Genomic DNA, 72,089 nt, shown 5'->3' with positions numbered 1-72,089 from the left:
CAATCAAAATGAGTCTTCTATTTTCATTTTGGTGTTACCAAATGATGCCTTCAACCTTATTGAGTAACCATATTTTATCATTCTTCTTATTTTTAAAAATTAAGTTAAATTTAAAAATACTACTTCTTATTGATTTCTACATTTTGCTATTTACTCTTACCAAATACCAATATTTCAAAATCCAAACTAAATTTTAGTTTAAAAAGAGAGAGGACAATTTTGTTTCTAAAGTTTTGTTTTTTTTTTGTCTTTTCAAAAAAAAAATTGACAAAGAATCAAATGTTTCATTACTTAAGAAAGATTAAAAAAAATTATTATAAAAAATTGGTAGGAAAAAACAAAAATTAAAAATAATCCAAATAGTCATCATAAAAAAAATGAAAATGTGTTTGGAATGCATTTTCAACCGTTAATTTAAACAAATAAGTAGTTATGGAAAATTGAAATGTCTAGCAATCATACTGACTTATGGTTGGAGTGCAAAGTTTTGGACAAATTTTACTATAATTGAAAACTTCAAACCAAAATCAATTCTATTGGTGACTTCAAAGTTCGATCGTTTTTTTATATTTATTCTGTTTTACTGTTTTTCTTTTTCGGAGATGTTAGGAAGATATGGAGAGAAGTTTTAGAGAATTTTTTTTTTTTTCTTTAAAGATGTTAGGGATGAGATATGGAGAGTTGTAATATAGTTTTTTTTAGGAGATGTTAGGGAAGATCAAGTGGTAGTGTACAAACATTTATAGTGAAAATTCAAGCTGAATTTGAAGATTGAAAAGTTCTTCAAAGCTATATCTTCAAAACCCCATTTTTAGTTTATGAACTTGCATGTTTCTATATTAAAATTGATGAAATTAGAGTTCTTATCTTAATCGCTTCCGCATGTTGAATGTCAACATCATCAACATATATAATTAAAACCAAATCTTGATTCCTTAACAAAATTAGATATTCACATATATGTGTATGTATTTCTCCCTTTTTCCACCCCAAAATCAAATTCTCAAATGACCAAATCTTATTTAATTTCTTTTAAAATTCCAATTCCTAACAAATATCAATTAAATTAATTATAAGATCTATTTTAATCCCAAAATTCAAATCATCTCCAAAATAAAATCCAAAATTAGAATCTAACCAATCAAAATCATTCAATTATATAAATTTTGGCATCATAAATTTCAAAATTAAAGGAAATAAAAATACAATAATTTCAAAAAAATAATTTAAATTTAACTAGAATTCGAGATGTTGCAAACTTGGTTCGCCATCCCCAAAAAAATATCATCTTCTTCATAAAAAATCAAAGTCAATATTTTTAGTATTAGATTTTTGTTAACATATATTGACATTTTTATCGATATTTTTAGCTTTTTATAGGTTTGACATCGACATGACGGGTAAATCAACATTTCCATTATACTGTAAAAAACACATAAATAGACAATAAAATGTCATTAATGTGATTATAATATAAATAATAGATATTTTAATTTGTTTATTTATAAATTTAAATAATTTTTTTGATTTTTTTGTTTTTATATTTTTTCTACAAATATTCCTTCTTTTATCGATATTTTTATAAAATTGTAATCTTAGCACTTGCGTGAACGTTAATGATATAAACCTTGTTTTAAACATTATTCTCAAATATCAATTTAAAAATGATGTAAAAAATATATAGTTTAATTAATATAAAATTTGTACTATTTTAAAATGGTTGTTGTTTTGTCCTAAGGAATTAGATAGTATAATTATTATAATAAACAAACAGATAGTGATAAAATTGTCCCGTTTGACATTAATGGGCAAATAAAACTATGTATAACATATTAAAATTTTAATACTTTTTTCTTATAGATGGTATGGTAGGTCCAAAAATTTACCCCTTTTTTTCCATTTTTTTCGTCAAGAACCAAAGAAAAACAAACTTATGGTGGGAAAATTGAGTATAAAAGGAACTTATTTACAAATTCCAATATATAGCAATTTATTTTATTTTGAATAGGTATAGCAAATTTGACTTATTTATTGCTATCGCTACAAGATATACCGGTTTCCATGACACCATAGCCAAACATAAATAAGGAAGAGAGAGGAACAAATATCATTACTTTTTTTTTAAAGAAAATATGTTTTTTTACATGAAAATACCGTCAGTTTTTAAATATAACTAATCTATGATAATTTTTAACGATCATTAAATATAGAGAATGTAACCACGGTAATTTCTAATATATTTTTAGGATGCTACTCTATACATGTGCTTGACAATACATTTCTCGAACGATATTTAGGTAAAAGAGATAGAGGAAGATAAATAAATAAATAAAGATATTACATTAAATAAAACTCAACGGAATAAGGAAGAGAACTTCACAAAGAAAAACAAAGAATTTACAAAACAAAAATGATTCCTTGTTCAGAGTATCCCTGACCTAACTTGAAAACAAATAGTATAACGACTCTAATTTCTACATGTATAGGCTTAACCGTACAATTCCTTTTTAAATCACCAAATAAAATAGCCAAATTTTATTTAATAATGCTCAAATGAGCAAAGATATGAAAACATAATTAAGTAATAATAAATAAACTAAAACAAAACAAAATAAAATAATTTACCATTCGGGATACCCCTAAACCCTATTTTAAAAATGAAGAAAATTAAATAGTCAAATAATAAAATTGATGTATTTTGCATGAAAGTGTAAGAAGCCTAACTCCTAGACCAGATTTCAAAAACATAATACTAGGTGTGGAAGCAGGAAATCGTCCTAATGGCCATGTCACGGATCTCTCTTGTGCTGCGCCAGTCTGTCATTACCCTTACCTGAAAAATAGGGAAAGAAAAGGGTGAGTATAAAGATATACTCAGTAAGCAGCCCACAACTGGCCCACTCAATGATCTGTTAGTCCATCTATTGGACCCAAAATGCACAAGGACATCATAAACATAGGCATAGGCATAGGTATAAGGGGCGAACCCGAAGACACGCTTTCATAAGTAGTGACACAAAGGTCACAGGCATAACTACAAGTGACGATCCCAAAAAGGACACCGTATATAAGCATAGGATGTGGGCCCGAAGGCTCACGCATTCGATGTGCATGGCTCAATGGTACACTAACAGCCACTAAAATCTCATATGGACATAAGTATACAAACTTTCAGTACAATCTCAGACATAAGCATGCAATCAAGGCCATGACTCAACATCAAACTTTAACACCGGTAACCATACTTCAACTGTTTCACAGTCTACTCACACATCAAACCTTCATACATCAACATTAGCCCACTATCCCCAGTTTACTCATGCACCTTATCACAGTATCCCCTTAACCCTTACGTCCAACTTCCAACTTCATCACAGTATGAATACTTCAAATTCAGCACAAATATCCATAACAGATTTAATCACAGTTTCACATATGGCATAAAAATTCCTCAGCAGGCTTATCAAAATCTTAGGGCAACCAGCGGTAAACCACTTACCTCAGGATAACGCACTGTCCCAAAATGAGACCTTACTCCGCTCGAGAACTTCCTTCACCGCCGCACGTTCCTGACACCAATCACAAATTAGGCCCAAGAATCTCAAAAAATAGTGGGCTGCTAAAAGGAAACCGACACTTACCCCAGACAGAAGAATCAGGTGAAACCAACCACGAATCGGCAACAACCAACACTGTTCTGATGTGCAATCGAACGAGGTGAGCGATCTGACGTGCACTGGGCTTCGGCTATCAATGGAACACTGACGTGCGGCGGACGAACAGAGGCAGAAGAAGAACTCAGCACGACTGGAACGCTTGCGTGGCTGGAGACCCGCGGTCGAGCGACTGAAGGTGGTCGAAGCTAACATCCGGAATCAATGGTCGAGCGACGGACGAGACGAAAATGATTGGCGAGCGCAGTCAACGACGGATTTGTCTTCTGGTGTGCGCTCGACAGCGGCTTCGGCTAGGCACGCTATCGACGAATGGAACAACGATCGGCGAATAGGCGTAGCTGGTGCGGACGAGCAGCGGCGCGGAGAAGAAGGTTCGATCGGCGACTGGAAAAAAGGGGGGCGTGTGGCTGGAGGAGGAAGAAAAATAAAAAGAAAAAAAAAAAAAAAACCATTTTTTCCTTTGCACGCAGCCCGAGGCCCCAATTTTTATAACCCTACTTCCATCTTTCTTTTCCCAAATTAACGAACTTTTTTTTTTAAAACTATGGGGTGTCACAAATAGCATTTGAATAAATCAATAAATGAATTAAAGGAGAAATCATAGGTTTTTAAATCGCCTAACTTTTAGACCAAACACCAGCAAAATGAAACCTAAGCGCGGAAGCAAGGACTTGTTTAAATGGCCAGATCACGGATCTCTCTTGTCATGCACCGGTCTATCTCTACCTTTACATGAAACATATGAGTGGAAAAAGAGTGAGTACAGTAAGCGACCCACTACTGGGTCCGCTCAGTGATCTGTTAGCCTTCCCATCGGGATATGGGTGCTACAGCAGCATCATAGGCATAGGCATAGGTATAGGCATAAGGGGTGAACCTGAAGGTATGCTTTCATAAGTACTAACCTCGGTGGGTACTAACATAAACATAAGTGATGGTCCCAAAACCATACATAAGCATAGGTAGGCCCGAAGGTTCACAACATGCGATGTGCATAGCCCAATGGAAACACTAACAATCACTGCATTCTCAATGAAAACAATCCTACAATAGAACCCAGCCAACCCTAGGAAACTGCGCACCTCGCTGACCGATGTAGAGCTGGGCCAATTTGTAACAGCCTCAATCTTTGCTGGATCCACTGAAATCCCGTCCTTCGACACCACGTGCCCAAGAAATAACACATTTCGTAGCCAGAACTCACACTTAGAAAACTTTGCATACAATTTGTTTTTCTTCAGCATTCCTAGGATTTTCCAAAGATGTTCCTCGTGTTCCGCCTCTGTCTTGGAATAGACCAATGTGTCATCAATGAAAACAATTATAAATGTGTCCAAAAAATCTCTGAACACTCTGTTCATCAAATCCATGAATATCGCATTGGTCAAACCAAACGACATTACAATGAACTCGTAATGTCTGTATCTAGATCGAAACGTTGTCTTTGAGATATCACTGTCCCTTATCCTCAGTTATTGATAACCTGACCGTAGATCAATCTTGGAAAATACAGTATCTACCTGTAATTGGTCAAACAGGTCATCGATCCTAGGAAGCGGGTACTTATTCTTGATGGTTGCCTTATTCAACTCCCTATGGTCTATACATAAGCGTAACGATCCATAATTTTTCTTTAAGAATAACAGTGGTGCACCCCATGGAGATACCTGGGTCGTATGAACCCTTTATCAAGCAGTTCCTGCAACTGGACCTTCAGTTCTTTCAATTCGACCGGTGCCATTCTGTATGAAGCTTTAGATATGAGAATAGTGCTTAGGTCCAACTCGATCGCAAAATAAATCTCTCTTGGTGGAGGCAACCCTGGAAATTCTTCTAGAAACACATCGAGATAATCTCTCACAACTAGTTCAGAGGTTAAAGCAATCTCGGTTTCTCTAGTGTCGACTACGCTAGCCAAGATACTCCAGACACCTTGGTTAATCAACCTCTTGGCTTTTAATCACCTTGGGCAAAACTACCATCCTAGCCCCCTTGAACTTAAAACTGGCTTCCCTAGGGTGGTTAAAAATCACCTCTTTACGAGAACAATTTATGCTTGCATGATTGGTAGCCAACCAATCCATGCCTAGAATCACATCAAAGTCATGCATGTCTAACACTATTAGAGTCACATCAAGGGTGCGGTTCGCTATTTCTAACTGACACGCTTTTATCTTTTCACTTGCTATCATAATTTCTCCTGACAGTGTAGATCTTGATAAAACATAACCTAAGGGTTCTAAAACTAGCATAGCATGCTTTATGAACGACGATGAAATGAAAGAGTGAGACGAGCCAGAGTCAAATAATGCCAAGGCATAGTGCCCAAAATTGGAAACATATCTGTCACTACTGTTCTCAAATGCTCAACTTCCCAACGATTGGTGGCAGAGACCCGACCCTGTTGTTGTTGTCGGTTTGAATTACCTTGATGCAAACTCTGGGGTTGACCCCTTGCACTTCCAGAACCACTACTAGGGCATTAGTCCGCCGTATGCCCTGCCTGTTTACATCTGAAGCAAGTCCCCATGCCAATCAAACAACATCCCCAATGACGCTTCCCACAGGACTTACACACCAGTGTTTCCCTCCAAACTCCTCTTGAAGAAGTAGTTTGCCGTTGGATATGCCCTAACGACCTGTCTATACTTTAAACCTTATGCGGAGGTCCCAGAGCTTTCTGCTCAGCTTTCCTCTTCTAACCTGGGGTAGGTTCCTCCGTCAAGGACTTCAGGAACTCTATCTCTGAAGGACAGTCCACATGTGCTGCCGCTTGGAATGTTGCTGCATAGGTGGGAGGCTCCAGAGCTTGCATAATACCTCGCACCCAGTCCTGAAGTCCTTGCACAAATCTTTCAGCCCTCTTTACTTCAGTAGACACCGGATCAGGGGCGAAGCAAGACAGTCTGTCAAACTCCTCATCGTACTCCTCTACTGTCATGGTCCCCTGCTTCAGATTCATAAACTCAGCTTGCTTGTTGTACCTCATGTGAGCAAAGAAGTACTTCTCATAAAACCGCTCTTTGAACTGGTCCCACGTGGCTTGGCCCCCACTGGCTTCTATCATTCTTTCAGTTGAGCGCCACCAGCACTTTGGCATTATCGGTGAGAACAAAGGTGACACACTACAACTTCTGCTCCTCTAGACACCTCATGTAATAAAAAATCCCTTCCACAAAAGACAATCACAACTCTACGTTTATGGGGTATTTCAGGGACATGTTAAACGTCGGGGGATCATACTTTTTGAAGTCCCGTAGATATCCAGCCTCCAAGGAAGGGTCTGCCACCGTCCGATTCGAGGCCCTATCTTGGTTCTGAACTTGTGGTAACGAGACCGTCGGGGATGGCACCTGTTGCGACTATGCATGTTGAGCTATCTACTCGACCACAATATCCCTTAGCTGCCCTACTACGACCTGTGTGATGACATTCCCAATAACTGTAGCCATGGTTGTATACTCTACTGGAATTTCTAAGGATGACGGTCTTGGCTGGAGCGTAGTCGAAGTTCGAGGCCCGCTTCTTGGTCTAACTCTTTGCCAGGTTGACCCATAAGGATCATGAGGTGGCGAGTCCTACACTTCTTGGCTCTGCACCTCAGAGTCTTGTACTTCAGGGTCCTGCTCCTCAACTATTTTCTTACTTTGCCTGCCCTTTCCTCTAGTTCGTGGTGCCATACCTGATAACCACACGTAACGCTTTAACAAACGCTAACAGGGAAATCCATCAAACGACTGCACAACAGGTAAGATTTCATATATAATTCCCTAAAGAACTTTAAACGACATACCTGGCGATGACGAGAGATCCATTTGTGGCTATAAAGAACAGTCTCGACTCACGATGTAAGTCAGTCTACAAAACCTAAAACTTAGGCTCTGATACAAACTGTAACAACCCTAATTTTTAATATATTTTTAAGACGCTACTCTATACATGCATATGCTTGGAAATACATTTATCGAACGATATTTACGTAAAAGAGTTAAAGGAAAAATAAATAAATAAAGATATTACATTAAATAAAAATCAACGGAATAAGGAAGAGAACTTCAAAAAGAAAAACAGAAAATTTACAAAACAAAAATGATTCCTTGTTCGGGGTACCCCTGACCTAACTTTAAAAAAAATAGAATTTGAATAAATCAATAAATGAATTTAAGGATAAATCATAGGTTTTTAAATCGCCTAACTTCTAGACCAAACACTAGCAAAATGTAACCTAAGCGTGTAAGTAAGGACTTGTTCAAATGGTCAGGTCACGGATCTCTCTTGTCATGCGCCGGACTATCTCTACCTTTACCTGAAAAACATGAGAGGAAAAATGGGGAGTATATATGTATACTTAGCAAGTGACCTACTACTGAGCCCACTCAGTGATCTGTTAGCCTTCTCATCTAGACACGGGTACACAACAGATATCCATCTAGGCATAGGGCGAACCCGAAGGCACGCTTTCATAAGTAGTGACCTCGGTGGGTACTAACATAAACATAAGTGGTGGTTTCAAAAGAACATCGTACATAAGCATAGAGTGTAGGCTCGAAGGCTCACAACATGCAATGTGCATAGCCCAATGGAAACGCTAACCATCGCTGCAATTTCATACAGACATAAGCATTCATTCAACGTCATAAATCATGCTAAGACTACATAATCGTTCACAACTCATCTATCCATATACAAACATATCAACATATTTCATTCACACTCAAACGAACTCCCACTTCAAATGAATAGTCCAACCTGACCACACGACAAAAACAATGGTTTGAAATGAATCACAGTAGCATAACCCAACCTACAAATGCATTAAAACTGCATCCACTTACCTAAAACTACCGAACTACCCCAAAATGAACCTTCACTCTGCTTGAAAACTTCCTTCACCACCACATGTTCTTGAATCTAACCACAAAATTGTAGGATTGTATCAACAGTAGTGGAAGCACAAGAATCATCTAAGCACTCAAATTCACTAATTTTGGCAAAATATAAAGCATGCTTTTGCAGAAAAAAGTGAGTTTCAAGACATACCTCTTGTAGAACTTCTTCAAAGCTCCTTCACCAGCTGCTATCTTCTCCAAATCTTGTTGTAGACCACTTCAAGATCTTCCCCACTATTCTCTTGGTGCTCTAGATTGAGTTGTGAAACTCAAAACAAGCTTGAATCAAGGGTAGAAGAAGAAAAGCTCACTGCAGAAAATCAGTTGAAAAACTTTTTCTTCAAACCATTTTTTCTCTCAAAAACTCTATAGATTGCATGCACGATTTTCACTTCAATCTCTTCATTAGATTACAGATCAACATGCAAAGAGAAGAGTTGCATGAGTTTCAACTAATGCTTAGAGAAGACAAGGCAAAAAAATGCAATGTGTGAGCTACTTCAAAGATGGACAATGAAAAATCTTCATTTTCCATTTAAGTGTTTTGTTTTCTTTTCCTTTTTCAATTTTATCTCAAAAATCAAAATTTGATTTTCAAAAAGAAAAATTAAACAATTTCATAAATTTATTATTAAATAAAACTTAATTAATTTAATATCAAATATTAAATTAATTTTAACAAATATCCATCTTTATATATTTAAATCATATTAAAATAGATAAATTCTCTTATTCGTTTAATTATAAAATTAAACATATAATTATATTTATATCTCATCTAATTACTAATTCCATTAATTCTAATTTAAACGTTTCAATTAACTTGTTACGTTATTCTAGAGCTAGTCTGTTACGAGCTAGTAAGGGGACCTCGCAAACCTACAGATCATGGGCTCCAACGATCTGAGATTAATTGGCTAAACTTATTAGACCAAATTAATCTCCATTTGTTAACTAATGGGCCACTCCACTAAAGCTCATAATTGCACTTCCCTCACTGTAGATATATTATGTCCACATGATTTAACCATAATCAACAAGTCAATCCTTCACAGGTTGTTCGTAATAATGGTTGGGTCAAATATTTGTTTTACCCCCGAGATTACGTTTTATTCCTCAAGTCCCTACTGATCCTCTAATGAACAACTGTTTTGTGATTCAATCACTAAACCAGACTCTCTCACCCTAGTGAGAGGGTGGGGCCCCTTGTTCAAGACTTGGATTCAGTACTTGAGAGAACAACCTTTCTCCTATCCCTGAATCGGGTAGGCATGAACTCCGTCCTGCACCCTATGTCCCCAGCTATCTATCCGATCTTACCCCTGAAATGGGAGTCTTATTGAGCCGGCATTGTTGAACCAACCCTTAACTATGTAAATCTAAGGGCAATCCCGAATAAACAGGAGTTCATAGTTAGCTCAGATTAAGATCGAGTTACTTAGGTCATCTAGGTAAAATAGTCAGTCTTAAACAGTAACAGCGTTATAAAGTAAGAGTGACTTATTTCTTGGTCTTGATCTTATGCAAACTCATTACATAAAACGTCCACACTCTTCATGTCATAACATGTACGAATTAGGATCACATCGTATGTAGTACTTTACAACTCTTTGTAATAACTACAGAGTAGGCCACATCTAATGATGTTACCAGAATAAGGTACCCAACCTCATTCATGTACCGTAGATCCTTTTGACTATTTACTCGAACCTGAGCTACTCTTATGTCTTCACATAAAGTTCAAGTACTCATACAATAGTCATGAGTCTTAGTTTATTAGATTTAGACTTTCATACAATATATGAGATCAATAATAAGTATATTGATAATAGAAAACGTTTATTATTTTACAAAGTGCGAGTTCTTAGGACATAAAACCCAACAATACTCCCATTTGGACTAAAACTTCAGTGGATCAATGGATCAATATATATAAATATATATAATGTTGAGTTTACATGGAAAGAATAAAATGTACAAATAGAATAAACTAGAGCGTTACACTATCCATAAATTCCCCCACTTGCCCTAATGATACAAAACTCGTAGACCTAGTTCTACTAGATGACCGTCAAACACTTTAGCCGAGACGGCCTTCATAAATGGATCGGCTATATTTCTTTTGCTGATTCGTTTGCAGCTACATACTCAGCTTCCATTGTGGAGTCCGCAATACAACTCTGCTTGATGTTTTTTCATACAACTGCTCCTCCGTTAAGAGTAAATACGACCCCGAAGTTGATTTCCTTGAATCAATATCGGTCTGAAAGTCAGAATCAGTATATCCAGTAAGGATCAAATCCTTAGGACCATATATGAGCATATAATCTCTCGTTCTCCGCAGATACTTGAGAATGTTTTTAACACAGTCCAATGGTCATGACCAAGATTGGACTGAAATCTGTTGACAATTCCTACGGCATAGCATATATTGGGACGAGTACACAACATTGCATACATCAAACTCCCAACTACAGATGCATATGGAATTCGATTCATTTCCTCAACCTCTTGAGGTGTCTTAGGAATCTGTTCCTTAGACAAGTGAATTTCGTTCCTGAAAGGTAAAGATCATTTCTTGAAATTTTGCATTTTATGCCTAGACAACATCTTGTCTATATACGATGCTTGAGATAATGTCAATATTCTATTCTTGCGATTCGAAACTATTTGGATTCCAAGAACATACTGTACTTCTACCAAATATTTCATTTGGAATTATGTAGCCAACCAGCTTTTAATGTCAGCTAGATATTCTACCTCATTCCCAATGAGCAGAATATCATCAACATACAACACCAGAAAAGCGACAGTTTTGTTGACGATCTTCCTGTATACACAGGGTTAGTCAACATTTTGTTTAAAGCCATAAGATTTGATCGCAGTGTCAAATCTCATATTCCAGGATCTAAAAGCTTGTTTTAATCCATAAATGGATCGATTAAGCTTGCAAACCTTTTGCTCTTGACCCTGCTGTATAAACCTTTCTGGTTGAGACATATAGATACTCTCTTCAAGATAGTCATTCAAAAAAACTGTCTTGACATCCATTTGCCATATTTTATAATCATAAAATGTGGCTATGGACAAGAATATTCTAATAGACTTTACCATGGTAACTGGAGAGAAGGTTTCTTCAAAATTTAACCCCTCTCTTTGGGTAAACCCTTTTACCACTAGTCTAGCTTTATAGGTCTGTACCTTACCAGCTTGGTTTTGTTATCTCTTGTAGATCCACTTACAACCGATGGGTTTTACCCCTTTAGGTTGATCTATAAGATCCCAGACATAATTTAAATACATAGATTCCAATTCAAGGTCCATGGCTTTAAGCTATTGTCTTTGTCCACATTGTTCATTGCTTGATTAAAAAACAATGGATCCTATAAATTATCAACTGGTATGATGACTTGAGTTTCAGTTAAACCATGTACTGTTCAGGCTGTTGCACAACCCTCCCACTATGACGAGGCATTCTTTGAGAAGGATGTGAAGTATCAGTTTCATCAACAACTCTTGATGATGGACCCGCTCTATCAACAACTCTTGTTGAAGGACCTGCTCAATCAACAACTCTTGTTAATATGTTTTCTCTGGACATTTCTTCTATTACTAGCTTACTGCGAGGTTGATGGTTCTTTATATAGTCTTCTTCCAGGAAGGTTGCATTTGTCAATACAAACACTTTATCTTTTTGAGGATCATAAAAAAGACCACCTATAGTTTCTTTTTGCTAGCCTACAAATAGGTATAATTTTGAACGGTGTTCCAACTTTTTAGAATTTTGCACCAACACATGTGTTGGACAACCCCAAATCCTGAAGTGACGTAAATTTCCTTTATGTCCCATCAAGAGCTCGTAAGGCTTTCAGAAATGCTTTTCGAGGGAACTATGTTCAAACTATACATCGCAGTTCCAACTGCGTGTCCCAAAAAAGAATTTGGTAACTGAACATAACTCATCATGGAATGAACCATGTGCAACAAGGTTCTGTTTCTCGTCTCTGCCACACTGTTCTGCTGAGGTGTGCCAAGGGTTGTGAGTTGAGACTGAATTCTATGTTCTATTAAATAGTTCTGGAATTCTATGTCCATATACTCACCACCTCGATCCGATCGAAGCGTTTATAATCTTTCTCCTTAATTGGTTCTCAACCTCAGCCTTATACTTTTTGAACTTTTCAAAAGTTTCAGGCTTTTGGTGCATTAGGTAAACATGCCCATATCTGGAATAATCATCTATAAAACTGATGAAATATTCATACCCTCCTCTTGCTCTAACATTTAGAGGTCCACAAAGGTCTGAGTGAATCAGCTATAGAAGTTCTTTGGCTCTAAGACCTTTTCCAGAAAAAGATCTTTTTGTCATTTTACCCTTAAGACAGCACTCACCTGGTGGTAATGAACTGTCTTCCAACTTGTTTAGACGACCGTTCTTAACCATTCTCTCAATCTTGTTGAGATTTATGTGACCTAGTCTCAAGTGCCAAAGATAGGCATTTGGAGAAATCTTCCTTTTCTTATGAGCCCCAGCAATTTTAAACATCTCTATGTTCAAAATAGCTTTGACCTCAGTTGGTTTTAACATGTACAAGTTATTTTCTAATTTTGCAGAGCAAATCTATTTATTTCCCATTTTGATGAACACTTTACCATTTTCGAAATAAACTTTATAATTTTGTTCTAGCAAACAAGTGACAGATATTATATTCCTTTTCATAGAAGGAATATAATATACATTTTTCAAATAAATGTAATTATCTCCTATAAATAACTTCATATCTCCCACTACTTTGGCTGAAACAATCTTCCCGGTCCCTATCTTAAAAATTGTTTCACCTTCTGTCAACTGTCTCCTGGAACTTGTTTCCTGTGAGATAGTTACATACATGATTAGCGACACTTAAATCAATTATCCAGATTTTATCGTTTTCCACTGTACATGCTTCGATAACAAGTAAATTATATTTATCTTGTTGTTCGAATTCAGCATTCTCATCTACATAATTCATAATTTTATATGAGTTGGGAGATAGAGGGCAATCCTCTGTTAAAACTTTGTTGGTATAATCAACCGCTAGTAATTTGTTTTGTCGATTTGATTTTACTGTTAATAATATCGGAAGTGAGTATTCTAGAATTCGACATGCTGATAAAATTCAAACAAATTCTAATTAGTAAAATGTAACTAAATCCAAAATCAAGTTTTAGCAAAAAGTAATAATGTACCCATAACCATTATTTATTTGCAACGATATTTTAGTGAGCCAGAATATGTGTTATCGAGGGGCAGTCATATACTCCTTCGCTAAAACAAACAATTTTGACTAAACACTATCCCCAGAATAACTCTTATTTCTATTGTCTCTAGAATAACTCTTACTTCTATAGTCGTTTAGTTATCATTTTTGGTCAATATCTTAACTAACAACTTAGTAATTCTTGTAAGTGTGACCCGCCATTTTCATATCCTATAGAACGGTTTGAACTTGCCTCCAAAATAGAAGACAATATCCAAGATGAAACTATAAAACCCTATTCATTTTATTGAATACTGGATTGTTCCGAATCTTATGTTACAACCCTTCATAGGGATCGCCGTGGTCAACGATTAGCTAGTGCAGCATAAAAACGACAGCAGACACAACATAGGAATCTCACGGTTCAAACTAATGGAGGAGACCGTAGGACAATGTTGACACATTTACTTCACCCACTTACTATGAACCACTTTCCTCGTTCACCTTGTTATTAACTCATGCAAACATTTTACGTATGGAGCAGTCGAGGTAAAATCGACAAGAAGCTGGGCATGAATCTCACTGTGTGCTCTTGAGGACGTGGGAGCTAATAACTATATATCAAATATATTGTTAATCTCCCACTGAAGTGTTCTATTTGGGTATATTTATACTTAGGTTCTTTTCAGCTAATAAAACAACCCTAAGTCTATATGGTTTATCCAAGTATAACTCTTATAATTGGATTTTAACCTATGATGTCTAGGTGATAAACCATTTTATTATCTCACATCACTCACGTATGTTCATAAAACCGGTTACCAACGCTCAATTATTCGGCCATAATCCCCATGTAGGAGGTGTTTCGTAACCCGTCAACTTAAGTGCCCCCAAGCTTAGATAGGATTATATACCGGTTGAGTTTGTAACCTAGGTTTTGTAAGTTTTAACAATTAAAACAGGTGGTCAGCCTACGTGAGCATGCAACAGTTGTTTATGGATTTTAAATGTCTAACCCAATTTTATAACAACTTATAAAATTTTAGACATGCTATTCATCCATAACATATGAGGCATTCAACATTTTATATAACATTTATATTAAATACGAGAAACCCTAACATGCATACTATATATTATAACAATTGTAACATACTTTCAATGCATGTAACATGCTTCCTATGGTGAGATTTTTAAATCTAAATGGCATACTATATGCACATAGAAGATTTATTTAATTATAACATACACCAAATGCACAAATTATTAAACATAAACTGATATGGTTTTTAGTTTTGGCAAAAAACAAGCAAACAAAACCTAATTATTACAAAAAAGCTTCCGAACCACTCCCGAATCACTTGAACTGCTCCAAAACGAACTCAAGTAGCTTGAATCGGACTCGAACCGTCTGAATCGGACCAACCAAGAACCATTCGAAGCTGAACCAGACCAGACCACGAGAGAACCGGTCGAACTGATAGCCCTTGCACATGTTCAACATCTCGCTAAGTCTCATCATTTAGTAATGATGACTATGGTCTTGCATTTTGCCTGATCGTTTAGTAAATGCTTGATCGTTTAGCAAAAGCTACACGATCATGTAGTAGTTTCCTTCGATCGCATAGTTTCATCATCTAGTGCCAAGGGAAGCTACACGATTGCCTAGTGTCTCACACTATTGCGCAGATCCATTGTTTAGCACAGACAATTTCCTATACGATCGCTTAACTCCATCGTCTAATGCATGAAGCTGATCGTTTAGCCCGTGCAAAAGGCAAACGATCGTTTAATCATCCCATAGCATTCAATGCATTGCCTAGCTGCTGTACAAAGGTATGTGATCGTGTAGTGTTATCGCATAGCAACTCGACGCATTGCTTAGCTGCCACATAGAGGTAAACGATCGCATAGTGCTATCGCTTAGCAACTCAATGCCTCGTTTAGCTCCCGATCAAAGATAAATGATAGACGTAAGCGATCGCTTAGAGCTATCGTATAGCTCTTAATCGCATCGGTTAGTTCTATCGTATAGAACCAAACGATCACTTAACGCCATCGTCTAGCGCTTCATGTCATCGTTTAGTATCCTTCGTAGCTAAACGATCGCTTAGCTCCATCGTATGGAACATCATCGCGTCGTTCAACATCGTAGGTAATCGATTTATTTAGTTCCATCGCATAAAAACTTCGACGCATCGCTTAACACTTCATCTACATGATCGCTTAGCTCCGCATCTAAACGATCGCTCAGCGCTATCGCATTAGCACTTCATCGCATCGATTAGCTCACATCGTCGCTAAACTATCGCATAGTACCATCGTATAGTAAATTCAACGTATCGTTCAATTCCCATGCCAAAGCTAAACGATCGCTTAATGCTATTGTATAACAAATTGAATGCATCGTTTAGCTCCCGTAGGTACACGATCGTCTAGCGTTCAACATCACAACGACTAGTGCCCATTGCTATACGATCGTCAAGATTTTCTTCACATCGTCTAACGCATGAAGCTAAACGATCATTTAGATACTGAAGCTCAACGACGATAAGAACATAGGCTAATTTTCTGGAATTGCAACTCGGCCTCTTCGCTTGTTTCTTCGATTTACAGCTTAATTTCAACTCTAATGACTCCAAATAAATTACAAACTCTTGGGAACACATTAAAGCTCATCAAGCAAGAGTCAATTACAAATTTAAATGAGAAATTAAAGAGAATTAAACAGCCAAAACTCAGAAAACCATATCAGTACACTAGTTTCATATTTCTCATATAAAACACCCACCAAACCAAAATTAAACCGAATTGAATGCTTATTTGATGCTCTGATACCAATTGTAGGATTGTATCAACAACAGTGGAAGCACAAGGATCATCTAAGCACTCAAATTCACTAATTTTGACAAAATATAAAGCATACTTTTGCAGAAAAAACGAGTTTCAAGACATACCTCTTGTAGAACTTCTTCAAATCTCCTTCACCAGCTGCTATCTTCTCCAAATCTTGTTATAGACCACCTCAAGATCTTCCCTACTATTCTCTTGGTACTCTAGATTGAGTTGTGGGACTCAAAACAAGCTTGAATCAAGGGTAGAAGGAGAAAAGCTCACTACAGAAAATCAGCTGAAGAACTATTTCTTCAAACCAATTTTTCTCTCGAAATCTCTATAGATTGCATGCCCGATTTTTACTCCAATCTATTCATTATATTGCATATCATCATGCAAAGAGAAGAGTTGCATGAGTTACAACTCATGCTTGGAGAAAACAAGGCAAAAAGATACAAAATGTGTGAGCTACTTCAAAGATGGATAATGAAAAATCTTCATTTTCCATTTAAGTGTTTTGTTTTCTTTTCCCTTTTCAATTTTAAGTCAAAAATCAAAATTTGATTTTATAAAATCTATTTTGATTTTAAAAAAGAAAAATTAATTAATTTTATAAATTAATTATTAAATAAAACTTAATTAATTTAATATCAAATATTAAATTAATTTTGACACATATCTATCTTTATATATTTAAATCATATTTAAATATATAAATTCTCCTATTCGGTTTAATTCTAAAATTAAACATATAATTACTAATTCCCTTAATTCTAATTTGAACGTTTCAAATTAACTTATCACGTTATTCTAGAGCTAACGAGCTAGTAGGGGGACCTCGCAGACCTACAGATCATGGGCTCTAACGATCCGAGATTAATTAACTAAACTCATTAGACCAAATAATCTCCATTCGTTAACTAATGGGTCACTCCACTAAAGCCCATAGTTGCTCTCCACGATATATTATGTCCATATGATTGAACCATAATCAGCAAGTCGACTCTTCACAGGTTGTTCATAATAACGGCTGGGTCAAATATCTTTTTTACCCCCGAGATTACGTCTTATTCCTTAAGTTCCTACTGATCCTCTAATGAACAACTGGTTTGTGATCCAATCACTAAACCAAACTCTATCAGCCCAATGAGAGTACTTGAGAGAACAACTCTCTCAACCTTTCTTCTATCCCTAAATCAGGTAGGCATGAACTCCGTCTTGCACCCTATGTCCCCAGCTATCTATCCGGTCTTACTCCTGAAATGGAAGTCTTATTGAGCCGGCGCTGTTGAACCAACTCTTAACTATGTAAATCTAAGGGCAATCTCGAATAAACAGGAGTTCATAATTAACTCAGATTAAGATCGAGTTACTTAGGTCATCTAGGTGAAATAGTCAGTCTTAAACAATAACAACGTTATAAAGTAAGAGTGACTTATTTCTTAGTCCTGATCTTATGCAAACTCATTATATAAAACGTCCACACTCCTCATGTCATAACATGTACTTAGGATCACATCGTATGTAGTACTTTACAACTCTTTGTAATAACTACAGAGTAGGCCACATCTAATGGTGTTACCAGAATAAGGTACCCAACCTCATTCATGTACTATAGATCATTTTGATTATTTACTCGAACTCGATCTACTAATATGTCTCCACATAAAGTTCAAGTACTCATATAATAGTCATAGTCATGAGTCTTAGTTTATTGGATTTAGACTTTTATACAACTTATAAAATCGATAACAAGTATATAGATAATAGAAAATGTTTATTATTTTACACACAGTGAGTTTTTAGGATATAAAACCCAATAAAAATTCGTAAATTAGCATTGCCCCAAGAATAACCAATGACGATGGGCTACCAAAAGAACCCGAAACTTACCCCCAAACAAAAAGATCGGAACCAACCATGATCCCGCGACAACTAGAATTGTCCACGTCAGAATTGGCGGACAACACTTGTGTTTAGGTCGATGGCTAGCGAACGGGAATGGAAAAAGGGCTCGGCTGGTGGAGGCGTCGGCGTGCGATGCGGCTGGCTGAAAGCGGAGGTTGAGCGGTGAGCAGCGCTGACCTGTGCGGATGACTGGCCCTGCGGTGGAACGAAAACGGAACAGGGAAGGACGGTGTGGCCTGGAACGCGACTCAAACGGCCGGCGACGCCTTCAGGTGCGCAGTCGACGGCGGCGGGCTCCTCGCGTGGCTGGAAGAATAAGATTTGGAAGGGAGGGATCTCGCGTGCGTGCGACTGGAAGAAGAAGATTTTTCCTTTTTTTTTTTCTTTACTTCACGCATCCAGATGTCCCTTTTAAAATGGCCAAACCCTTAACCCTAATTCTTTTAAAATAAACCAAACAAAACAAAAAAAATAAATGTAACAACCCCCAATTTCCTTTTTCTCATAAAAATAAAATTCAAACCACCAACAAAATTATTTAATTGCCTAAACTTTGGTCTCGAATTAGAAGAAAATGAATAATTTCATGAATTAATTTAAATTTACCAACATTCTCAGACATTACAGAAAATTAATTTATAAATATTTTTATTTAAGAAAATAAATACTAACCGTGTCTTTTGTAGAAAAAAAATGACATTTTCATATTTTAAAAAAATTATGACAGTTTTTTCAATATGATAAATCTATGACTTTGATTACCTTGTCACTAAATGTGAATAGATATTTATTTACAAAATCAATTAAAAAATAAAAATTAATGAAAAATTCATGCATACTTCTTCTACTGCGTCTAAAACTTAGGGTGTGTTTTGATTAACTTTTCAAGTGTTTAATTTTGAAAATAAGTTATTTTGAGAAGAAAAAAAAAGTTTGATGTATTTGACAATCACTCAAAATAGCTTTTGGAACACATTTAAAGTTCATTTTAATTTTTTTATCAAACAATTTAAATAAAAAATGAATTTTTTTAAAAAAACACATTTTTCTTAATCAATCCAAATGGGTCTTGAAATAACTGATGACAATGGGTCTAAAATCATAAGCAATCAATTTTTTTAAAAAAATGAATCATACTACCAAACAATTTTTATTTTTTATTTTTTTATTTTACAATATGTGAAGTGAAAGAATGGTACTTCTAGCTCCGAAATTGATAATACAAACATTATACCAGTTAACTATGCTCATTTTGACGTTATCAAATGATGCCTTAAGTTTAGTAACTATATTTTATCATTCTTCTTATTTTTAAAAATTAAGTTAACTTAAGTTAAAAAATACTACTTCTTGTTGATTTCTATGTTTTGCTATTTACTTTTACCAATGTTTCAAAATCCAAACTAAATTTTGGTTTGAAAAGAGAGGAAAATTTTGTTGTTTTGTTTCTTCTTCTTATTATTATTATTTTGTTTGAAATTTGACAAAGAATCCAAACGTTTCACTAATTAAGAAAGATTAAAAAAAAAAAAAAAAACTATTATAAAAAATTGGTTAGGAAAAAAACACAAATTAAAAATAATCCAAATGATCATCATATTTTGAATGCATTTTCAACCGTTGAATTTAAAAAAATATGTCATTATAGAAAAAATTGGAATGTCTGGCAATCACACTAACATGTGATTGGAGTACCAAATTTTGGACAAATTTCGCCATAATTGAAAACTTCAAACCCAAATTGATTCTATCTAACTTTAAAGATCAATCATTTTCTTATGTTTATTATGTTTTACATCGTATAAAATATATTTTTTTTTTTTGGAGATGTTAAGAAGATATGGAGAGAAGTTTTAGAAAAATTTTGGTAATATATATATATATATATTGCGAGATGTTAGGGAGATATGGAATGGAGAGTTGTAAAATATAATTTAATCTTTCTTTAATTTTAGTTTCGTTCTTAATCTAAAAATCCCGATAAACTATTCTTTTTTCTCTCTTCGTAATCTTATTTTATTATATTTATTATAAATTGTATTGATGAATGTTTAATTTGTTTAATATCTTTATGTTAATTCAATACTTATTTAATTCATTAAAAAATATCAACGTCTATCATTTTTATATAAAATATTTATTTTTTCCTCTATAAATTAATCCACATTTAAAAAAATCACACAACAATTATTCTAATGTAAGATATCTTATTATACATTTTTATTTACACAAGTTAATAGACAACTTTTCGTTTAATTTCATATCTATATCTATTTTCATTTAACTAATATATCTTTTTAAAAAAATTATTTCCATCTCTCTTTCTTTACTTTAAAATTTAATGTCCAATATTTATAATGTAGACTTAATGAAGTGTATAATTATCCAAATTTATATTTCATTGTACAATTTATGTTATAGAGAGATTTTCAACTGGGTCAAAAGTATTTCATATTGATTTTTTTCGCTACAATTTATGGGTGGGAGAATTGATCCTTTAGACTCGAGTCGATTGTACAAAATTAATGCAAACTATATATGCACAGTTTGGTTGCTTCTTATATATGTGGTAAATTAACCTATAAGAAAAGTATACAATCCTATTTACTATTTCTTTGTTGATTTCATAAAATTATATTAAATATACTATTTAAAATAAATGAAAAATATTTCTTTCACTATTTAAATTTTATCTTAAAATTTATGTTCGAGAAAGATATGATCACATGCCTCCCACGTGCTTTTTAACTAATTTAGTTAAAAGGCTGCAAAAATGGGACAAATTAAAAGGGAAAGCAAAGTGAAAATGTTTAGCAATGTGAAAGTTTTTAGGAAAGGGTGTGGAAATATGAATTAAAGTGAGATTTAGACAAGCAAAGCATGGGAACTTTAATGATGCATGAAATGACACCCAAATCACTATTTTGATATATGGAACAAAATTCAGTGATCTTTACCATGTGACCAACCACACAAAGTTCAAACCCAATCATGGAGAATACTATTGACTTGTTTCCCTTTGGGATTTTCCAAGGAATATCTAAATTCAAATGCTAAATTATGAGTTAGTCATATTTTTGTCAATAATGTTTCTATTTGGCCAAACATAATATTTATCATCAATGTCTATTCAGCTAATAATGATTTTATTTTAATATTCTATTACAAATTAGTTAAATCATGTGGCTAGCATGTATATGCTTTAATGTCATATTCTATTTAAGTATTATATGATAATTAATTTGTTTTTTTTTTTAAATTTAAAAAACAACTTATAAAACCCTACTTTGTTTTTGTTTTTAATATTAATGAGTGTTCGAGCCAGCTTACGCACACCCCGATTAATCTCATGCGACAATACGTCTGATCCTATCTGGATGTCAAGGAAACTCGTAGAACGGATTGAACCCAAACCCCTTTAGCCATTTGACATTTTTTTGATGTTCCTACTACCACTTGGTCAATCAATGATGGTTTTATAAAACTCTACTTTTACATATAGAGTCGATTTGGATTGACTGCAGAAAAAACGACTTTCAAAAAGTCATTTTTATTTGAACTTTGTTGATAAAGACTGTTTCAAATATACTCTAAAAATATTCCAAAAGCTATTTTGAGAAATTGTCAAATAATTTAATTTTTCTAAAATCAATTTTTTCCTAAAATAACTTATTCTCAAAATTAAACACTTTAAAAATTAAATTAAACTCACGTAGTTTACTAAGATATTTTGAAAAATCGTGCAATTTTTTTATAAAACAAAAGTAAAAAAATGGTCTTAAAAATTTTGATTTTGTTGTTTTAAATCTAGTTTATATTTCAACATTTTTTAAAAAGAAATTAAAAACAAAAAACAAAAACAAAAACAAAAAAACACACACCCACAAAGTAGCCTAGTGTTCATGTTTATAATCCAATATTGCAAATGCGAAGTGTGAACTGAAACTTTGTATTTGTGTTTAGTTCAACTATGTCCAAATCATGTGATTAAGAATATTATCATTATTCACATCCTTTGGTTAAATGTCTATCTAACAAACATTTTTGCCTTTAGTAAATAGTATTTAAAAGAAAATCAATATATTTTATTTTATTTTTACGGAATCAAGAACATTCAATACATTTCATTTTTTTTTTATTCTTACGACTTATACAACTTGTTACACTCCCTAATCAATAGATAAAATTTACATAATATAAACATTCTAAATATTTAAAAATTTATATTTCAATAACAATTTTTGTCGTGAATAGTCGAGATCAAAATCTAGTAAAAGAAGGATCACTCATATATCTATATAATAATATGATATTGTTCACTTTAAATTTAGATTTAATCAACATAACCGTTTTTTAGAGAGTCAATCAACATAACCTTACCTACATTTTTACTAAAAAAAAATAAAAAAGTTCATATATCAATGAAATGTTATCTCACTTATGCCTCTCATGTTCCATTTTTATAACTCACTTGTTGCATTTCTTATAAGATTCAATAATTTAGACATCGCTTGGTAATTATTTGATTTTTTGTTTTTGTTTTTTAAAATTAAGTCAATTTCATCCACATTTATTATAATAATTTGCATATTTCTTAAGTACAATCGTTAAATTCTTAGTCAAATTCAAAAAAACAATAACAACCTTTTTAAAGCTACTTTTTAAATTCTAAAAAATTTGGCTTGGTTTTTTAAACAATTAATGAAAAGTAGATAACAAAGGAGAACATTTTGAGATAGAAGTAGTGTTCATACTTAATTTTTAAAAATAAAAACAAAAAAACAAATAATTACCAAAACGGGGTCTCAATGATAAATAAATATGACCAATATCGATAAAAATTTTGTCTGTTACGAAATCGACAATTAAAGAACACAAAAAGGAATGTAGAGATAGAAAAGATCGACACACAAATATACATGGTTCACTAACGGTGTGTTAGGTATGTGCACAGGTAGAGAGAGAACGATATTATTATTAGGGAGAATGTTTTTAGAGAATTACATCAAACGAGCTTCTACGGTTGGAGAGTTTATATAGCGCACTACTCTAAACTTTAGGGTCATAATCGTAAATAACTACAAATAAATAAATATGCTAAATACGAATTTTGAATAGGTTTCGAAGCACTAACAAACAAATTTAAGGTATTCCAACTGTGTCGATCTTTTTTCACTAAATATTTTTCAAAAGCACCGAGAACCAACTAATTTAAATCAAGCATGTGGTGTAAAAAATATAACATTGCCTCGTAAGATCTGGTTAAACAATTTAATTGTAAATAAATATTCTAATTTTTTTGATTGGTTAGTTTCGAGCAGTTATCATGATGTAAGGAACTTTTCATCATTACCTAATTCGGGTAGGGTGTTTTCCTCAATGAATTATTTACTTCATTTGTTTTTAAAAATAAAGAAATGAAACTTTTTATTTCATTTGTTTTCTTTTTGAGATTTTTTATAAACAAGAAAGGTGTTAAACTATTTACAAGAATATAAAAAAATAAAAAATAAAAAATACTAATAGATATTGATAGACTTTTATCCACGTTTATCACATAGTATTAATAATAGACTTCTATCAATTTTTATCATTGATAGACACTGATAGACTTCTATCAAATAAAATTAAATCTTACTATTTTGTGTAAATAGTTTTTTTTTTTTTAATCGTTTAACAATCAAGCTTTATATACCAAAGACTGTACGAAGTCAAGATATTGATAATTGAATATTATCATTTATAAAGTTAGCGTGAGAAATGTTTTATAATTATTCAAACATTATCGATCTCATTATCTTATTATCTAAATATATTCGTATTCGTATAGTACCGATGTCAATTATCATTTAAAAAATTAGCTTAAATATTTGAATCTCAAGCTCATGTTTACAATGTTATTTCTTAATAAAAACTATTTTTACATATCTAGAAATGCACTCTCACTGTGATACTGACAATAACATGAAAAATAAAAATTAAAAAAAATAAAAATAAAAGATTTTTCATATATCCAAAATGGTAATATTTTGAGGATGTATTCAGATTGTTACATGAGATTTTTGTTTAACTTTAAAATTAAGTTTATATAATTGCATTACAACAACGTGTATTTATATGGTTACACATTTTAATTCATACAGTTATTTTCACCTATCTTCGTCTATGATCTATGATATGTTAGAATGTTGGTTCTTGTCAAAGTAAACATAACTCAGTTGATAATTGGTTTATGTACCGTTTTCTTTAAAGTTAATTAAATATTGAAATTATCATGTCTTCACCCATCATACTAAAAAAAAATTACAATATTTTAAAATATTTTATCGATTATTTCGTTCATTTATTAAAAATAAAAGAAACAAGGTAAACATGCCATTTAAAACTAATCAGCATCAATAGTTAATAATCTATATATTTAGTTTTAAGGTTATTAGAAAAATAATGAGTATCAAAAGGCCAAAGCCTTCATTTTCTATCACCATGAGAGTGATAACTCTTCCACTCACTTCTTATAATTTATTCAAAATAAAATAAAATAAAATAAAATCCGACCATTTGTTATCAATGTTTATAAAATAGGTATTAATGATTAACTTAAACAAAACTTAATTGGTAAAAACGTTACACTCTATTATGGATAGAGTATATAGTTTTATCATCGAACTATATATTAATTAGCTATGTGAATTTGAACTCGAAAGGAAGAAGTATATATTAATTAGTTATGTGAATTTGAACTCGAAAGGAACTCGAAATATGGTCAACTATAAGAGGAGATATGTGAATTTGAACTCGAAAAGAAGAAGTATATATTAATTAGCTATGTTTTTATTGTCTCCATCCATTTTTATGTTTCCCTTTCAATTACAAATAATGACAAAATAAATAAATAAATAAAACAAAATATATTTACCACATGCCAACTTACAATTGGGTATGTAAACGAGGTACACACAGATAGAGGTAGTCTGAAATATAGTCAACTATTGTTCTTATTGACCCCTAAACAAATAAACAATAAAAAGGTTTAAATACTATTTTGGTTCCCATGCTTTTGATTATTGTTTATTTTAGTCATCGTACTTTCAAAATGTTCATTTTAGTCTCTACAATTTCAATTTTGCTTCATGTTGGTCGCTATACCTTTAAAAAGCTCATTTTGGTCATCGTAATTTTGACTTTGGTTTATTTTGTTCATTGAACTTTAAAATAGTTATCATTTTAATTCCTTAAAAATGAAAACGAATAGACTAAAGTTATTACTTTTTAAAAGTACAAGGATCAGAGTGAATCAAAATGAACATTTTAAGAGTATAAAATAAAAAATGAAGTAAAATTTAAAGTATATAAACTAAAATAAATTTTTTTAAAATTATGAGAACTAAAATGAACAAAAACTAAAAGTTGAACGAACATAGAAATGCACGACGGGGTAAATTGAAAGAAAAAAAAAAGGTCATAGGACATTAAAGGCGATACAGATATTCACATAACACATGTATATATTGAAAGCGGAGAGAATAGCTTTTATGGGGGAAAAGGAAGAGTCGCCTGTTTGAAGTGAGGCATTTTCAATTTTACACCCTCAATTCAATTCGATTCAATAAAAATTTAAAAAAAAAAAAGATTTCTTTTACTCTAAATTTATAATTTTAAGACTTCCTTGAATAACCACGTGGGTTTTTTCTTTAAAAATAAAAAACTAAACATATAAATATGACTTCCATCTATTACATTTTATGTTTGGTTGACTACATCTCAATAGTGCTTTTAAAATCGTGATCAAATTTCGAAGAGAAAAAAAGTGGTTCATTTAGTTTTTTAAAATTAAGTTTATTTCCTCTCAGTTTCTTATAACGATTCGCATCTTTATTAATTAAGATAGTTGAATTCTTAGCCAAATTAAAAAACAAAAATTTTTAATTTTCAAAACTTGATTTGTTTTTTAAAAAAATATTAGTGAAAAAAATATACAACAAAACAATCAATTTAGAGATAGAAATGGTATTAATAGGATTAATTTTCAAAAAACTAGAAATAGAAAAATCAAATGGTTCTAATGGGGTTTAATGTAAAAAATCTTTTTGAAAATTGGTTAATAACTCTAATGATTATCAAACGGAGATTGATTGTTGTGAAAAAATAAATACAAGTGTGAAAAAAATAAATATAATTTTTAAAAATAAATAATTAAATAATTATCAAACAGAACTAAAATATTTAAATTAAAATTTTAAAGATCAAAATATATCTATTTTCTAGATATTTTGAATTAAAAATGTCAATTTTCCAAAAACTTTTCAAGCCTTTATTTATTTATACTTTGCCTCGAGGGGGAGACAGATTGCTATTCTCTCGTTTCCATGCACCCTCCACCTTTTTCCTTTAACATCCAAAGTTTGACTTCAAATTTCATGTCTTTTGTTTTTCTATTTAAAACCCTTTTAATTTATTCCCCCCCAACTTATTTACTTTCTAAAATAATTAAATTAACCAAGTCCAAATAACCTTAATATGGTCATAATTTAACCTATCCTATCAAAGGTTAAAAAACACATTAAATTACGGATTTATTTCTTTAACTTTTAAGTTTATATCTAACATGTCTCTAAACTTCTAGTCTTATATCTAATAAATTTCTAAACTTTAAACATGATTAATATATTCCTGAACTTTTAATTTTACGTCAAATTGGTTAATGGCTTATTCAAGATGTTAAAAATTAATTTATCTATTTGATATAAAATAGAATATTGTCTAATGTGATATTTTTAAAAATTTCAATTTTACGATCAACAAACTTATGTACTTTAAAAGTCTATGTCAAGTATATGAAATAAAGTCGTTTTTAGACTTAACAAAGGTATGGTGAGAGATGAAATAATTGAGTATTGAAATTATAATAGATGTCATATATATCAAAAGTGTATTTAGATTTGCAAAATTGAATAATGTTAGACAGATGATAAAATTTTAGGTCAATATGAATTTGAGGAGATAACACATATGAAATTAAACAAATTAAGTGAGTGATACTTCGAGCCATAAATTAAAAGTCAACTTCCCCCTAATTTATATATAATGATAATATGCCGTTTTAGAATATTTAGAAATCAACAATTTAAAATTTTGATTAATGTTGTCCTAAAAAAAATTTATTAATGTATTGTTTGATTAAATTAGAGCAATTTTATAATTTAAAATCACCCAGATATGTTAAATAAGATATTTTTTCTTAAAGGAAGTTTAGCTCAATCAATGTAAAATATGTTTTAACAATCAAAAGGTCTATAGAAGATTTAATCATATAAACTTGAATATGTTAAATCAATAATAATAATATTAGTAGTAATAATAATAATTGGAAACTAAAATTAAAAGTGGACATAGGTTAGATTGGGTTGGATTTTGGTATTTTTTTTTTAACTAATCCGAAAATTTGGGTTGATCAAGTTGGCAACCCAAATGACCCAAACATGATCTCCACACTAATCTTCAAAATTTGGGTTTGATTGTCGGATTATTATTATCTTGTTCTTCTTAATTTGAAATACTTAAATTTATCTACACTACATGTCTAATAACTAAAATCTCATAAAACTATATTTTTACATATTGAATATCTACAATATCTATTAAGAACTAAAAAAAAATCTTAAAAAAAACATAAAGAATTCACAAATTCATCAATTCTAAAAGATATATATACATGTAATTCGAGTTGGGTTGGGTCAACCCAATTTTTTTTATTCAACCCAACTTAATAAAAAAAAAAAAAACCAACCCAACCCAATCCAGTATTTATTGTTTGGTTTCGATAGTCCAGGTTACTCGGATCATTTGAACACCAAATAAATTATTTTTAAAACATAAACTTCTATGCTTGTTGGCATCTTATTCAGATCTTGGACCTATAGATGAGGTCAGCGGTGAATCCATAAATTTTGTTGATAGAGACTTTATAATCGAATGATTGTTAAGGAGGGAAAATCTAAAAAAATAAACATAAGGAGGGGGACTTGAATTTAGGTTTGGATAGGACTAAAAACCATATTTATCATCGAACTACCTACTATTATTGGTACTATATATATTATATATACATATATAAAGCATAAAGTTAGAGGTTCGAACTCCCTTAGGTCTATATTAAATCTATAGTGGACAGAGTTACTTTGCATTTGCAATCAAATTGATATCTAGTTTTTATTTTTTAAATATTTTTTAACCATATTTTCATAAATTCCCATTCAATTTGAGCATTACTCTAGGGATTTTTTTTTAGCAATTCCAAGGGACATGCAATTTAAACAGATGTCTGTTGACTAATTTTTTTAAGAAATTATTTGGACACCGAAGGCCGAACCACGAACCAAGATCATTACTTTTGTTGTCACAGAATTTATCATAATATTTATTTAATCGGTTATTTTTGAATATTCATAAAACGTACATATATATATATATATTATTTATATATATGTAAGATATGCAAAAGAATTTAGGGTGGACCCCACGTGTCAAACAAAAATCCTCCCTTCTCTTCTCTTTTCCTCTACTGTTGAAACCCAAACCCGCTGATTCAACCCGCGAGTTTCCTCTCTCCTCTGCCATTTTTGGAGCTTGGAAAAGAAAAGAAAAGCAGAGTCGTGAAGTCGAGTCTCGAGTCTTAGCGTAGGCTCTCGCTTTGTAGCTCCTGTTCGCGTTGGCTTTGGCTTTGGCTGTGGCGTGGTCTCTCAAATTCCTCGTGATTTCCTTTATCCACTGTTCCTTTTCCCTCTCTTTCCTCATTCACTTCCCCAACGCTAAAACCCCTTCTTTTTTCCATCCAACCCTTCGCTCTCTCCCTTTCCACTTTCGAATTCCTCTCTTCCCCACCTCCGATTTCAGACGCTCGGATCATTCTGACGTTACGGAACGCAAGCTCTCAACTGGGTTGTTCTCGTTTCATCGTTTCGCTGGAAATTTCGGGTAATTATTTGGAATTTCCACCTTCTTTTCCAGAATAGTGGTTTTATTTATCGTGTATGATAGAATTCCATAAGTTCGATTGGAGATTGTGTGATGTTATAATTTTGCTGTTCTGGGTGTTCATATTATGTATGTATTTTATCGTTTAGAGTATGCTGAGTAACGAATCTCCTTTTGGCCTTTCGTTTTGTGTTTGTTTAGAGTACTTCCTTTTGTTCTGATACATTTTTTGAGTATCAGTTTTGGGACATTTCATGGATGAAGTTCACAATTTGGTTTATCTGCCAAGTGTAAACCCTCGAATCTGTATCCAAGGAAAGGATCATTTGTGACACTTTCTTTAAGTCACAGTTGATGGTCTTGGGTAGTATTAAAGTCATGGTTTCAAGAGAAATAGTAATTGGCGCTGATATACTTGTTTTGTTGCTTTCTCATGGTGGGTTCTAACATACACTGTAAACGTCCTCAAGCATATGTTATAATAACGATTTTTGTTTGTTTTGACGCAGTGCTTCTTTGAATTTGACTGGATCCGAGGTTTGATTTCTGCATTAGGATAATCAATGGTTTACTGACATGAACCAGAATCCTGGCAGAATTTTGATGTTTGGTTTGGAAGTTCTTAGAAGATTGCTGGTGGGTTCAACTCAGCAAATGAGTATGGCTGAAGACAACTTCAGAGGACATCTGGCACACCTTTTGATATCTGCATTGTACCTTAGAAATGATTCCTTAGAAATGGGTTAGCAGTTCTAGCCAAGGCCACATCTTCTCTCTCCCTTCTCTATTGTTACACCCCAAAAGATGACTACATTAACCAGTACTTCTGAAATTGTTGAATCAACAGAAGAATTTGAGTCCGAGAAAGCTGGGACAAGTTACGCGCTAGATGTAGGAAAAAGGTTTTCTATAGAGGATGACATTAATCGTCTGTTTCAAGCAATTGATATCAGAACCTTACGTAAGAGATCAGGCCAGCAACGTGAAGTTGATAAAGATGCTCTGCGAAAGAGTGCAATGAAAAGGCCAGTTAGAGTAGGTTCGTCTCACATGGCAGGGATTGGAATTTCTGAACCTGCAAGTTTAAAGCAGGCTTTGAGGGGCTTATGCATCTCCCAGGCTGCAGAAATGGCTGCTTCAAAGAGGTTAACAAGGTCTGTAGGTTCACCCAGAATTTCTGAAGCAGGAACTATCAAAAGATTGTATAGGGCTGTGGTGGTTGAGGCCAATGGATCTGGTGTACCTGTAAATGAAAGCAAAGCAAATTTGGTAGAAATTTCCATTGTTTCAGAAAGAATTATGTCAACTTTTCAAAATAAGATGCCCGAATTGTTGCATAAAACTGACGCTGTTATACCAAACCAAGGAGCTGAGTCTTCTTCTACTGAGGCATCAGACGAGGTGAGTGTGGATAGATTGATGGCAAAGGATCTTGTAGTTCATTCAGCTACTGAGGCGACAAGTATAAGGTCACCTGGTGAGGTGGGAAAACTTAAATCTCCTTCTTTTCCTCCTTCTGGTGAGAAGGATCTGGCTATGAACAGCATGGCTGTCTCCCCAACTGAAGATTTAACGAAAAATTCAGTGCCAGAGAAGGAGGGAGGTACAATGCGTTGTTTATCTTCTCTATCAAGTTCCAGATCTGTTGTCAGGCCGAACAAATCAGCTTTCAATAATACACGGTTCATCAAACCTATTTTCAGGACCAAGAATTTTGTCAAGAAGAAAGCAAAACTTGAACCAAATTCCTCCCCCGGTATGTTCCATGTCTGCACAGTACCAGTTGACACTGATTTGGCTACCATAGCAGAAAAGTCTGAGAACCAGATGCCAGAAAATGCACAGCATCATGCGATTAAACAAGAAGATAAAGGTTCTTCTGTCTCTAGTAACATAACTTTAGGTGTTGAAGTAATAGGAAATGTAGTAAACACAGAATCTAGTAGACCTGGTACTTCTCTCAACTGCTGTAACAGGAACAAACCATCTATTGTGCCATCCGATGAGAGATCCAGATCAAGAGAGAAAGGGATGTTCTCTCAGAGCTCTAAAAGTAGTGTTGGTGAATGTAGCAGTAGCCCAAGCATCAGTGGGGAAAGTATTCTCAGTGGATCAAGTCGTAGTGGAGTTAGGCCTCACATGTCAAAGGACTTGAAATGGGAAGCTATCCACCACCTTCAGGATCAACATAAATGCCTGGGTCTGAGAAACTTCAAGCTGTTAAGGAGACTTGGTCTCGGGGACATTGGGACTGTTTATCTCTCTGAGCTTTGCGATTCAAGCTGTCTTTTTGCTATTAAGGTGATGGACAAGGAGTTCTTGGCAAGTAGGAAAAAAATACTTCGGGCACAAACTGAGAGAGAGATACTACAAATGCTCGACCATCCATTTCTCCCTACATTATATGCCCATTTTGAGACGGATAAGCACTTGTGCTTGGTCATGGACTACTGTCCTGGTGGAGATCTCCATGTGCTGCGACAGAAGCAACCATGCAAGAGTTTCTCTGAGCGTGCAGTCAGGTTAGATTGTGATGCTTTAATTAAGTGTTCCAGTATGGTTAAACATTTGTTTTCTCACACGATGTTAGTATGTACTTGTGCTGGCAATCTAATCTCATGATTGGTAGTCATTTAGTTCTTGCGTATGTGAAAGTGTACGTTTCTTGAATATTGGCAAGTAGAGAATAAAAAGAAAGACAGGCCTTCGCCATTTGTGGATGGGTGTTCAAATATTAGGGTAAAAGGACTTTGAGTTCAGACGATTAGGTAGATTAAGAGCTTGCTCATTGCATCTTTTGTTATCAAGCATTAAATTTGGTTAGCGTCCTTCTGATCCAACTTGGACTTGCTGAATCTGTTCATTCTAGGTTCTATGTTGCCGAAGTTCTTCTTGCACTGGAGTACTTACACATGCTAGGAGTTGTTTACCGTGACCTGAAACCCGAAAACGTGCTGGTCCGAGAAGATGGGCACATCATGCTCACGGATTTTGATTTGTCCCTTAGATGTGCTGTTAACCCAACGCTTCTTCAGTCATCATCTCCAGTCGTGGAATCCACAAAGAGGACATTGAATCCCTGTGATGAATCTAGTTGTATTGACCCTTTCTGCCTCCATCCATCGTGGCAGGTCTCATGTTTCACTCCCAAAGTTCTATCTGCTCCATACAAATCCCGGAGAACGAAAACAGATCATCAGGCTAGTCTATTACCACAGCTTATAGTCGAACCAACTGGTGTGCGGTCCAATTCATTTGTAGGAACCCACGAATACCTCGCTCCTGAGATTGTCAAGGGCGACGGCCATGGGAGTGCTGTTGATTGGTGGACGTATGGAATTTTCCTGTTTGAGCTACTATATGGTAAGACTCCTTTCAAAGGTTCAGGAAATGAGGACACATTAGCCAACATAGTATCCCAAACTCTCAAGTTCCCCGATTGCCCCATTGTCAGTTTTCATGCAAGAGACCTGATCAGATGTCTGCTGACAAAGGAGCCCGAAAACCGATTAGGCTCAACAAAAGGGGCTATTGAGATTAAGCAACATCCATTTTTTGAAGGCCTCAATTGGGCTCTAATACGCTGTGCAACACCACCCGAGCTTCCCAGGTGTTTCGACAGTGGAACTAGTGCAATGCCAGTGGATTCTGGAGAGAATACGAAGCGTAGAGATCTCGAGAACATGGAAGCGGATGCAGCAATGTTTGACCTGTTTTAGCTTATACGTTCTGACCAGTGGACGAAGATGTTTTTGTTTTCTAAGCTCTCATCCTTATTATAGCTTATAATGTAAATGTGTACGTGAAAGGATAACTATATGCTGTAAAGCGTGATACATGAAATAGATAAATTTATAGCAGGCGTGTCTAAAGGAAAAAACAATATCTTCGATTCTTTGCGTTCCCTCCCAAAAAATAATCAAAATACATGAATTCATCCTCTATAGATTCTGCTAATTGAACTACATAGAGGTTAAATTAATAACATCTAATTGTTGAAGAATATCAAATGTTGCATAATTTTCATACACAAATTTAACCAACATAACATTATCTCGAAAAAGACCAAAAAAAAAAAAAAAAAAAAAAACAAAGAAAAAAGCAAAAAGAAAATTCTTCCAAGTAGCATCAGCAAGACAAGTTTACAGAGCTCGGGGGATTCTGTAGGAACCAATAATCTGTTCCATCCAAAGCAGTGATGAGGGCGTTACAATTGCAGCTTAGAATTGACGCAAATTTTGTAAAGCCATTTTGTCATCTTTGCCTTGCTTCATCTCTGAATCCTTCGCCGTTGCTTGTTTTTCAACCTATAAAATACCCCCATCTTCAGAAATTCAAGCCTTCTCTTAGTTCCCGTCGAGCCCATTTCTCAACGCCATTCGTAGCTTCTTCCATGGCCGATTCTTCTCTTTCCAGAAGCTCAGAAACAGAGACAAAACCTTTCTCTGTGCTTTTCGTTTGCTTAGGCAACATCTGTAGAAGCCCGGCTGCTGAAGGAGTATTCAGGAACTTGGTGACGAAGAAGGGTCTCGATTCCAAATTCATAATCGATTCTGCTGGCACCATTGGTTATCATGAGGTAATTGCGTCCATTTTCAATTGGAATTTGCTCAATGGAAGTTCTCTATGCCCGTTTCTTGTCGTAGATACGATTAACTTGATTCGTCATTTTCTTGTTCTTCTGCAATTAAGCAATCGATGTAATTTCTTATGAGCGAGAACTGTTTCTTTATGGTTCTAAGTGATTTGACTAATTTTTCAAGGGTAATGAGGCCGACCCAAGAATGAGGGCAGCCTCTAAACGACGTGGGATACCAATAACATCCATCTCGAGACCAATCCAGCCATCTGATTTTGTAAATTTCGATCTTATTCTTGCCATGGACAAGCAAAACAGAGGTAGGAGAATATTATAGGCAAAATCTTTATCCTGGTGGTTTGTATTACAACAATCCCACCATCCCAGATTGGCTTGAACTTTGTTAATTGTTCTCTCTGCTTTTTAATTGTTTCTATAGAGGATATTTTGGGGGCTTTCGAACGGTGGAGAACTAAGAATGGCCTACCTTTTGATTCACATAAAAAGGTCAGTACAAGATCATCAATGAGAGGTGTTTATGTTTTTGTATGGTTTTCATTATTTTCATCTTGTGATCTTCATAAGGATGCTGATGCCATAATGTCAGGTCAAATTAATGTGCTCGTATTGTAAAAAGCACGACGAAAGCGAAGTACCGGACCCTTATTATGGTGGACAACAAGGTTTTGAGAAGGTAATCCAGCAAGACTGGAATGTGTTTATTCTGGATATGAAGTGTGGGATTGAAAACAAAATAGCAAATTATCTCTTTGATTGGGATTCTGAATTGTTATATGCTTTGAGTAAGCTTCTGGTTTTCTCTCTAAACTAAAATTGGTGGGGAAATGTAGTTGCAATGCACCTGCAATCTGTTATTTATCTCTGTTCAATCATATGATATGACTGCCCTTCTGAAGTGAATAATGGAAAATTGCTCAAAATGACTTGAAACTCAAAACCTTCTATACAAATGACCCTTTTCAAAAACGTGTTTTTTTTACCTTTTGAGGAGTGAAATTATCGTTTTATCCTTAGATTACTAAAAACATCATATATCATAAATTTGATCATATCTTTCGATATAACTTCGTTTTTGTTAAATGACTACTTGTTTTCATACGTGTTTTTATGTTTTTTTTTTCTCACCATGCTCATTTTTGTTCCCTTTTTTAGCATAATTGGAAAAAAAAAAACATTAAGAAAAGCATAAGAACGAGTAGACATTTAACAAAAATGAAGTTATATCAAGAGATATGTTCAAATTTTTTGTATTTGATGTTGGTAATAGAAAGGTAAAATGATAATTTCACTCCTCAAAAGGGTAAAAAAACATGAATGATATCTATTCATTGTTCATTAAGTTGATAGTCTAATTTCTTTACCATACCTTTAAAATCTACCTTTTATGCTTGTTCGATGCCCCCAATTTGTTTCTTCTGTTGAAATAATGCAACGTGTCAATTTAGGTTCTGGATTTGCTTGAAGATGCCTGTGAATCGCTGTTGGAAAGCATCTTAACAGAGAACAAACACATTTCAGATTAATGATTTCTGGCTGGCTACTTTATTCTTGCAAAATAATGCAAATTATTCCATTAAAGCAATGCCGATCCCTATGTGGAATGGACATTGATTTCTAGTCAGTTTGCTGTTCATTCATTCTCTTCAATTTCGCGCCGTTACCAAGGTCTGATTTGAAGATGAATGTATCAGGGCAGCCTTTATATTTCAAGCAAAATGGTATGTATCTGCTGATTATTATTTCTATTTTACTATAATAGTAGTTTTATCATGCCATTTGAATAAAATTCAAAGTCTTTTCGAGCTAAGAAGCACAAATACTTTAGCTTGGTTAACGTGCCGTATTCGACAACACTGTGGACGACACTTATACGTCGAACACTTGGTCACTGTGGACACGTATTAGGCACTTATTGGAAACTTATAGTGAAATTGATATGTTAAATACTAGTTGTACAAATTCAAAATAGGAACAACATTTGGTAGACATACATCCAATACTTGTTACAAATATATTGACCTATATATGACAAAAATAATAAAATTTAATAGTGAAATACATTAAACAAATTTTTTTAACATGTGAATGAATTAATCCATACTTTGATTTTTCCTTCTTGTTTAAAAATGTAAATTTCAATAAGCACATCTTTGTTGTGTCCATATTCATGTCATTTTCAAAATCACCATGAAACATATTTTTAATCATTCAAAATCGAATTTGATGACATAAAAATTACATTTAGAAGTTTAAAATTAAACCTTAAATTATATTCAAGTGGTTATTAGGCACATTTTGGAATGGTCTTGAGCACAAAAAAATTGATTTTAACAATTTCAAAATCACTTCTAAACATGCCCTAAATTCACATTATAGCGAATGTAAATTAAACAGTTTTACCCTTTTTCATCTCCTTTTTTTCTCTTTTCATTCAGTCTTCAATATACAAGAGTTCTGTTTCAAAGTTGCTATAACAGATACCACCTGTTGATCTTAAGCAATCTTTTTCGAGAATCTCACGAATTTGGGATTTGAATTTGAAATGAGACATCTTTTTGAGAAGAAAAAAGTTCCTAAGGTTCTCTACGAAACATATATCAGATTATGCGTAGCTTTCAGTAGGCAAAGAAGTTTGCTTTTTTGAAAATGTGATTCCATGTTTCGAAAGCTCCAAGTCAAATTTGCGAAAAGTAAAAGCAGGGAGGTAAATTATACAGTAATCAAAATAAAAGCTGCAATGGCCACACTGCAAACAAATAGTAGAGATACTTTTGTCTCATCGGCCAGCAATATTCCTCTTGTTTTAAATAATGTCCTTTCACCATTGTTGAGCATCCACTTCAAAAGACCTTCCCTCGCTATGACTAGAGCATTCATCCAAAGCCACACGCATCCTTAGTTAGAATGAGTGTTCTATTTTGAGATTTTTTAAAAAAGCCTCTCTTTGGATGATAATGAAACTTGCGATTCGATTTGGTTCGATTATTGTGCAAAACCGGTGCCAAACCAACAATTCGGTGAAGGACACATAGGAAATTGAAATTTGAACTGGATTATAGAGGAACTGAACCGGCTGAACCATTTAGATTCACGGTTTGTTTGGTTCACTACTTACTTTTGCATGCGGTACGTGACCTGTGTACAAGTACAACGTTTTTTATTTAGTTTAGTTAATTATGGGTCGATTGGCTTACAAAGAGAGATTAATATTTAAACAAAAAGGGAAAAAGAACACTGTATTTTCCCAAGATTTGAACTTGCATCCTCAAAGCTAACTTGTCCTACTCAATGTTTTGATATCTAACAAATATAACTATTATCTGTCGGTGCGATGATTTTCGATTTAGCCTAAGAAAAACTCGTTATCTTTCTTTATTTGAAAATCCAAACTGCCAAATCGAATTGTTTTCAACCCTAGCCGACATCGGTTCCAGTGGATTGAAGCGGTCTTTTGGACCTTTTTATTTCCACTTGCACCTATATTCGGGAGAGCTATTGTCTATAGTTAGCTTCTATGGCTGGAATTTTTGTTTGAGTTTCAATGGATTGATCCTCGACTGTTGAGAGAATACAGGCTGTTTTCTTTTTCCAAAAGCAGAGTGGAAGAGAAGAAAAGGAAAAAAACATGGAGATCCAAGTCTTATCCAACAAATTTTGCTCTCTTGATAACCAAAGTTTCATTAAAATAAATGAATCCATCCATAACACAGACAAACGAAGTTTTCATTAGTCCATAGACTCGTATTCATGTGTATACATTACCACCCAACTAATGACGATTGGTGTAACTTCCATTTGCTTTGTTTTCTTAATGAAGAAATTGGTAAAGTTGTTTTTGGCTTTGTTAGAAAAATGGAACAAAAAAGAAAACAAGAAATGAGGAACAAGAGACACTACCGAATCGACCTAACTTTCAAATGGATTCAACAAAATAAAACCAACATGATAGGATTCATTCAGTTTAAGTGTCGGCGAATTAACGACACGAGTTAGCATTAGAAACCAACTAGCAAGATCATCAAAGGTTCAATTGTCCTGCAAACAAATACATCGAAATGTTTTACAACTTGATCATACACGTAATTTTCCTTAAAAGTTCATGAATTGTAGTGTTTATATTGTCCAATCCATCCATTTTCCTACAACCAGTATTAATTGACCACAAAGAAGATATTTAAAAATGGAAGACCAAAATGTTGTTTTCTTTCCCACCAACAACTACAGATATAATAGACTAAGTCAACTTATTTACATGTTTTTGGTTCTACTGAAGTCAGTCATCTAATTTTCAAAAAGATCGAGGAGAATGAACATCATGCATCGTCCATATCATGATCGTTATCATTATCTCCTTCGTAATATTCATCGTCACGTTGGATTTGCTTGTCTTGGGTGTGTCCTGAAATGACAGAATTTAAATTCAATTGAGAAAGGAATAAATATGACATAATCAGAGGATAAATTGGAGTTTTGTTCTAATGACACTCACGGTTCATGCGCTCATCAGGATTCTGCTCATCTTCGTCAAAATCAGGAATGTAGAAATCAGGAGGAACCTGCATATAAGATAAAAGGTTGCTCTCAATCCCCAGTAGCATTTTGCAGGCATATTGGTTTACGAATCAAGTGTAAATCTTGTAAAAGAACTGGTTTATTTATACACATTGTACAAGTACATACTTCATAGAGAATTCAAGAACTCCCTTTTCCTCTGAGCTACTACGTATCCTTCCCATCATTCGACTAATATCTATACTAATATATTTTTAATCATTCAAAATCAATTTTGATGGTAGGAAGATCTTGAAAATTATTCAAGACATGTTTGGAAGTGATTTTGAACCCAACAAAAAAAAAAATTAACCATTTCAACATCCCTCCCAAACATACCCTTTGCTGGATCCGACTAATTACTCACTTATGACTAGACTATATGCTTTAACTACTCGGGTCTATCATCTCCTGCCTACTTAATCTTGCACAAGAAACAAAAAAGAGACAACATACAATGAATTGCACTAGTACAGCCAGCAAGCATGTGACTTCACATTTCATATGTAACAAACTGAAATTTAATATCAAATACCATTCATGTGAAGTTCATTCTCTACTTGGAGCAGCTTATCTAGACGTTAATGTAACTATGAAAATGAAAGATAATCAAGACTTCAATTACATGCACTCTAAGAAACACATATACGGATACGAGACATGGATACGACACGACACGGACATGACGACACGCTATATATTAAAAAAATCTAGGACACGAAACAACAAGGACACGCTTATTGAAATATACATTTTAAAAAATATATATACCATCTTTATGCCAAAAGAAAATTCAAAATAAATGGGTTGATGCATTTATAAGCTTAAAAAACTTAGTTTGATATATTTCACACTATAAAATTATTATTATTGTCATATATTTGACTTTTTAGTCTACTCAACAAGTATTCTATGCATGTCTAACACAATCGTTGCACTAACAAGTATCCGATACGTGTTCAACAAGTATCGAAGTATCCAAATGTTGTCCGTCATGTGTTGGACACAGACAAACTAGCCAAACTAAGTGTTTGAGCTTCATAGCATGCACTGCAAGCCCCCATGCCAATACATCTGAAAACTAAAAAATTGGAGGCAAATGAAGCTAACCAACCAAAAAGGCTATTAATGACTAGCTATTAGATTTCACCACAAGGATATATCTAACTATCTGTATTTTGAATCAACCAAAGAGTCAATTTAGTCACAAAGATAAAATGACCTGGTTGACTAGACATACAACTCCAGCCACAAACCCACCTCTTGCATTTGTACACCTGGAGCATGTTGGATGAAACGGAGATTTTCCAAAACTTGTGTTTTGATCGTGCTAAGGTATGATTTCGTATTTAAATTTTCCTGCCAGGGAAATCACAAGAACAAGCGGTTTGAGTGATGAAGATCCAAGTAATGCTAAGAATTGGTAAGAAAGCAACTGAAAACCGTATTATGTAAATTTGGAGAAAGTACCAACCATATGCCCATTTGGAATTCTTAGCAAATGGTCTGGTGAAAAATATTTGATATACTCGTTGTCTGGAATTTCTGCAATAAAGCATAGATTTTCAACATACATTCATAATTCTCATATCGAGAGAACATGCACAGAGCAAAACTTCCACATTATAATTCAGAAAGAGGTTTGTTTGTTTTCTAACGTAATGGAGACGAGAAGTATTTGCTAAAATTTCACAGTCAAATATTGTTGTTTTTTGTTTCTTTTTTTGGGGTATTAAAGAATCAGACAGAGGTCTATACTGGTTGGGATAAATATCAGGCACGGGTTAAACAGTAGAGCAGAAAAAAAAAATTCCGTGCTTACATGCAAGCTTCAGAGAACATTTCAACTACACAAGGGAAAATAGATGCACAATATAATACAGGTTACAAGGATGGAAGGAAAATTCCAATCGGAACAAGAAGTACTTAATAAAATTGTACAGTCAAATATCAATGTCAATCTCTAATGATCACCTTTTTTGAGGGCAGCTTTTAATTGTACATTATTATACATGAAAGATCAATAAAATATTAGAAGTGCAAAGGAACAGAACGACAGGTAAATATATGAGAGTACAAGCTCCTTTCTAGAGGCATCAATAGTTTTTCCTGAATTTAATTCAATGATAATTATGAAACAAAAACAGACAGAGAAAAAGAAGTGTGAAGGCTGGAGGAAGATACTATTCGACTTTTATACCATTAGGCAGCTCTGTATCCAGAAGAACTCCCGTTTCGACAGTCCAACATCTAGCTACATTCTCTTTGGTATAACCTCCACCACCAGTAACCTATAGGAACAAAGCCGTTCTATGAAAATCTCGTTATAATTATATAAATTAAATACAGAATTTTGACCCGCCAAAAAAGCATACCAATAATGGCAAATTGAATTTCTTGACAAATCTAACACATTCAGCGTGACCTGTTAGAAGAATAAAGAGGTTAATGTTATTTGCAACATTAGCCTTCTAGTTAACTTGAAAATAGATATCAGAGTTTTACACTAGCAAAAAGGTCATAGAAATGGGATTTTCCTTCTTTTTTCTTTTCCTCGCTCGGGGAGGGAGGGGGGGGTCCAAAGTCCATTAATTACAATGAAAAAAAGTGCATTAATTACAATGAAACACGCACCATCAATAGAGAGATTAAAGCAGCCTAAGCGATCTCCAGCCAATGAATCGGCTCCACACTGAAGAACAATGACACCTGGTCGATACATTTCAACAACCTTGGAGATAATCTATATGAACAGAATTCACAGCAAACATACCGTGAACAATAGAAATAGCAGCACCGGCATAAAGCTCAATTCCAAAGAGTTTCATTGAACTTACAGTTCTGAAAAGTCTGGTGAAGCTACCATCATCTATTCCATCCTTCAGTGGGACATTAATGGCATAAAACTTGCCTTCTCTTTCTCCTATTTCCTTCAAAATACTAATATCTATGAGTACCATACAGCTTCCAAATTGTATGAATATTAAGAGAACATTAGGTTCGCATTTAACAAGGTTTTTAGAATAGACATTTCAAATTTCTAGTCCTGTAAGCCCAAATTGACGATAGACCCATCATAGAACGGAAATATTTACTACGAGCTGAAGTAATTCCATACAATGTAAAGCACCAACTCCAAAGGGGAAATGATACCTATAACCTAAATCCCTCCAAAAGCCACCAACCAAGCAACGAGTTTTAAGCTTTTTGAAATGTCAACCAAGCTAAGAAGGCAGTGGTACCAATCAAGAGAAAAATGACTATCATACTAAGCGAAGGTGTGTGGTGAGGGGGAAAAAAACCAAATCCACTTATGTAGGCATAATAAGAAGAACAGTGAAATCATGCCCAGACTTTTATTTGAGGCTCTTCTAAAGTGAAAGTAGCACAAAAATATTTATTCTGAAAGAGACAGCAAAGCAGAGGACACGTTAGAGGAATGTTGGTAGCAGACAAGTGATACGGACATGGAAAAGAAGAGCAAAGAGGACCACAAATCACTAATGAGTACTTTCTAATATTTCCGCTGCAAGCACCAGCAAAGAGATGAGAAAATTCAGAAAGATCACCTTAACATCACCAGTTCCAGGAAAAAACAAGTCCCCAAACTTGTGAAAACTAACGGTCATCACCCTGTCATGGAGGATTGTGAACATTAAGAATTAGAAGAGAGAGCTACTATATAGTGAATACAGATGTGTATTAATTAACACCTCGTGTAATTCTTCTAACATGCAATTAGACAATTTTTACTGACTTCAAATCCTTTTGGCTCAACAACGAAATGTTGATAATTAGGGATAGCAGAGATATGTACTATAAACTTGCGAGTTTGCAATTATCACTTAAAATATAGCCATCTTTCCGGTTTAAGCAGCAGCAATTTCTAGATCCATGGAGTGGTAAGAGAGCAACGAGCAATGGAACCATAGATCAATATAATATCGTGACAGTTCATGCTACTTTTTCCACACTGTAAAAGTTCATAGATAATTACTGTCTAAGCATTCTAATCTTTAGCCCCTAACACTAAACAACAAATGACAAGACACTGTGGTTGGGTGCCACTAGAGCTCTACTCTGGAAAGGAATTGCCTAAAAAGAACAAAAGAATATTACAGTGAACCTACAATGTGTGGAGACTCGGAACACTCTTTTCTTCATAAGAAACCAACTTTCATCACAGATAGAGAAAAAACAATGAGAGTAATAATGGGAGCAAGATGTCCTCTCCCCCGAAGCTGATGAAAAGATTACAAAAAAACATATTCAATTGACTTAGAGTAAAAATTAAGAATAATTATAGAAAGATTTTGAAGTACTCCAACTAGAACTATCAAACTATATAAGGTCCTACAGAAAATTTTATGGAATTTCTAACATCCTTGTGGAGCTCTAATATAAGGGATTTTTTTAATTACATCACTTGCAACTGCTAGATGGGAAGAGTCCTTGCATAATTCTAGAGCCTTTTTTTTCCCTGGATTCTCTCCCCTTCTATATTTGATTTCATTCCATCAATTTAAAGGGTTCTTTGAAAAATAAATAACAATAACAAACAAACCGTGTGTAAGCAGTCCGCACCAACAACAACAATTTAGAGATGAATTTACAAGCAGAAAGCTAAGATCTGTGCAGTTAATGCCAACTTTAACTTCTAACAAAATTTCTTAAATCAATCACTCAATAGAACAATTTTTCCTGTTTCCAATAAATTCATTGTAGAACTAGAAAGTCCAGGTCAAGTTGTACCTGTCAGTGAAATAAAACGCTTCCTCTACCCCATCACCATGATGCACATCTATGTCAATATATAAAACACGAGAATGATATTTTAGAAGTTCTAGTATCCCCAAAACCAAGTCATTGATGTAGCAAAACCCAGAAGCCTCGCACTTTTTAGCATGATGTAAGCCACCTGCCCAATTTATTGCAATGTCACACAGTTGATGATTTAGTCTGCGTGCAGCATCTGCAAGGAGCGTGTCAGTAATGAGTCAAGAAGGACTTAATATTCTCGGATGAATTCCAAGTCATCCATTCTTAAATTTACCTATTGTTCCACCAGCATATATTTGGCAGAATTCAAACAAGTTCTCAAAGACAGGGCAATCCTCTCCAAGATTATCTGATATAAAGTGCATAATTTGTCAAAATTTATCTCGGGTTCTATGTCTACAAACACCAAGGAACTGCAGAGATATGGTTAAAGAGATCAAAAGAAAAATCGTACATTTAGACAGCTCATTAGCAAACAAGTGTTGAGTATCTGGATTTATTCGGTGCAGAAATTCCACATAATCAGCTGAATGGAACTGAGCAAGCTCCACAGGATATGCTTTGTGGGGACGCTACATTATACATCAAAACAAAAACATGTATAGCCACGCCGTGCTGGTAGAACAAAAATCAACAAAAAAGAAAAATATCTTATCCAAAAAACAAAAAAGAACAGTAAACCTACAAATAGATGTTAATAGTTTCACTGTAAGACAAATTCAAAAGATAGAGACTAACGTAAATTTCCATCTTCTTATGAAGCTCATATGAGAGAACAAGATGATGAGTCATACAGAGCCGATGTGGCTTCATTGGATGATTTGGACCAAAGTAAACACTTCCCACGTCCCCTGCAAAACCATATCTTATATAAGGCTAAAGTTTAACCGACTTCCTTATCTCGAAGGATAACTAAGTTCCAGATTTCCAAATGGTTTGTAATTGAAAATAAAGATAAATGCAGGAGACAGAACTTTGACCAAGCTTTGAATTCCCTCCACCCCCTTGAACTCAAATAAATAAATAAAAACGGTAATTTGTTGATTTTGTTGATTTTGCAAATGTTACCCTTGTGTGTTGGAAATTGTTTCATATGGTCTGGCAAGTTGTGTAATTTAAAATCTATGACCAAATCTTATTGTTAATTTGAATTGAATTATACATGACTCTATTTTACGTGTACGAACTCCATAAAAAGTAAAAAGAACATATAAATGCATATGGTTTGCAATCTACAAAACATAAGACTATTTGAAACCATTTTAAAGAAATAGAAGTGTGGCCTGGAAAATAGGCAAATCATAAAATTATAATATGCAATTATTCCATAAATATAAAATGTCTTATTAGGCATCAGCATGAGTTCAGCGCAGAAATAGACAATAGTTGAATACAATCACGAAATAATCCATAAACCAATGGTTCTTTCCATGTGTTATTTCCTACTCTAGCTGGATGGTTTGCAAAAGAAGATTAAATCAAAATGAACACGTGGAAGGAAGGAGAAAACAGAAATTTGAATACAAACCCAACACCTATGTTTTATGAAATCTCATAATTTCAGAGAAAAGTATTTCAAGCTGGATCAGGAAGAACTTGAGCATTATAACCAATAGTAAGTCAAAGGAGTAGCTGTAGAATGGAAAGAGAGAACAAAATAATACCATCATAAAAGTATGAAATCCTATCCTTGGAACGCATTTTAGCTGGAAGCCCTACAACCAAACACGGTCACAAGCTACTGGCGTCCGCGCTCCACCATTGTCGTAGCTTCGCAGTAGTTGATTGGAGGAGACAACTGAACCAACTCCACTGGATGAAACTATAAGCGATTTTAATTCAATTACTCGGTAAGTGTATTGATTGGCAGTACTACCAACTAATCACTGAACGGATAAAACTAAGAATAAAACTTCCGGATGAAACGATTAATCTAATAATGGAAGAACAATTAAAACATCGAAATTCTAATCCTATATCAAATTATCATGGCGTTCTTACTCCCAGACCAAAAGAAGAAACCAGAAAACGGAGCTAAACTCACCCGAGGATGGAGACCGGAAAATCGTATAGCTTCAACAGCTGCAGCCGATGAGGGACGAAAGATGGACGGGGAAGGGGGTTTCGTTTTTAATATATATATATATATATGTAAGTCGTGGTTTGGGCAAGTACTACATGAAGACTATAATAACCACCAATAGTATTTTATAGTTATTAATTAGCTATTAACATTATTTCAAAATCTCATTTATTAGGATATTTACTAATTATTTTACTGTCGTTATTTTTTTTATTCTTTGTTAGTGTTTACTATTTCATTTTTAAATTAAAATAATTTACACCTCAAATACATACTATTATAATTCAAACTAAAATAGTCTGCATCCTAAACATGAACGAGTATAAACCAACTATAATAATGTAGGACTATAATAATCAACTCCTTATCCCAAATGCTCCCTAAATTTATATCAAATTTTGGAAATTATTTTTGTCTGATCTTAAAACTTTTTAAAATGACCAATTTTAACTTTTTGATTTTCAAACTACATAGTGTAGATGCAAGATTTAAATTTTAATAATTAGAATTTTATTATACTTAAAAGTTTAATTTCTCATACAGCAGATAAATTTTTAAATTTCGAATTTGCCAAATAATTTATTAACACATAAAATTAAAAATTATTACATATCTTTCAAAGTTCAATGACTAAATAGACATAAATATCAAAATCTAGAGAGTCGTGATTTAACTTTTTTCTTGATTAAAATAATATCCATTTGATTTAACCATACAATTTTAAATATTAATATTAGTTTTAATCGTAAAACTTATTAATTAAATTTATGATTAATTGTTTTAAATGACAAACTGCTAGAAATATTTTTAAATGCAAATAACTAAGTTCCAGATTTCAAATGGTTTGTAATTGAAAATCAAGATAAATGCAGGACATATAACTTGGGAAATTTGGACCAATGACCTAATATTTCGACCCATAATGCCAAATGACCTAATTTCATAAAATTTGTCAATTGACCTTCTGCTGACGTCATCATAGTATGAGATTACAAAAATGCCTCTCCAGTCTATACGGTACTTGTGCACTTAAACACAACAGTCACCCCAGTCGCTCAATATTCTCGTGTAGTGTCATTCAATCTCGCTTTGCAAAACCACCGTCCATCTACTGCCATAATTGAAGTTATTGGTAAGTGAATTTAATTTTTGTCTTACATGTAGTGTTGCATCTGTTTAGGTTGGTTTTGTTTTACGAAGTTCTTGGTTTCATTTGTTTAGGTTGGTTTCATTTGTTTAGATGGGTTTCGGGGTTTAATCGGTCGCTTTTGTTTTTATTTTGGGTTTCGAGTGTTTTCAATGTGTTCTACATTGGTTGAGAATGAAGAAGGTATAGTTAGAGCCAAACAAGGTAGAGAACGAGTTTTCGAGAGCGATATATGGCGAGAGTGAGACATGCGAGAGCGAGATAAGCGAGATTGGCGAGAGTGAGACTTTAGCAGTATATATTGTTAGTGATTTTTTAGTACGAACCTATTAACTGATAAATTGAATGTTCATACTATTGGGGATGATGCCTTAAAGTCTCATGTCTTATAGTTTGTAAACACAGTTTTGTACCAACACTTGTGATGTATAATATATATGATATTTTCTTCACTACTTGTCTTTGAACATTGGATGTGAAGGAAATCGAACTCGAGATTTCCATGAGCAGTGGAAAAAATATCATTCCAAATTACAATCATGAATGAACATTACAAATTACAGTCGAAACAGAAACATGCGGTTATATAATCAATATAGAAATTACAGCATGATAACTACAAATGAACAAGGCAAAAGCTACAAACATTTGTAGACTCGTCTCCACGCTCCTTGCTCACGAATGCTCGAACATAGCAACCTCAAACGCTCGAACAACATGACCACAACATTACACGAACACTTCGTGCTCATCCTCAGCGATCGCTTCGGTCACGAACTCCCCAGTAACACGAACAGCCTCCACAGAACCTCGACAGTGTCGAGTTGAGTATGACACCACCAAGATGGTTACCTTGGTATTCTTGGTATGAGAATCCAAAGGGTGGGCTCTGTTCAGACTTGGATTAAGTCAGAAGAAGGAGGAATGAACAATCGTGTACACGATTGGGCAAGTGGGAGAAGACAGAAACCTATCGCGATGCCCAATCGTTTAGCTAAAGCTAAGTGATTGTCTAGCAAAAGCTAAGCGGTCGTTTAGCTCAGTGTCTGTCACCTACAAAGCACTGCACGATCGTTTACTTCGCTCAAGCTATCACTTAGTAAATCGGTATTCACTTGACAACTTTCGTGAGTTTTCTTTTTGCGAGAGAAAATCTCAAAATTACTTTTCATAAAAACTTTTAAAAAATTAAGAAAACAACTTTCCTTTTATCTCACGGTTACCATGAACCACCAATAACTTCTCACTTAATTGGTTATTAGAGAAAAATAATTAATTATCAAATAATTAATATTATTTTAAATATAAATGGTAACCAACTTATCATATTATATTTATAACCTATAGTTTTAATATTTCATCACATGAAACATATAAACCATAGTTCTTTTTTTATTTCATGGTACTTAATGTAAATCTCATTTACATCAATCCTCCACTAGATGTATCTCATACATCAAACCGATTATATCATATATAATCAAAATACCTCTTGTCAATTTGAACATTTCAAATCAACACCAAGAACTGACCTTCAACTGAATCCATTGAGCTACCAAGGGGACTTTATGGACTTGTAGCTTGAAGCTTCAACGGTATGTGAATAACTAACTAAACTCTTTAGTCACGGGATCTACCATCCATTAATTGTCAGGCACTCCACTAAAGACCGATAGTTGAACTCTCCTTACCACAGATACATTATGTGTCCATCTTAACCAATCATAAGTGCGACAACCCTTCACAGATTGCTCATAAGTACAGCTGGGCCAATAATCATTTTGTCCCTGTAGTTACATCTAACTCCTTAAGTACCACCGATTCCTCTAATGAACATAAGTCATAGTCCTACTATGACTGAGTCCTCTCTTCCAAAGAAAAGTTGTGGCCACTATGTTCAAGCCCCGGTATCAGCCTTTAAAGGAGCAATCTCTTTACGTATCCCTGCTTCGGGAAATGAGTGAATTCCATCTTGTGGATTGAGTTCCCAGCTCCCATATCAGACAAGTCCCCAAAAAGGTAGGTATGTTGAGTTGGCAATTTGGCCACTCTCACCCATACTAATCAAAGGACCCCCTCAAAGGCAGGAGTTTCCAAAACACTCAGGATTAAGGTCGTGTCACATATGGTCGTTTAGGTGAGATGTAAGTCTCTAGTATCAACGACATTATATATAGAGTCTAGTCATCTCGTGGTCCAGGTCTTATACAAACTCTTTGTATAGAACACCCCCGTTCGCACGTCTCCACATGAATGGTTAGGATCTACCATCTGTAGTAGTTCAATTACAAACCTCTACAAAACGGGTCGTATCCATAGTGTCACCAGGATCAGGTATCCCACCTTAATCCTTATACTACATACCTATTTAGGTTGTCACTTAAGGCATGATCCACTTGTATATCACATATGCATGCTTAAGTTCACATAAGATAACCAATGAGCTTTGTTTATTGGATATGAGTAAATGCCAGAATTAAATAACACTTATTTTATTCATCAAACAATGTGTATCTTTACAAAACAACGAGACTTCAGGAGAATTAGGACACTAATCCCAACAGGATGTTTTATTTGCTTTACCACAAACCAATAAACTAAAATCCCTTGTTGTCATTATGTAACTTAAGCACGTATGTGGTGGCATACAAGTGGGTCATGTCTTAAATGATAATCAAAATGGTCTGTAGTATATGGATATAGGAGGGAAACCTTATCCTGGTAATGCTATGGATGCGGCCCGCTTTGTAGAATAGTTACAAGTGTTGTGATTTGCTATAGATGGTCTGATCCTGATCATTCGTGTGAGAACATACGAGTGGGGGCGTCCTATACAAAGAGTTTGTATAAGACCTGACCACGAAGTGTTGACATCTCGTTATATAACGTCGTTCATAATAGAGACTTCACTTCACTAGGATGACCATAGGTAACATGACCTCAATCCTTAGTGAGTTAGGAACTTCTGCCTTTGAGAGTAACCCTTTGATTTACATGGGTGCGAGTGGCTAGGTCACCAACTCAAACCCACCACTTTGAGGATTCGTTTGATTTGGGAGTTGGGAACTCAGCTACACAAGATGAAATTCATTTTTTTCCTGAAGTAAGGATAAGTAAATAGATTGTTCCCTTAAGGGCTGATCTCGGGGCTTGAATGATGTGGCACCACACACCTTCTCATGGACCAAGAGGTGTCCACATATAGTAAAACTATGTTGTATTGTTCATTAAAGGGATCAGTGGTACTTAAGGAGTTAGATGTAACTACAAGGGCAAAACGATAAATTGGCCCAGTTGTACTTACGAGCATCTGTGAAGGGTTATCGTACTGTTGAGTGGTTATATCCGATAAACACAGAAATATATTTGTGGTAAGGAGAGTTCAGCTGTCAATCTTTAGTGGAATGTCTGGCAGTTAATAGATGGTGGATCTCGTGGCTAAAGAGTTTAGTCAACTATTCACGTACCGTTGGAGCTTCGAGCCATAGGTTCATAAGGTCCCCTTGGTAGCTCAATGGATTCAAGTTGAGAATCAGTTTTTGGGTTAGTTTGAAATGTTCAAATTGACAAGAGGGAGTTCGATTATATTTGATATGATTGAACCAGTTAATTAAATTTGATATGATTGACTTTATGTATGAGATATATTAATTGGAGGAAATTAGATATAAATATGATTTATATATAGTGGAAGAGAAAACACTATGGTTTATATGTGATCTTAAACTACATGTTAATGAATATAATATGATTATATTTATTATTATTAATTGGACGATTATGGGATAATTGGCCGCCGTTTTCTCTGTAACTGTGTGTTAGTGGGAAGTTCCAATTAGTTTTCGTAACTGAAGAATAAAATAAAATTTGTTTTCATTTGGCAAGGGATCACGGTAATTTGTTCACGAAGTGTATGCTGCCTATCGCTTAGTAAATTGAGAGACTATGCGATAGCTCGAACTTACTAGCCGATCGCTTACACGCGTGTGCCATCTTCTAAACGATCGTCTACGTTTCTCTAAATGATCGTTTAGCGCCAAGCATTTACTAAACGATCGTAAAAATGATCGGTGCTTATTTTCCTACACAATCATGTACTTCACCTAAACGATCAAGCATTTTGTCTATACGATAGATGCAACCTTCTCCCACTTGCTTAATCGTTGTATACGATCCTCATTTCCTCCCCCTACTAAATCTCAACAGAGCCCACTCTTTGGATTTTCACACCGAGAATACCGAGGATTCCAAGTGGTGGTGTCATCCCCATTTGCTTTTGTTCGTGTGAAGACCGTCTGTAGTAGATGTCCGGGTGTTGGTGAACAATAGCTTGACGTTCCAGCGAGAGCGAGAGCACTTGTTCCCTTAGAGAGAGCGAGATTTTCCAAGGAGAAAAGTTCTTCAACTGGTGAGTTTTCTTGTTCTATTGTTATTTAATCTTAAAGTATGCCGGTAATTTATAGTTTGATGTATATCTGTATGTTTGAAGTAAATGTGGTATTCTATCACAATGTCTTTGGAAAGACCCGTTTCCGCTTAGAGGTACTCTTGTATAAGAGTTTCTTCAATTGGTATCAGAGCTAGGTTTCTGATATTCCAAATTCATTTATGCAAAGAATTACATTTACATTCTCGGTGGGTGAAGCATGTCTACTCTCTGCTTAATCGTTAAATTGTTTGTGGATGTGTGGATCAATGGAGTTTCTGGGATGAAACCTCTGGTTTGTTTAAATTCTTTTACATTTCGAGTTAATTGTAAAGGCCTCTGCGTTTTTCGGCATATTAACTGCTATCGAGTTTGTAATTTCAAAGAGTTTTGAGTCTGTGAGTCGTTCGTGAAGAAGCTTCATAGCAAGGATTGCTGTTCTTCGAGGATGAAGATGCAAGCGTTGGTCGAGTCGTGTAAACGATGGAGTAGACGATCGTTGAGTATCGAATACTCGGGAGCTGTTTTACGCGCACCCACTAGAAGATCGTGTAGCTCAACAAGCTTTATCTCTTAGTTACTGACTACACGATCACGGAGTAAATCATTTACCTTATCGCGTGTTAAGTGATCGTTTAGACGATCGGGCTTCGCAGCTTTGGTGTCGTCTAAACGATCATTTAATAATCGTGTGTGATTGTCTTGTGCGCTACACGATCGTTTACCTGGCGAGCGTTTACTAAACGATGGTAGCTTCGCCTGGTGGTTCAAGACCCGGTTCGCCTGAGAACCCGTTTGCTCGATGGAAAAATGTAATAGATAGAATTTTTCTTTCTGGTTGTTGAGGTGGTTCATCCCAATCCATTAATCCGTGTTAATATACATAGGATGTATGTTTTATTTATATGTCATATGGTATGCCAAATAGAAGAAATTCCACCTTAGGTTATGCATTTGTTATGTATCATCTCTTTATTATAAGTGTTATGATTTAAAGAAGCATGATTTAAATTACGTAAGAGCATGATCATGCATCATATAATATAAAAGTTATATTTATGCATGCATAAAGCATTGACGTGCATCATCTTTATATTATAAGTGTTATAGTATAAGGGTGTATGGAAAGCATGTGTACTTGGTTTGTTACTCATATATAAAAGTTATGTATAGTAATGACCGAACATTGAATGAAGCATGACACATAGGTTAAATTTATAAGCATTATAAAAACCTTATTGTGTGGCAATGTATGGTTTTAGTTGTTTCTTTTATAAAAGTTATAAAGAAATTAGAACTAAAATCAATAAGAAAGACATGCATGCTAACTTGGGTTTAAATCATGGTTTTAAAAATGTTTTAAAACCTAGATGAGATAGACCTAAGATCACGTTCTACTATGATTAGCAACCTTAGGCTTTAATCTTTTAATCAGTTCAATAGAATTAAATTGACTAATAAAAGGTTAAAGTATAGCAAATCTATCTATAAGGGACCTTTTGTCTAGGCGGGTTCTGTCTAGGCTGGGGTTTTTAAGATGACAGAAACGGAATACCCCTATCTGAGAATCTACCTGGAAAGGTGAATTAGATAGATTTGATGCATGCATGCAAGGTTAAGGACATTCCATTACAGAGTTTAATGTGACTATTTGAACTTGTTTTATTTCAAAAACAAAAGTTGTTTTTTAGCGGATTAAAATGACTTAGACTAAAATCAGTAGCTGGATTATCTATGTTAATGAACCCTTAGGTAGAATATTAAGTGGGAGGTACTTGGGGCATCTTATGCTTCATTTAAACCTCTCGCATTTCTTCCTTTATTGTCCACACTGTGAGATCTATTCTCGACCTCGTGGCACCCTGGGAGAGTGTCCCTAAAGGATGATGTTTAGGTAGGTCAATATCAAGGTGGATGGAGAGAATGTTCATAGTAAGTGGGAGCGGGAATGCGACAGCATATCCCACGGCCTCTCTCGTTAGGTTGAATAAAGTTTCTGCGCATCGCCTCGAGGTACCCTGGGAGTGTCCCCCTATAGGATGGTAGTTTTTCACATTTCTTTATTTGATCTCCTATATAGGATAAGGTTACTTAGTCTCTTGTCCTAATCTGCTTCTTTCCTATGGTGGGCGTATTAGGGCAAAACTCTAAGTCTAAAAAACGAGGGGTTACACTTACACAAAATTGTTAAGGGTTAATAGTTTTAGACCGAACAAATGGTGGTTGTTAGGTTCAGTTCCAAGGGTTGGTTTTGCCTAATGGTTGAGAATGTCTCGTCCCATTGAAGAGGCATCTGATCACCCAACCGGTGACGTTTGTCCTGCCTCGCTGGGGCATCATTGCAAAATAGAAATCTTATCACTTCGAGTACTTAGAAACTGTTTTGTTATAACTAATTGGTTAAAATATGGTTTAGCAAAAGACTTATAAAAGTTTGTTCGTTTTTCAGCAATGGTTTTAAAAATGGCTACAGGCACGATTGCTTTGCTAAGTGTCGAAAAACTAATTGGCGACAACTATTTGAGTTGGAAACATATGCTCATGACAATACTAATCATCGAGGATCTAATGTTTGTCCTTATGGAGGAGCATCCTCCAGTTCTAGCTCCAAACGCCGCTTGAAATGTTAGGGAGGCGTACGAGCGATGGACACGGGCGAACAAAAAGGCTCAAGCCTATATCTTGGCCAGACTTAGTGACGTGTTGGCCAAAAAGCATGAGCCCATGGTCTCAGCGCGTGAGATCGTGGAGTCCTTGCGAGGGATGTTCGGACAATCGTCTGGATAGCTCAAGCACGAGGCTCTTAAATATATTTTCAACTCCAAAATGGATAAAGCCACCTCTGTTCATGAACATGTGCTTGACATGATGGTCCACTTTAACGTGGCGCAGATGAATGGGTTTAGAATCGATGAGGGCAGTCAGGTTAGCATTATCCTGCACTCATTGCCAGAAAGCTTCCTTCACTTTGTTAGCAATGCGATTCTTAACAAAGTGGAATATACTCTTATAACTTTCCTCAACGAGTTGCAGACCTATCAATCCTTACTGAAAAGTAAGGAGAAGAGGGGAGGTGAGGCAAATTTTGCTTCATCTTCAAAGACATTCCATCGAGGTTCGACCTCAGGGACGAAGTCTGCACCTTCTACTTCTAAATTTGGAAAGAAGAAGAAAAAAAAGGGTGGTAAGGGGAAAAGGAAGATACCTGCTAACCAACCACCCGTCGCCTAGAGGAATAGGCATCCGACGTCGGTTGATAAAGGAAAATGTTTCCATTGCAACCAGGACAGACACTAGAAGAGGAATTGTCCTCGCTATTTGAAGGAAAGGAAGGCCACCAAGGATAAGGCCAGCGAACGAAGGTAAATGTGATTTACTTGTGCTATAAACTTGTTTAGTAGAGAATGATGATTCTGCCTGGATTATTGATTCGGATGCCACTAATCACATTTATTCTTCTTTTCAGGGGATTAGATCCTGGCGACAGCTGAAGGCTGGTGAGATGACGATGCGAGTAGGCATCGGGCACGTCGTCTCAACTGTGGTAGTGAGAGGATTCCAGTTAACTTTACAGAATAGATTTCTTGTTTTAAAAGATGTATTTGTAGTTCCTGAGTTAAAAAGGAACTTAATTTTTGTAAAGTGCTTGCTATAATGTAAATATATTCGTTCGTTTAATGTGGGTAAAGTGTTTATTCATAAAGACGGAATTGAGGTTTGTAGAGCTAAACTGGAAAATAACTTGTATGTGTTAAGACCGTTAGCCTTAAGTTCCCTCCATAACATAGAGATGTTTAAAAATGCAGTAACTCAATCTAAATGTCAACGAATTTCTCCAAAAGAAGATGTCCAACTTTGGCACTTTCGATTAGGGCACATCAATCTCAATAGGATTGAGAGATTGGTGAAGAATGACCTTCTAAGTGAGTTGGAAGAAAAATCTTTATCAGTGTGCGAATCTTGCCTTAAGGATAAGATGACTAAAAGACCTTTTACTGGAAAAGGTTATCGAGCCAAAGAGCCTCTAGAGTTAGTATATTCTGACCTTTGTGGTCCTATAAATGTGTGAACCAGGGGAGGCTATGAGTATTTCATTAGTTTTATTGATGATTACTCTAGGTATGAGTATGTTTATCTAATGCAACAAAAGTCTGAATCCTTTGAAAAGTTCAAAGAGTTCAAGGTTGAAGTTGAAAATGCATTGGATAGACGGATTAAGACACTTCGATCAGATCGAGGTGGAGAATTTTTAGATTCGGGGTTCTAGGACTATTTGATAGAACATGGAATCGTTTTCCAACTCAGCGCTGGGTACACCTTAGCAGAATGGTGTAACAGAGAGGAGAAACTGAACCTTGTTGGACATGGTTCGTTCGATGGTGAGTTACGCTTTCTTACCTGACTCGTTTTGTGGTTTCACAGTGGAGATTGCGGTATATATACTCAGCTGTGTTCCTTCTAAGAGTATTGCGAAATCACCTTTGGAGTTGTGGAACAGGCATAAAGCTAGTTTACGTCACTTCCGCATATGGGGTTGCCTAACACATGTGCTTGAGGCTAATCTAAAGAAACTGGAACCACGGTCGAGGTTGTGCCTCTTTGTAGGTTACCCCAAGGGTACACTAGGGGGTTACTTTTATGATTCGTCGGAAAATAGGGTGTTTGTTTCCACGAACGCTACTTTCCTGGATGAGAATCATATTAGGGAGCACAATCCACGTTGTAAAGTCGTGTTACGTGAGCTTTCCAACGAGACTACTGAAACTTCAACAAGAGTTGTTGAAGAGCCTACTTCATCAGCAAGAGTTGTTGATGATAGTTCATCTGATAGGTCGGTTCCACCTCAAGAGTTGAGGGAACCTCGACGCAGTGGGAGGGTTGCGAACCCGCCTGTTCGTTATCTGGGTTTCACGAAAATCCTGGCCATGGTAGCCGATGGCAACATTAAGGATCCGTTGTCTTATCAGAAGGCAATAGAGGATGTAGACCTGGATGAGTGGGTCAAAGCTATAGATCTCGAGATGGAGTCGATGTACTTCAACTTAGTATGAGATCTTGTAGATCAACTTGATGGGGTAAGACCTATAGGTTGTAAGTGGATCTACAAGAGGAAACAGGGTGCCGATGGGAAGGTGCAAACCTTCAAGGCTCAACTTATGGTAAAGGGTTATACCCAGGTGGAGGGAGTCGACTATGAGGAGACTTTCATCAAACAATGTGTATCTTTACAAAACAATGAGACTCCAAGAGAATTATGACACCAATCCCAACAGGATGTTTTATTTGCTTTACCACAAACCAATAAACTAAAATCCCTGGTTGTCATTTTGTAACTTAAGCATGTATGTGGTGACATACAAGTGGATCAAGTCTTAAGTAATAACCAAAATGGTTTGTAGTATATGGATATAGGAAGGAAACTTTATCCTGGTAACGCTATGGATGTGGCCCGCTTTGTAGAATAGTTACAAGTGTTACAACTTTCTACAGATGGTCTGATCTTGATCATTTGTGTGGAGACATGCGAGTAGAGGCGTCCTATACAAAGAGTTTGTATAAGACCTGACCACGAAGTGTTAATGTCTCGTTATATAACGTCATTCCTGATAAAGACTTCACTTCACTAGGATGACCATATGTGATGATGGACAGAAATGCACGTCATTATAGGTCTTTTATTTAGAATTATGAGGGCTGTTAAGAGAAATATGCAGTGAATATGTTAGGAATTCATGAGAAAATGAGTTTGCGTCGATCGGCATCAAGAATCTCAGCTAACCCACTATTATGCGTTCAATTGTCTATCTTTGTAGCTAACGCAGGAAGCGGGTGCATACGCAGAAGTCGGGCTATCGCAAAGACGACCGCATGCGAGGAATTGATGCATTATTTTATGTGATGAAATAATGGTAAGGATTGTGTTGGTGGAAAATGCGTTGAGCATGCAAGAGTTGCCTGGTAAGCCTAGGGTCGAACTCAGGGATTAAGGAAAACAATATGCGATGGTAATTTTTAGATCACTTTGCAGTAACAAATAAATCAAGTGGTTGGTTGGTTTGTTGTTTATAGTATAAAATGTATGCGGCAGAGTTAAAAAAAGAGTTAATAATACGAAAGATGTGATGAATGTGTGGGGGAACGGGTTGAGAAAGGGTTTAGTTAACACTTCCTAAGATTGCGTTCATTGTTATGTGATCATGCTACATACATACAACAACAAATCATCTCTCAATGCAAATGCTACGACTTCTAGTTTTAGAACACATGCAATATATGCGATGATGTCTATAGGACTTACACATAAGCCTCTATTCTTGTCTATGCGATGTTGATTGACACACACACATACAAGGCGACCACATACTACTATAACCTATCTCTAGGGTGCATGCAATACATGTTGGCAAACAGAGCTTATCTCTAAGTCCCTATCTCTTCCTTATGCAGATCTAATCTTGCTCTCTCAAGTCTAGATTCTAACTTAGCTCTCTAAAGTCTTAGGTTCTTTCTTTAGACTCTCTCTCGAGTAGCTCTAAAGGGGTGTTGGGCACAATATAAGACAAGATGATCACATGTAATGAAGATCCTAGGTCATATTAGCTAAGTACTTCTCAACCCATTCAATAGATTTAGCTACTCATGCATGTTTTAAAAAGAGTAAACAGATGTAGATAAGCAAGTTCCATTTTATAGATATATAATCAAAGTACAGAATGACAATGTGGAATAAGAATAAAGAGCCTGGTAGCAATTTCTTGCTTCCCAGGGCTTTTACATTGTTCTTCTTTACTCTACTCAAAAGATATTCTTGCTCTCGCAAGAGTCGGCCCTTTCTCTGTCTTTCCATTCCTCCTGGGTTCTCTCTCGAGTTGACCAGGATGATCTTCCGACGTCTTTTCCCTTCTCTCGCTTCCGCCTTCTAAATATATAAAAACTAAGAACAAGAACTCTAAGACTGGGCGAACTAATAACTGAACGAACTCCTTCACTGAAGATGGCCCTCGGTATTTGTAGAGCTTCAGGGTGAGAAGCATATTCTCTCTTATGATTGCACTAATGGGATGACATTAATTCACTATCTGATGTGCTGAATAATTGTCACCGAAAAGTTGAGTGTACTTGCTACAGTAGGTCGTTAACGACTTGTTAACTTAATTCGAAATCGACCGTCATCAGCTTTCTGTCCTATCGTAAGCCCACCTTGATGTGCTGGCTCTATTCGGCTATCTTCTCGAGCAGATTTTCGAATGCAAACGATCGCATAGCTTTGCGGTCGCAATCTCTTATGTGTTTGGACGTTAATTTCTTCGGATCGCATTTCCGCCTTGCGTCAATGCATTTTCCTGCACAAAAATACATAAGTTAACTGTTTCAATGCAATGGACGCATGCGATCGCAATGTTGTGAACTTAATGCTTTTGGACGCAATATTGTATATTTTTATCATCGCAATCCTGCATTGTTTTATGATTCTGCATTGTAATAACATGCATTTCTGCCCGTTATCACACCCCCAAATTTAAACAATGCTTATCCTTAAGCATAAGCTAAAGATTTTCCTTAGAAAGTCGTCCGCCTTCTCTTTCCTAGATTTTTCAAGGATGCCTTATTCGAATCCTATACACCAAAATCTCCTGATTCTTATCTAGGTCTCTTTTTAAAATATTTCTAAAACTTAGGGACCGCGAGCTTAACATTCAAAAAGACTTTACTAGATTCTAGGGCATCACATGATTTATTACATAAAAAAAACTTTTTCACTGGGGCATTTTCAAATGATTTTTATTATTGCATATTTTAGACATATTATTTATTTATTTTTATGACCTTGCACTGTTCCAAGTGCCTAGCCTTCGTTTTGGCTTGCCCCCACGTGCGTCATGCAGACATCCAACTACCAGCAAGGCGCTCTTTCTCAGTCTAAACTCATGCCCAATTGGCAGCGGAGTTGCGATCATTTATTTATGCGTTGATCACGATTCCTACCTTCGTTTTGGCTTGTCCCCACGTGTGTCATACGAACATCCAACTACGGGTAGGATCCGATCGCAACGTTATGATTTTTTTTGGTAAGGCTAAAAATAGCAAGGTCAAAAAATGAATATCGCACCCCCAAATTAAAAATGCGGCAATGTCCTCATTGCTAAAAGATTGAAAGAAGTCATGTGATGCTCTTAGGAAGTTTCATAAAGGGTCAGTTTGAAAGAAAGCCGGCAGACCACTAACTTCTAGAAATATTTTATGAGTTGACTATCCTAAAATTAAGTTGACTCTAGTGTATATGAAAAAATAGGAGCATGCGTTTCATTATTGAAATCATAATTGGCAAAGAGAAATCATGCGGTGACTTACTAAATTAATCAATATTAAATGATTGCGCCGATTAAAGAGGATGCAATGATAAGATTTTTAGAGCTAAAATGCAATGCGACAGTGCAAAATTTAGAAATAACGAAGTTAAGGAAAGATACAACCCCAAAATTTGCATCACTGCCTGCATTGTTTGTGGACGCATCCTGCTTTGCGGCGAACTGCTTTCTTTGATTTCGGTGACGACATAAAGTAGTTGCGTCTTCGTGTAGCGCCTCCGCAATCGTTCACTTCGATCGTTGTAAAGAAAACATTGAGAGGGTCAAATAATAATAAAACAAAGTTAACAAAACACCATTTTTTTAGGTAAGCAACAAATAACGAAATGAAAATATTAAAAGGGAATAGAGATAAGTTCATGAATTCAGGAGTTCAAAGGATACTTCACAAAACTTACGTCCCTGATGAATTTGAATCGCATGATTGCGTAGGGACCGCACACTTCCTTTTTCATTCAGAGTTTCTCAGGTGTACAGAAGCGACCTTGCGATGCCAGACTTCTCTGCGATAATTTTCACTCATTGCCCATTAACTTTGAATATGTTGGTTCCGTCATCATTGGTTAACTCGACCGCGCCATGCGGGAATACCTCTCTGACTATGAAGGGTCCGGACCAGCGATGGAAGAGTTGTAGCCGTGAATTAAATAGTAAGTCCTTTTGCTCGACTTGGAGATTCTTTCCGCATAATTTTTTGTTGTGCCAATGCTTTGCGTGCTCTTTGTAGATCTTTGCATTCTCGTATGCATGAGTTTTTCATTCCTCCAACTCGACCAATTGAAGTTTCCTTGCTTCCCCTGCGGACTTTAAGTCAAAGTTTAGCTTTTTCACTGCTCACAGTGTTTTATGCTCTAGCTCGAGTGGTAAATGACATGCCTTTCCAAATACCAACGCATGGACATGCCTATAGGTGTCTTATAGGTGATCCTGTATGCCCACGGTGCATTGTCCAGCTTTATTGCCCAATCTTTTCGTGAAGGCTTCGCCACCTTCTCTAGTATCAACTTGATCTCCCGGTTGGACACTTCAGCTTGACCATTTGTCTATGGATGGGATGTGGTGGCCATTCTATGGAGGATATTATATTTGCGCAACAATTCTTTGACAATGTGATTGACAAAGTGGGAGCCTTCATCACTTATGATGGCATGTGGGGTGCCAAAACGAGTGAAAATATTTTTCTTCAGGAATTTGGAGACTACCGCCGCATCACTTGTGGCGCATGCTACCGCTTCTACCCATTTGGAGACATAGTCGATAGCTAACAGAATATATTTGTGACCATTCGACGGTGGGAATGGTCCCATGAAATCAATGCCCCAGATGTCGAACAATTCCAGTTCTAAAATGATGTTCACAGGCATCACATGTTTCCATGAAATATTACCCATGTGTTGGCACTGGTCACACTTCATCGCGTAGTCTCTTGCATCCCTGAATAGTGTTGGCCAATAATAGCCACTTTGTAATATTTTCGCTGCTGTGCATTGGCCTCCAAAGTTCCCTTCATAAGGTGAGTCATGACACTGTGATAAAGTGTGTTGATGAGCAGCATCCGGAACACACAGGCGTGGAATCTGTCTGCCCCCTCTTATAAAGATTTGGCTCATCCCAATAATATGATCTGCATTCATGTTTGAGCCGCCTCTTTTGGTGGTCGGTATAATCTTTAGGAAATTGCTCGCAAACCAGATAATTCACCACGTCTGCGTACTATGGCAATTCTTCAATCTGAAATAGCTACTTGTCTAGGAACATTGCGCTCACCTCTAACTGATTGCAGTCAACCTCTGGATTTTCTAATCTAGATAAATGGTCCGCAACTTGGTTCTTCGTCCCTTTGCGATCAACGATTTCCATATCGAATTCCTGAAGGAGGAGAACTCATCAAATCAATCTCGGCTTCGCATCTTTCTTTGTCATCAAATATTTTATCGCCGAGTGGTCAATGTGAATGCGTACTTTAGTTCCCAGCAAATAAGCTCTGAATTTCTCTAACACAAATATCACTGCAAGTAATTCTTTTTCTGTGGTGGTGTAGTTTGTTTGAGCAAGATTCAATGTTTTATTCGTATATATGATGGAATGTAGTATTGTTTTTCTCTTCTACACCAGCACTGCTCCCATCGCATAACCGCTTACGTCGCACATTAATTCAAAGGGCAGTGTCTAGTCTGGTGCGATCAACGCAAGTGTAGTCGTTAATGCATTTTTCAAAATCATGAATGCATTGAGGCATTGGTCATCGAAGTCAAACTTTCTATCTGCCTCTATCAATGCACTCAGTGATCGTGCAATCTTTGAAAAGTCTTTGACAAAAGGTCTATAAAATCCAGCATGTCCTAAGAAGCTCCTGACAACCTTTACATTCGTTGGAGGTGGGAGTTTTTCAATTGCTTCAATTTTTTCCTTGTCTACCTCCAACCCATCCCTGGAAACCTTGTGCCCAAGTACAATGCCTTCCTTCACCATAAAATGGAATTTCTCCCAATTAATCACGAGGTTCGTCTCCTCACATCTTTTTAATATCTTCTCTAAGTTGTTAAGACAGACTTCTTACGTTTGCCCATACATAGAGAAGTCGTCCATGAATATTTCTACAGAGTCTTTGAGATATTCCAAAAATATGGCCATCATACACTTTTGGAAAGTGCTCGACGCATTGCAGAGGTCGAATGGCATGCGTTGAAATGCAAATGTTCCATACGGGCAGGTGAATGTGGTTTTTTCTTGATCTTCAGGAGCGATCATGATCTGGTTATAACCGGCATACACATCCAAAAAGCAGTAGAAGTAATTTCCAGCTAGGTGATCTAGCATTTGGTAGATAAAAGGTAAAGGGAAATGATCCTTCTTTGTTGCCACATTTAACTTGCGGTAGTCCATGCAAATCTGCCATTCGGTGAAGGTCTTTTCGGTATCAGTTCGTTATATACATTAGGGGCTACTGTCATCCCTTCTTTCTTCAGCATGCATTTCACGGGGCTAACCCACGTCCTATCGGCTATTAGATAGATGACGCCCGTATCTAACCACTTGATTATCTCATTCTTTGCGACCTCCTTCATCGCAGGATTGAGTCTGCACTGATGTTCGATCGATCCTTTGTGATTCTCTTCGAGACGAATTCTATACATACAGTATGCGGGGCTGATTCCTCTAATGTCTGCGTGTCCAGCCAATCGCTTTTACATACTTTCTCAGAATGCTCAGCAATGCATTTTCTTGGTCTTCATTAAATGCAGAGGAAATGATTACCGATAGCTTTTTATTCTGCCCCAAAAATGCATAGGTGGTTAGGAAGGGTCTTCAGTCTATTGTTGGTGGTTGTTCTAAGGACGGTTTTGTTGTTTTTCTTTCTTCATTCACTGTCGGTTTATCTTCTTGGGATGCGGTCATCTCATCTTCTTTGGTTGTTTTTTCTGAGATCGCATTGCATGCTACAATGGATGCGATTGCATCCTCATCTTCATTTTCATCTTCAGGCTTCTCTTCGTCATTCAAACTTTGTTCATCGTTGGGTTCATTAAGGTATCTTCATTAGGATACTTCATAGCTCGAATAATGTCAAACCTAAGCTTCTGTCCATTCACGCTCAGCATGATCTCTCCTTTGTGCACATTAATCTAGGCGCGATCGGTGGATAAAAATTGTCACCCTAGGATGATGGGCACATCTTTGTCGGCTTCATAATAGAGGATGATGAAGTTTGCTGATAATATAAATTTGTCGATTGTAACTAAAACATTCTTCACCTTCCCCTCTAGATGCACAAGAAATCTATTCGCTAATTGAAGAGTCATCGTCGTGGGCGTAAGTTGCCCGAAATTCAGCTGCTTGAAAATTGACAAGGGCATTAAGTTAATGTTGGCCCCGAGATCGCATAGCACTTGACCGATGTATAACCCTCCAATAGAGCAAGGTATAGTGAAACTCCCAGGGTCGCGCATTTTCGGTGGAATGATAGATTTTGAACTCTGGGTCAAAGCCACCGTTGTGAACTTACCAGTACCTCTCTTCTTTGTCACCATATCCTTTAGAAACTTCGCATATGCGGACATCTCCTCAATTGCTTCAGTGTACGGAATATTAATATGTAATTGTTTTAACATATTCATTAAGCGTTGATATTGTACCTCATCGTTTTTCTTCTTTTTGAGTCTCTGAGGGAATGGTGGCAGCTGTATTCTCACGATCCCTTGATCTTTCGGCTCCGAGGTGGACGCAATCTTTGGTTTCATCTCCTCTTTTTCTTCTATTTCTCCTCGAGTCAACGCAATCTCTGGTTCTACCGCAATTGGAGCAGTCTAGCTAGGCTTCTTCTTCTCCCCTGCCACAGTCTTTCTACTCCGCAACGTCACGACTTTACATTTCTTTTTACCCGTACCCCCTGGGTTGCATGGAAGTTCCGTTGAACTCGGTAGGGCCCCTTGCTGTCTATTCTTGAGTTTTCCCGCAATCTGGCTTATCTGAATTTCCAGGTTTCGGATAGACGTTGCTTGGTTTTGAAGCACAATTTCGTTCTTTTCAATGTATTGCTTCGACAAACTTTCGAAAGTGGAAGATTGCAGAGCCTGCGAACTGTTGGTTTGATTATTCGTTTGACCGTTGGTTTACGGGAAAAATCCAGGTGGCCCTTCTTTTTGCGCTACTAATTGAAAATTTGTTGTTGATTTTTCCATATGAAGTTGGGGTGGTTTCTTCACCCAGGATTGTACGTGTTAAAAAATGGATTATTCTTCACAAAATAGATTGACTGTGGCTTTCACGGGCATTCCTCCATTTGATGTTCTTCACCGCAAGTAGCACAACTTGCGGTCGTCTGTTGATTGCGTTCACTTGCCCACTATGTGTTGTTGGGCTATTGATTGTGATTCCCTGTATCAAGTTCATCATCGCATTCATTTGACTCTGAAGGTTTGTGATGGCACCATTGTTCGAGTCACTGTCCTTAATTCTCAATCTTTGATTGCTTTCTCTCCAGTCCTCGTGATTTTTAGAAAGGTGATCAAGGATATTCTTGGCCTCATCATAAGTTTTATCCAGCAGACCTCCAGCTGCTGCCGCATTGGCAATGGTTTGCGTTGCAGGGTTAATCCGTGATAAAAAAATTTCCTCTATAAGCAATCTGGTAAGTCGTTATGCGGGTAATCTCTTACCAGCCTCTTAAACCTCGCCCAACCATCGCTGAGCGATTCGTCAATATCTTGTTCAAAATTGGTTATTAGCTTCCTTCTTCTGGCATTCTCCGTCGGAGGGAAGTACTTCTTCATAAACTTCTCTACTACTTGCTCCCATGAGGTAATCTCCCCTGGCTCGAGAGAATAAGCCCACTTTCGTGCCTGGTCACACAACGAAAATGGAAACAAAGTTCGTCGAACCTTCTTAGCGGAGATGTTAGGGAACACAAAAGTGTTGCATATCTCGATGAAACTCCGGAGGTGGGCGTGTGGATCCTCGCCACGCCTTCCACCAAACTGTCCGGTAGTTTGGATCATCTGCAGCATCCCTAGTTTCATTTCAAATCTCGATCTGTCAAGAGCGGGCCTCAAGATTCCTGGTGAGAAATCGTAGAGGTTATGCGACGCATAGTCCCGAATTGGCCTATTGCGGTTCGCCAATAGGATGGGATTCACCATGACATTATTTTCATTTGGTGCTCAATTTCCTGGTTGTTCCTCCATGTTATCTTTCTCTTGTTGTTGTTGTTATTGGCGGCTATCTCTCAATCTTCGTCGGGACATTCTTTCAATCTCTGGGTCATAATGTGCCAGAGATTGAAAGCTGCAAAGAAAATCAGAAAATTACCGTTAGTACACTATATTGCTGAAGTCCCCGACAACGGCGCCAAAAACTTGATGCGTTATTTTATGGGATGAAATAATGGTAAGGATTGTGTTGGTGGAAAATGCGTTGAGCATGCAAGTTTTCTCAATATGTCCAAGTATAAATCTTACTGAGTTGCTTGATAAGCCCAGGGTCGAACTCAGGGACTAAGGAAAACAATATGCGATGGTAATTTTTAGATCACTTTGCAGTAACAAATAAATCAAGTGGTTGGTTGGTTTGTTGTTTACAGTATAAAATGTATGCGGCGGAGTTAAGAAAAGAGTTAATAATACGAAAGATACGATGGATATGAGGGGGAATGGGTTGAGAAGGGGTTTAGCTAACACTTCCTCGGATTGCATACATTGTTATGTGATCATGCTACATACATACAATAGCAAATCATCTCTCAATGCAAATGATACGACTTCTAGTTTTAGAACGCATGCGATATATGCGATGATGTCTATAGGACTTACACATAAGCCTCTATTTTTGTCTATGCGATGCTGATTGATACACACATATACAAGGCGACCGTAAACTACCATAACCTATCTCTAGGGTGCATGCGATGCATGTTGGCAAACAGAGCTTATCTTTAAGTCCCTATCTCTTGCTTATGCAGATCTAATCTTGCTCTCTCGAGTCTAGATTCTAACCTAGCTCTCTCAAGTCTTATGTTATTTCTTTAGACTCTCTCTCGAGTAGCTTTAAAGGGGTGTTGGGCGCAACATAAGACAAGATGATCGCATGCAATGAAGATCCTAAGTCATGTTAGCTAAGTACTTCTCAACCCATTCGATAGATTTATCTATTCATGCATGTTTTAAAGAGAGTGAACAGATGTAAATAAGCAAGTTCCATTTTATAGATATATAATCGAAGTACAAAATGAAAATGCGAAATAAGAATAAAGAGCTTGGTAGCAATTTCTTACTTCCCAGGGCTTTTACATTGTTCTTCTCTACTCTGCTCAAAAGATATTCTTGCTCTTGTAATAGTCGACCCTCTCTCTGTCTTTCCACGCCTCCTGGGTTCTCTTTCGAGTTGACCAGGACGATCTTTCGGCGTCTTTTCCCTTCTCTCTCTTCCGCTTTCTAAGTATATAAAAACTAAGAACTAAGACTGGGCGAACTAATTAACTGAACGAACTTCTTCACTGAAGATGGCCCTCGGTATTTGTAGAGCTTCAGGGTGAGAAGCATATTCTCTCTTATGATTGCACTGATGGGATAGCATTAATTCTCTGTCTGATGCGTCGAATAATTGTCACCGAAAAATTGAGTGTACTTGCTACAGTAGGTCGTTAACGGCTTGTCAACTTAATTCGGAATCAATCGCCATCAGCTTTTTGTCCCATCGTGATTTATTAAGCTTTCACCCAGATGTGCCCACCTTGATGCGGTGGCTTTATGCGGCCATCTTCTCGAGCTTATTTTCGAACGCAAATGATCACATAGCCTTGCGGTCACAATCTTGAGCATATTTTTGCGAGTGCAAACGATCGCATAGCCGTGCGGTCGCAATCTCTTATGTGTTCGGACATTAATTTCTTCGGATTGCATTTCCGCGCATTTCCGCCTTGCGTCAATGCATTTTCCTGCACAAAAAATACATAAATTAACTGTTTTAATGTAATGGACGCATGCGATCGTAATGTTGTGAACTTAATGCTTTTGGACGCAATATTGTATATTTTTATCATCGCAATCCTGCATTGTTTTATGATTCTGTGCTGTAATAACGTGCATTTCTGCCCGTTATCAGGAATCTCTTCATTGCAAAGGCGAACGCACACGTTCGACGCATGGATTTTAATGTTGCAGCCATCATCCGCATGCGTCCATCGCATAGAAGTTGTCGTCGTCAAGCGAATGCAGTCATTGCAGAGAAGTTGTGACCATCGAGCTAATGCGGTCATCGCAAGAAGATTGCGGCTACATATTGATAACCATAGTAGAGGGATGAACGCAATGTTGGTGGAATGCAACATGAACACATACCTCGGGAGTATCAAAAGATGATGTAGACATTTCACCTACCACGCAGTTAGCAGCAGAGATTCAGAAAAGGACCATCGCGCTGCGAGTGTCAGATTCAGAGCAGGTTCATTAATGCTGTCAGTGATCAAGCTCTATAAATAGAAGTCGTTGAGCATAATTTCAACTTATCTAAGTTTTTACCTTAGGGCGGATCCTTGTGATCCAAATGAACGTGTGAGAAGAAATTTTGAGAGTTCTTTATCTCCTTCATCCATTCCTAGTGAGAACCGGAGCCTTCACCGGAGTCAGAGCTCGAGAGAGTCTACTCCATCGCCCTTCCATGGCACCACCGGCAGTATTGACACACATCTGCTGGAAGCAAGACATTGCTTCCACCTAGCCTTTCCATTTCTCTTCTTTCCTTATATTATATTGTATTACATTTTGGCTTAAGAAATTAATAGATTTTGTGATCAATATATTTTATATTTCCTTCATTTCCATCTTCATCTTCATTTACTTAGTATCCTTAACTTTCATTACATCATTGAGTAAGATTGTTAGAGTATCACATACTTAATCATGCGACATAGTAATATGAAGCATGTAGCAAACCATCGGGAGGTGTGCATTGCGTGAGTGTTGTGAGAAAACCTTATTTGCTTAGTGTGAAGTTGTAGTAATGTTTGTCTATAAGTAGACGCAATGCTTGTCTATGAGTAGAATCAGCAACAACTAACTGCCTGAGAAGGTAAGTGGTTGGTCGCATTAAGCAATGTAAGCAAATGTTCACTAGGAATAGGAATAATCTTACGTCAACCAGGCTTTTGTGGTTACCTTGTCTTATGTATGCATCCATCACACCTTTAGAGCTACTCGAGAAAGAGTCTAAAAAAAGAACCTAAGACTTGAGAGAGCTAGTTAGAATCGAGGCTCGGGAGAGCTGGATTAAGATCGCATAAGTAAGAATGGAGACTTAGGAATAAGTTCCGTTTGCTATTACACATCACGTGCATTTGCGTCGGGCGTGCATGGCATGATCGCATAGCTTTGCGCTGACTGGGGTTGCCCTTGCGGTCAAGCTTAGGGTTGCGATGAAGACATCCTCACATTTTATCTATTTTCCATTCATTTTACTACGCATCAACAGTTGTCGTTTCTCTACCTCTCATGCATATTCCCACTGCTTTGTCAGTTAGTTAGTAGGAGTAGTTTATAGCTTACAACCCCCCCCCCCCCCACATCATTCTTTTATTTATCTGCCGCAAACACATCACTGCATACATTTAGCTACAAGTCCCTGAGTTCAACCTCAGATCACCCGAGAAACTTGCCTTCACATTATACTTGGCGCGAGCACAAGAAAACTTGTGACGGGAACGCATGCTCATTGCATTTGAGATCAACACATATTTCCTTTCTAACGCATGACCATCGACGCATGAGTATAAACACATAACCTAAGACTTGCATCGTGCAATATTGCGTCCCCCTAATTTTTGTCATCAAGTTTTTGGCATCGTTGTCGGGGATTTGACAACTAATTGTTTGTTGAGTTTTGTGTTTTTGCAGGCAACCTTTTACCTTGGGAGTATCGTAGCTTGTGCGACCAAGCTGTAACCAATATTGAAGTGTAGGCGATGCGCCGAAAACCAGTATTGACCCCAAGATAGAAGGGCAATCAGTCGCATGAGCTGAAGGCAGTTCTAACACATGGTGGCCAACATGCGCCCAACAATTGCCAGAAGTTCCACTGGTCAGTGCAAGCCCTTTGACCTAAGCAGTTGAGAGCATTCTCCTGCATGGGAGACTCCTTGCGGTGACATCACTCCAATTTCTCCAGGGACGTCTTCTACTCTCTATTTACCTTGCTTTCTTAGTTTAGTTTATTTTTATTGTTATTTTGGATATGCGCTGATTCCTTGGTTGTGGTGCGTTTGCTCCTTGTAGGTGTGGCAATAATTCTCCTTGGTGCGCAGTTTCAATTGAAGAATCCTCCCCATCATTAAACGCATGGCTTCGATCGCGTGAATTCCAAGGCATGGTCGCAAGCGTTATTCTACTTAAGGTTTTTTTCTTGCTATCTTTTATGTATTATCCTTTTGAAATTCTCCTTGTTCGATTGCGTTCCTTTGTGATCCATCTATGATGGTATGTATAATTTACTACATCCGCTAATTGAACATCGCAAGGCTCACCTTACTTTTAATAGCTTCTTAAAAAATTTGATAGTCTAAGTTTTATTACGTGCAAACCTTTGCTCAAACATTTGTTACTACATTCCTGTTAATTTTGTTTTTAGCTTTGCGGTGAGAACGTTGCCAACCTCTAAGTTTGGGGGTGGTAGCAATCCCGGAGAATTACGTTCACTACATTGCGATCATTTTCTCTAAAAATAAATAATAAAAATAATAAAAAAGGAAAAAAGGAAAGAAAAAAAAAGAATTTTGAGAATACCAATTCCACTATCAACGCAATGGGAAAACCCATGTTGATAAGAGTTAAGTTGTGAAAGGCACTTACCCATAGTTGGATGTTGCATGACACACGTGGGGGCAAGCCAAAACGAAAGTAAGTCGCTAGGATCAATGCATAAGCGCAACTCCTCTATCGGGCGCAAGCCAAATCAGACAAGACAAGAGTTGAGTTGAATATGGCATGCAACCAAGTTGGTTGTCGGCATGACACACGTGGGGGTAAGCTAAAATGAAGAGCGTAACCAGGTTCAGCGCCGCATTCTAATAAGTAATCGCTAAGTTGAATTGTTTTGAATGAACGCATTCTCAAAAGCTAAACGCAAAGTTGCGGGGAATGAATAAAAAGTTTTTGAAAAAATGCTTGCCGAATTTAAACTTAGAAAAGATCTTTTTGAAGAAGCAACCAAAGTGGAGGAGAGCATTGCGGCCATGGTCAGAGGGAAGTTCTCGTAACTGTGTGTTAGTGGGAAGTTCCAATCAATTTTCGTAATTAAAGAATAAAATGAAAATCATTTTCATTTTGCAAGGGATCACGGTAATTTTCTCACGAAGTGTATACTGCCTATCACTTAGTAAATTGAGAGACTATGCGATAGCTCGAACTTACTAGCTGATCGCTTACACGCATGCACCATCTTCTAAATGATCGCATACATTTCTCTAAACGATCGTCTAGCGTCGAGCACTTACTAAACAATCGTATAGACGATCAGTGCCTTTTTTCCAATACGATCGTGTACTTCACCTAAACAATCAAGCATTTTGTCTATACGATAGATGCAGCCTTCTCCTACTTGTTTGATCGTTGTATACGATATTCATTTCCTCCTCCCCTCTACCAAATCCCAACAGAGCCCACTTTTTGGATTCTCACACCGAGAATACCGAGGGTTCCAAGTGGTGGTGTCGTCTCCATTTGCTTCTGTTCGTGTGAAGACCATCTGTGGTAGACGACCGGGTGTTGGTGAACAATAGTTTGACGTTCCAACGAGAGTAAGAGCACCTATTCCCTTGGAGAGAGTGAGATATTCTGAAGAGAAAAGTTCTTCAACTGGTAAGTTTTCTTGTTCTCTTGTTATTTAGTCTTAAAGCATGATGGTAATTTATAGTTTATGTATATCTGTATGTTTGAATGTAAATATGGTAATTCTGTCACATTGTCTTCGAAAGATCCGCTTCCGCTCAGAGGTACTCTTGTATAAGAGTTCCTTCACATTCAATGCAGGAGTAATTCAAGATATCAAAAGCTTTGAAAATACGTGAAGCAGATAGGTTTCCCGGGCAAGTAACGAGTCTGGCCCACATTGCGAATGCCAACAAGATTGTGAAGGATAAACTTACCAGAAGATAGTTAGAGTTGTTAAAGAGAATAGTTTTTTGGGTGATTTATAGGCATTGAACTTGTATTCAACAACCCACTTATCCACCATATGTTATTGAGGGAAGTGAAGAATCAGGGAGAGAACTCGATTAGTTTCCTTGTCGGAGGAAAGGTCGTCACATTTTCGAAGGACGATTTTTTTTATTGATTACTGTTTGTGGCGGTCCTCTATGCGAGTTGTACGGAGTGAGAAGTCCTCACAAGAACTTGCGGAAAGGTACTTTGGTAATCGGTCGACCTCAGATGCATTCCACCTGAATTTTTGGAAGAAGAATACAAGAATTTGGTATTTGAAAATGATGACGATGCTGTTAAAATCACTCTAGTATATTACATAAAGGTTACAATGATGGGTAAGAACAAGCAATAGAGCGATATTGATCATACTCTTTTTGAAGATGTTGGAGACATAGATGAAGGAACTCTTATTCAAGAGAACCCATGAGTGGAAGCAAGATCTTTCAAAGCCTATTGTGACAGAATTAAAGGCATTCACAAACATACAAAACAGTTATGCATCTTCTAACAAATTACAGCATGCTTTAGTGATTAAATATAAAAGGAGTGAGATACTTACCTTTGAAGAACGTTTCTTCTGAAGATCTCTTGCTCTCGTGAAAAATTGGAACAGCAACTTCTCGCTGTCGTTACAATCGTCTAGCCAATCTCTCGCTGTCGCTTAGATCACAAACAATCTTCTCCATGAACAAGCAACCCCTTAGACATCTCCACTCGGTAATCTTGGTATTCTTGGAGTGAGAATCCAGGAGGTGTGGGCTATGTTAGATTTGATAGAGGGATGGAGGAAGGCAACAATCAAACTATACGATCAAGCAAGTGGGAGAATGTAATGTCTATCGCATAGACTTAGATGCTTGATCATTTAGTAAAACTCGAAGGTACACGATTGTTTAGTAAAAAAGGCTTGATCATTTACAC

General features: G+C 36.0%; 3 protein-coding genes across 6 annotated transcripts; 2 read left to right on the top strand and 1 right to left on the bottom strand.

Moving 5' to 3' along the window:
- Positions 1 to 29,036: 29,036 nt before the first annotated feature.
- Positions 29,037 to 33,465, top strand: LOC120088035 (serine/threonine-protein kinase D6PK-like). Its single transcript, XM_039045056.2, has 3 exons — positions 29,037 to 29,523; positions 30,033 to 32,045; positions 32,393 to 33,465. Exons 2-3 carry the CDS (start codon positions 30,328 to 30,330, stop codon positions 33,240 to 33,242), a joined length of 2,568 nt encoding a protein of 855 aa, XP_038900984.1. The 5' UTR covers positions 29,037 to 29,523; positions 30,033 to 30,327; the 3' UTR covers positions 33,243 to 33,465.
- A 135-nt stretch (positions 33,466 to 33,600) lies between these two features.
- On the top strand, positions 33,601 to 35,930 carry LOC120088036 (uncharacterized). Its single transcript, XM_039045057.2, has 5 exons — positions 33,601 to 34,102; positions 34,287 to 34,422; positions 34,542 to 34,609; positions 34,710 to 34,796; positions 35,569 to 35,930. Exons 1-5 carry the CDS (start codon positions 33,722 to 33,724, stop codon positions 35,644 to 35,646), a joined length of 750 nt encoding a protein of 249 aa, XP_038900985.1. The 5' UTR covers positions 33,601 to 33,721; the 3' UTR covers positions 35,647 to 35,930.
- A 2,239-nt stretch (positions 35,931 to 38,169) lies between these two features.
- On the bottom strand, positions 38,170 to 45,633 carry HDA9 (histone deacetylase 9). Of its 4 annotated transcripts, none has more exons than XR_005485007.2 (15): positions 45,498 to 45,621; positions 45,118 to 45,275; positions 44,192 to 44,304; positions 43,908 to 44,025; positions 43,728 to 43,802; positions 43,427 to 43,646; positions 42,244 to 42,307; positions 41,512 to 41,604; positions 41,309 to 41,417; positions 41,050 to 41,099; positions 40,875 to 40,965; positions 40,149 to 40,219; positions 39,897 to 40,033; positions 38,613 to 38,679; positions 38,170 to 38,522 (listed from the first exon to the last, which is right to left on the bottom strand). XR_005485007.2 is itself a non-coding variant. In XM_039046130.2 (15 exons), the coding sequence occupies exons 2-15, from the start codon at positions 45,152 to 45,154 to the stop codon at positions 38,437 to 38,439; spliced, it is 1,293 nt and encodes a 430-aa protein (XP_038902058.1). In that variant the 5' UTR covers positions 45,155 to 45,275; positions 45,498 to 45,633; the 3' UTR covers positions 38,170 to 38,436. The 4 variants fall into 4 exon arrangements, 3 of the variants coding, with proteins under 3 accessions (XP_038902058.1, XP_038902059.1, XP_090161962.1); XM_039046130.2 differs by having other exon boundaries at positions 39,935 to 40,033; positions 45,498 to 45,633; XM_039046131.2 differs by having other exon boundaries at positions 39,935 to 40,033; positions 45,118 to 45,265; positions 45,498 to 45,615.
- Between the last annotated feature and the right edge of the window lie 26,456 nt (positions 45,634 to 72,089).

Source organism: Benincasa hispida, chromosome 10 (genome assembly GCF_027475165.1).
Source record: "Benincasa hispida cultivar pf3 chromosome 10, pf3_genome.v1.1, whole genome shotgun sequence".
Classification (NCBI taxonomy): domain Eukaryota; kingdom Viridiplantae; phylum Streptophyta; class Magnoliopsida; order Cucurbitales; family Cucurbitaceae; genus Benincasa; species Benincasa hispida.
The sequence above is the reverse complement of the archived record's forward strand: the minus strand, read 5'-3'. Positions and strand labels throughout refer to the sequence as shown.

Excerpts from the sequence above, each read along its gene's own strand:
- LOC120088035 (XM_039045056.2), top strand. The coding sequence starts at position 30,328 with ATGACTACATTAACCAGTACTTCTGAAATTGTTGAATCAACAGAAGAA. Across the intron at positions 32,046-32,392 it reads TTCTCTGAGCGTGCAGTCAG|GTTCTATGTTGCCGAAGTTC; the intron begins GTTAGATTGTGA and ends TGTTCATTCTAG.
- LOC120088036 (XM_039045057.2), top strand. The coding sequence starts at position 33,722 with ATGAGGGCGTTACAATTGCAGCTTAGAATTGACGCAAATTTTGTAAAG. Across the intron at positions 34,103-34,286 it reads GCACCATTGGTTATCATGAG|GGTAATGAGGCCGACCCAAG; the intron begins GTAATTGCGTCC and ends TAATTTTTCAAG. Across the intron at positions 34,610-34,709 it reads CTTTTGATTCACATAAAAAG|GTCAAATTAATGTGCTCGTA; the intron begins GTCAGTACAAGA and ends CCATAATGTCAG.
- HDA9 (XM_039046130.2), bottom strand. The coding sequence starts at position 45,154 with ATGCGTTCCAAGGATAGGATTTCATACTTTTATGATG. Across the intron at positions 41,418-41,511 it reads TCACCAGACTTTTCAGAACT|ATTATCTCCAAGGTTGTTGA; the intron begins GTAAGTTCAATG and ends CTGTTCATATAG. Across the intron at positions 38,523-38,612 it reads TCCTGATGAGCGCATGAACC|GACACACCCAAGACAAGCAA; the intron begins GTGAGTGTCATT and ends CTGTCATTTCAG.